General features: G+C 38.0%; 2 protein-coding genes across 3 annotated transcripts; one reads left to right on the plus strand and one right to left on the minus strand.

Moving 5' to 3' along the window:
* Positions 1–10,212: 10,212 nt before the first annotated feature.
* LOC116521147 lies at positions 10,213–15,476 on the minus strand. Its single transcript, XM_032235842.1, has 4 exons — positions 14,560–15,476; positions 14,423–14,462; positions 14,216–14,332; positions 10,213–14,051 (listed from the first exon to the last, which is right to left on the minus strand). Exons 1-4 carry the CDS (start codon positions 14,572–14,574, stop codon positions 10,213–10,215), a joined length of 4,011 nt encoding a protein of 1,336 aa, XP_032091733.1. The 5' UTR covers positions 14,575–15,476.
* A 3,531-nt stretch (positions 15,477–19,007) lies between these two features.
* NR1D2 (nuclear receptor subfamily 1 group D member 2) lies at positions 19,008–47,309 on the plus strand. Of its 2 annotated transcripts, XM_032237069.1 has the most exons (9): positions 19,008–19,073; positions 19,365–19,598; positions 28,031–28,291; positions 31,423–31,511; positions 31,868–32,012; positions 39,245–39,897; positions 42,301–42,486; positions 43,843–44,053; positions 45,469–47,309. In XM_032237069.1, exons 2-9 carry the CDS (start codon positions 19,583–19,585, stop codon positions 45,663–45,665), a joined length of 1,758 nt encoding a protein of 585 aa, XP_032092960.1. In that variant the 5' UTR covers positions 19,008–19,073; positions 19,365–19,582; the 3' UTR covers positions 45,666–47,309. The 2 variants fall into 2 exon arrangements, with proteins under 2 accessions (XP_032092960.1, XP_032092959.1); XM_032237068.1 differs by lacking the exon at positions 19,008–19,073 and having other exon boundaries at positions 19,083–19,598.
* The last annotated feature ends 18,958 nt before the right edge of the window (positions 47,310–66,267 follow it).

Below are 66,267 nucleotides of genomic sequence, written 5' to 3' on the forward strand. Positions count from 1 at the left end.
ACCTCGGCTGGCTCTGAGCAATTGGAGTCCAGGTCTGCCCAAAGCCAAGCAACTTTATCCACGAGAAATTGGACAAATTCCTCAGCTCTACCTTGTAAAGGGTTGCCCGCATCCCTCCCTTTCAAGAGGGAGCGGGTTATTCTGAACAAGGCGGCTGGGCGTGACTTAGCGGAAGCAATCAGAGCGGCAAAGTATGTGTTTTTTGTTGTCCGAATTGCCAGGAGGTAGGCTCTGATGCAGGTTTTCAACAGTGCTCGGTCTGACTCGGACTTACTGGCCCTCCAGTGGCGCTCTAGGCATCTCTTTTGGCGTTTCATCTCCCGGAGTTCCTCAGTGAACCAAGGAGCCCTCCTGGATCTGCTACCTCGGAGAGGCTGTAAAGGCACAATCCGGTTGAGAGCCTCCGACGCCGCTGAGTTCCAAGCAGTGACCAAGGCCTCGACCGGACTGTGGACGAGAGTATTAGGTATAAGAGCCAGGTGGCGCAGTGGTTACGGTGCAGTATTGCAGGCCACTTCAGCTGACTGTTATCTGCAGTTCAGTGGTTCTAATCTCACCAGCTCAAGGTTGACTCAGCCTTCCATCCTTCCGAGGTGGGTGAAATGAGGACCCAGACTGTGGGGGCGATATGCTGACTCTGTAAACCGCTTAGAGAGGGCTGAAAGCCCTATGAAGCTGTATATAAGTCTAACTGCTATTGCTAACTGCTATTGCTATAACACCAAGCGCCGTCTGAAAGCCCGGAGGGTCCATAAGGCGCCTGGAGTGGAACCACCTAATAGATTCCTCTTCAGTGGGGGATTGGTCTCCGAAAGTCAAGCCTCAGCAGGAAGTGGTCTGACCATGACAGGGGCAAGATCTCAATACTCCTCAAACCAAGATAAAACTGATTTAACAATTATCTTAACAATCGTCTTGTTTAGCAATGGAAATTTTCGATTCATTTATAGTCATTAGTTGAGGATGACCCAGTGGTGGGATTCAACCAGTCCACACCACTTCAGGAGAACATTACTAAGATCAATATTTTAATACTGATAAGGCCTCATCACTATGTTAAATGAAAGGAACCAAATCTGACAATTGACAGTTCTGTTATTCTGCAGAATTTAGGATTGTGGCAAATGACAAGAAACATCATCCTGGTTCCTATCTTGTTACCAGGGAAATAATAATAGACAAAGTCTAGAAATGTAACTACATTAACCACATAATTAACATTTTCTTGTTACAAAGCAAATAATAATTAAGTAATAGTTTACATACGCAAAGAAAATAATTTTTAGAATAAGATATGTTGTGTAAATTTAGAAGTATGGTGCCTTTAATGGCAACCAAATAACTGAGGTTTAATAGGAAGGCTATCCTAATAGCAAGAATGGAGTCTGGACTTTTCTTAGAAACATTAAGGTATTAGTTAGGTATGTTCCAGTTGGACTCTTCAAATATTGATCAGTAATTAATAAACTGAAAGAATGAAAGCTTTGTTCAGACTAGTTTTGCTTCATTCAGATCCCTCCACAAGCATAAATTAAACAAGAAGAATTGCAAAATAATTGGTGCAAACGATTTGCATCCTACTTGGCTGAATCCAGAGTAAACCCTGGAAACAATTGCATATCCAGGCAAAGCTTAACGTTCATTCTTTCAGTCTTTGAGGCAACACAAATTTTCTCAGCCTTTGTAGCCTTTGATCACTATTCTGCCTCATTAGTTAGGCTAATCAGTCTTGCTGTCCTAACGATTTGCAGGTACAAACTAAGATTCAGTGATTAGTTGGTTTCCTCTAGTGAGAAAAACATCCACCAAGCATCCAGGGCTAGTGAGGAAGACAAGAAGGCAAACATGTTGGATTTAGCCTTCTAATTGAGCCTGATCTGAAGAAATACTGTATGGCAATGAAGAATGTTTAGAAAAGTTTTACTTAAAAAGAACATTGCTAATAATAAAATGGTTATGTGAGTAATTAATTAGTGAGGGTAACAAATTGCATCATTGTATTTCTACTGCAAATATTTCATGTCAGTAAAGTAAGTCACTCTGCAACGATACTATGACAGAGAGATGACAAACTACTTAATTTAATTGAAAGAATGATACCTATTTAATGTTCTAAAAATGGTATTTTACAAAAAGTTTGCTAAGAACAACCCATGTGGATCAGATCATGCCCACTTTAGCCAAGCACAATAGGCAACTAAATGCCTCTGAGGTCCTTATAATATGGAGAAATACCCTTACCATCATTATTTCTCTTCAGCTAGTATTTAAAGCAGGCAACCCTAAATCCTAAGGTAGTGAGTAGATATAGTTCATACCTTTTTTTAATGAAAATTATCAGTACTTTTGATCAGTGACGTCATCAAAGTAAACAAACCCACGTGCTGATTACGTCACCAGATCATGCCCCCTAAGCGGAAGTGACGTGCACAGCCCCCACCCTCCGGATGTGACGTGGATACCCCTCCTCCCCGGCTGGGGTGTGCATAATTGACCCACGTGGTGCAAGAGTTCACAAGATCATAACCCTAGCTGAATATCTGTAATGGCCTAAGCAGCCCTAGTTGGATATGTGTAATGCCCTAACCCCCATAATGATGAGTAGCCCTAACAGATAAGTTGTTGTGCAATATCCTAACCCTATGTTTCAGATAGGGTTGAAACTTACCCCATCAAGAAAGATGCCAAGACTCTGTGTACATGATTAGTTTAACCCTAGATTCATTCTCTCTCTGTACATGATTAGTTTAACCCTAGATTCATTCTCTCTGTGTACATGATTAGTTTAACCCTAAATTAATTCTATGGACATTTGAAACTTACCCCATCAAGAAAGATGCCAAGACTCTGTGTACATGATTAGTTTAACCCTAAATTAATTCTATGGACATTTGAAACTTACCCCATCAAGAAAGATGCCAAGACTCTGTGTACATGATTAGTTTAACCCTAGATTCATTCTATGGACATTCAAGGGTGGGGGGAGGGGGGTTGTGAAATAAAAAAAAAAAATGTTTTTTATTTGTAATCAATCTCCTAAGGGCTGCATTTAAACCCACTTTTTCCCCCTAGAAGGAATTTATTTCTAAGCAATGTTGGTTTTAATTTTTGTTGAGACATGGGGGTCTGCATTTAACCATTTTCTCTAAAAGGCATGGGCTGCATTTAAACCCGCTTTTTATCCTAGAAAGAATTTATTTCTAGGCAATGTTGGTTTTAATTTTTGTTGGGACATGGGTCTGCATTTAACCATTTTTTCTCTAAAAGGTATTTACTTATAGGTAGGTTGAAGCCCGCCAACAGGAAAAGACAAGGAATATTAACAGGAATTAAAATGTTCACAATAGGCAACCCCGCCAGGTTGCATGCAGTGGATAAGCCTGTTCATTCATGCCAGGGATAAGCCCTGACAGGCCTTACTCGCCCACCCACCCCACTCCTCTGTGATTCCAGGCATGCGTAAGAGACATGTGTGGGGCAGGCCCAGACACGTCTTACCTGCCCCACCCCACCCCTCCCCTGTTATTCCGCGCATGCGCGAGGCGCACTTGTCATTAGAAGAGCTGGTTAGTTTGACTTAATTTCAGCAGTCTCTTGAAGATGGCAACCTCTGATTCCAAAGATGTTTTTAAAACAACAGCAAAAGCCAGCATCGAATGCTCTGACACAAGACCCCTGCCACCAGAATGCAACAAACCCTGTTGCAAGGGGAATGATAAAGAAAGTTTTTTATTCAGACCTGTTTTGCACGGCTGCAGCATGGAGTGTTGTAATTTTAACGATGATGTGCAGAGTACTTACCGGACAGTATGTGAAACAGCGAATGATGCTTCATTATCGCCCTGCAATGGTAAGTAAATGTTTTTTTATTTATAACGTTGTAAATGACACTGGAGTGGATAACTCACTAACAAAGATGCGATTTATATTTTGCAGACTCCAAAATAATAACTCCTAGACAGCAAACTCTTCAAGACACACCGATTTTATATTCCAGTACTATTTGCAGTGGTCATAAAGCTTCTGCAGATTTTTATGATATAGACTATAACTGGGGTTCTGAGCTATCCCAGAGACCATGCTATCTAAACAGTGAGTTAAAAAGTTGCAATCTGTGTAAAGACTGTTTTGCTTGTGGCTGCGGACATGAATTGTGGAATACAGACTCAACGAATTGTAAAATAGCATGTTATGCACCTCTATATTCTGCTTCTGATAGTGATGATGAGGGATATTTTTCTGATGGAGGGGGCATAATCCTCTGAACTCTGTATAGCCAATAAAAGATTGTGTTAATGTCAATGCTTGCCCCATTTGTCAGTGTTCTTTCAATATAATGAAGCATGAAAAAGTTCTAAGCCATATTTATTATACTCCAGGATGTGTAGGGAGTTATGGAGGAGTAAATACCCTTTTCCAGGAAGCTAGAAAACATGATAAAAACCTGACCATGAAGCAAGTCAAGACGTGGCTGTCAGGGCAAGATGCTTACACGCTCCATAAGCCTGCAAGAATTAATTTTCCTAGAAATAAAACAGTGGTGTCCGGCTTAGATCATCAATGGCAGGCCGACCTCGTAGATGTCTCCAAAATTTCTAAAGAAAACCATGGAAAAAAATACATCTTAGCAGTTATTGATGTGTTATCTAAATATGCCTGGGCCTCCCCTTTATCTGATAAAACAGGGAGGGAAGTTACATCCGCCTTCCAGAATATCTTTAAAACAGGACGTGCACCCCGAAAAATACAGACAGATGCAGGTAAAGAGTTCTTGAATACGGCGCTGAAGAAACTTTTAGCACGTTATGGCATTCATCATTTTGTTACACATAGTGAAACTAAAGCAGCAGTTATAGAGAGGTTTAATAGAACCCTAAAAAACAAACTCTGGAGATATTTCACAGCTAGAAACACCCATCGGTATGTGGACATTTTGGCAGACATTCTTCAGGGGTACAATAGCACTTACCATCGTAGCATTGGGACTGCTCCTAAAACCGTAAATTTGTCTAACGAAAGGGATGTGTGGCTGAGACTTTATGGGGTAACTTTAAAAAGTAAAAGAAAGGAAAAATGTCTTAAGGTGGGGGATCATGTCAGGGTATCTAGACTGAAGGGTAAATTTGAAAAGGGGTATCAGCAAACCTATACGGATGAGATATTCATTGTCAAAGAACTGGGGACAAGCGGGGAAAGAGTGGTGTATAGATTAAATGATTACGCGGGGGACCCGGTAGAGGGGGCTTTTTATTTTGAGGAGCTCCAAAAAGTTCCAGCTGACCAACAGCGTATATACAGAATAGAGAAAATTATCCAAAAAAGAGGGCGGGGGAGACACAGAGAGTTTCTAGTCAAATGGAATGGATGGCCAGAGAAGTTCAACAGTTGGGTTAAGGCTACTGAAGTACAACATCTTTGAAATGTCAGATTTTTACATCACCCTCCCCAGCAATGCATCAGCAGCAATTTTTCCCCAAAACAAAAATTCTAATTTTACTATTCAATTAGCGAGATCGTTGGATCTTTCAGGGCCATGGGAAGTAGGTCTAGCAGAGATACAATATCCACATAGCTGGCATACATTAACATCTCCTGGATATTTTGAAATTACTAATGAGAGAAAGAAATGGCATTTTTCTTTGAGAAGCGGGTACTATAATAGCATCCGACATCTGTTAGAAAATATGAATAAACTTATATCAAATGCCAAGGATGGACCTAAGACAACCCTACATTATGATTCAGTGGGTCGGAAAATTAATCTTAAAGGAGATGAACCTCATACCATTCTAGTTAGCGGTGAACTTGGACATCTGTTAGGTATGTTCCCTGGATTCAATACCTTATATGTTTACACAGACATTGTAGAGCTCCAGATAGTAGGTGACTTCTATGTGCCGTTACTACGCTGTGTACCTGTGCAGGGGCAAGACAATGATTTCATAACTGTGACCTATGACCGTCCACATTATGTGCCGGTCAGCAAACATCACATCGATACCGTTACTATAGAAATCAAAACCGACCAGGACAAAAACGTGCATTTTTATCACGGGAAGGTGATTGTCAAGCTTCATTTTAGGCCTCGGAAAAGTGAAGGATGGTTGTAAACAAGGAGCACGGGAGACCTCAAGACTATGTGGCTTACTACAGGGCACAAGCTGGGGGCGGCCTTCCGGGCTTCCGAGGAGCCCCCATTATGTACGGGACCGGTTTAGGAGGGTTGTTCCGTGGACTTTTTCGAAAAGCAATGCCTTTTTTGAGGCGAGGATTAGAAATCATAAAACCGCATGTGAAATCTGCTGCCAAAAACATCGCCAGAGATGTTGCGGGACATCTTGTATCGCGTGTTGTTGAGAACGGGCAGGATGGATCAGGTCTGGCCATAGCCAGGAAGAATTACGCGTTGGGCCCGCCTATTCCGTTTAAAAAGAGAAGGCTTGTGAAAAAGCCCCGTCATACCAAGAGGAGACGTGTGCAGAAGAGGAAACCCTGTGACAAGGAAGACATATTCTAATACATTATGTCATTTATTCATTCTGCTTCAGAGGAATGTGTCAAATCCGAACTGGATCTTTTTCAACTGGCGCCTACACAGACCAGTATTGAAAACAGTACCTATATCGAGATCCCCCCTTTATCAGCGCTAACACCCAACGGACCCCTGGAATTTTTCATCACGGGGCATGGTGAGCATTACACGGATTTAAACAATACCCTCCTGTATGTGAGTTGCAAGATTGTAAAAGCGGACGGGTCGGATATTGATGATGGGGCAAGGGTGGCCCTGGTCAACTACCCCATCGCATCTCTGTTTAACCAGTTGGATGTTACCTTGGGAGATCGACTCATTACCCAGAGCCATCATTGCTATTCGTATAGGGCCATAATTGAACTGATTCTCAACTTTGGTGGTGATGCATTGGGCACCCAATTTACTTCTGGTGGATTTTACAAAGATGACTCAGATCTCATGGAGAGTACTCTACTGACAGCGGCTGGGAACTCCGGTTTCAAAGCGAGAGCGAGACACACGAGCGGTAGTCGAAAATGGGACCTGCTTGGGCCTCTGCATAGCGATCTGTTTTTTCAAGACAGACTGCTAATTAATGGCATAGATGTGAAAGTCAAACTCACAAGAAGCAGAAATGAATTTTGTGTGATGAAGGATGGCAATGAGAATTACAAAGTGCAACTCCTGGCAGCTTCTCTCTTTGTAAAACGTGTGAAAATATCCCCGGGAGTGCGCCTTGGCCATGCAGAAGCTTTGCTAACCGCCAATGCCAAATACCCCATTGATCGAGTGGGGATGAAGGTTTACAGCATTCCCGCAGGTAGTCTTGTGTGTAATCAGGAAAATCTATTTCTGGGTCAACTGCCTAAACAATTAGTGATTGGGTTTGTGGACAATGCCGCTTTTAGTGGGGATTATGAAAGAAATCCATTCAATTTTCAACACTGCAATGTCAATTTCTGCGCCCTGCATTGTGATGGTGAACAGATCCCCGCAAAGCCTCTTCAGCCTGATTATGAGCATGGTCTTTTTGTGAGAGAGTACATGCAGATGGTGCAAGCAACAGGCAAAGGCATGAAAGACAGACCATTGTTAATCAGCCGGGAAGAGTTTAACCGAGGGTATACTTTGTATTGTTTTGACTTGAGTCCTGATCAGGGCTGCTCTGAGCACTATTCATTGATCAGGAACGGCAACCTCAGAGCCGAAATTAGATTTGCACAGCCCCTCCCCAACACTGTTAATATGATACTCTATGCAATCTTTGAAAACCTTATTGAAATAAGTCACACACGGAATGTACTTTTTGATTATATGTGAGTATGGACACACAGCAGCTCCTCCACCTGCTCTCCGGAAATAAGGCCTTTCTAGGGGTCTACCCTTGTGACCTGTTACCACAGAGACAGATCACCAAAAGACCTTTTGGATTAATCATAAATACCCATCCTCACACTCTTCCTGGGGAGCACTGGCTGGCCCTCTACTTTCCATCTCCAGGATATGGTGAATTTTTTGATTCTTATGGAAGACCTCCGGATAGCCATGACTTTCCTGACACCATAGTGATGTTTTTGGAGCAGCAAGCTGAGAAGTACACATTTCACCAACGCCAATTGCAACACCCCAGTGCTGTGACCTGCGGACAACACTGTGCATTTTTTCTGCTGAACCGTACTAAAGGAGTAACCTATGAAAATATTTTAAAGATGTACTCCAATGTAGATACTAAAAATGATCAAATGGTAAAGCTGTTTGTAAAAACTATAAAGGTGGGGAGGGGGCTTGGACCCTGTAACCGTCACCAGTGCATACAGGCATGCATGCCTTACTGTAAAATAAAGAAAAAGACTTAAATGTTTAATGATCACTGTGTTTTTATTCATTTTAAAAATTGAGCCAGTCACCAAACCTGAGCTGGCTTCTAGGTTTTATTGTCCAAGGGCTAGAGGGTGTTCCTGTAAACATAGTCTTCTGAGCCCCAAAAGGGGCTGTCATAACAGAGTCGGGACTAGCAGCAGTTTCATCCTTAACAGCCAGAGTATCTTTCAACTTTTCTATTTGCTCTTTAACGGCAGTAGAACCCAACACAGAAGTTGGAACATTCACTTCGGCCATAGCATTCATAAAATCATCCCATCCTTTAGGTTTCCGCTTCTCCGTAGGGGCTCGGTGTTGCGAGGCGCCTTTCACCAAGTCTAAAATATTAGTACCGGGAATAGGTACACCTTTGTATAAAAAGGTACCCCGTTCATCCCAGGTTGAGACGTCCTGGTGCTGTTTCATTTTGTTCAGCAAAAGTTCTGCATTTTTCCTATAACGAGTGCTCACACCGCTTAGGATATCATCCATACCGGTGGTCTGTGGAGTTGTTTGTGGTGCCTGCTCTGGTAATGTTGGAGGTGGTTGAGGCTCCCCCGGTGGATAAATGAGATTCAGTTTGTCCTTTTCAGACTCATTTTGCCTGGTCAGTCTTAGATACCTCTGCAGTACAGAATTGTAGAGCTTAATCTTGTCATCCTCACTCAAATCATGCCTCTGAAGTATGTTGCGCATCTCATCATCCAAACGGTTAGTGGCTGTAGTACCCATAGTAGGCGTCCTGCCCTGTAGCTGCTCCATCTGATGACGCGACACCAGATACATTTTCTCTGCATGGTCCATGGTTTACCCTGCTAACAGGCTAGTCAACAGAGGAATAGCAGCCCCTAGCAAGGGACCTATAAAGCCGCCCGACTGAAGTATGATCTGTTTCTTCTTTTTGAGTGAAACCTTTCTATCGCTCAGCTTTTTAATGATACCCTTCTTACTCTTTAGAGACCGGAATTGTGAAGGTTTCAGAGGAAGATTTCCTTTTAGGGTGTTCAGTGCTATTTCTGCTATTGACCTCACCAGGTCATTATTAGCATTGCATAAAATGGCTTTTCTCTGTCTTGGTCCGGACTTTACTAAGATTTTTAAAAGCCCCCAATTTCTACGTAACCTCTCTGACATCTTAAATGAACTAGTGCTAAGATAACTGGGTTACAACTTTTTACTCTTCTTTTTCATCGTGTAAACAGTAGGCCAATCAGGGGGGAAGAGCCCCGTTCTTAGCCTATAGGATTCTGGAGTGCTGGCTGACAAATCTACTAACAGGTACCCGTATGGTTTGTGAGTGGCATCTTGGAATACTTCTAAAAAATACTTTGTGTTAGTGGGATACATCTGCCTGGCCAGTGTGACAATTTGCATTTGATCACGGGGGCTTCTGAATAAAACCAAATATTTGGAATTCAGAGCTATTGTCCTCATTTTCTTACCTTGAAAAAACAGGTTTTGTAGTATGAGAATAATGCTCAGGTTTCTGTGATGAACGTACTGTGTAAAAGCCTTCTCTATTTGGTCGCTGTCACCGACAGATGCCATGAGATCATCTATCACAGCTAGAGTTACTTGATTTGGCGGAAACAAAACATCATCTTCAAAAGAAGACGGAAGACCTTCCACAAACTTAATATAAGGGAATTTATTAAGCAGTTCTTTGTACAGAGGTTGCCAACAGCTATAAAACCATACAATATTTTGAGGAGTTTGAGACAATACCCCATCACCATGTTCTAACATTTGTTTGATAAAAAAAGATTTACCAGAATTGGACGGACCACTTATAATACAGGAAAAAGGGTGTACAAATTGTGCAATGTTTTCCATTCCCCTTAATAACCGTAAGGCAGTGTACAGTAATCCTCACTATTTAATAACCTTTTATTATACACAACTTTTAAAGTTTTTCGGAGGACCCTCGTTTCTAAGGTCCACTGTTTCTTAACCCTGACAATTCCCAACTGTTCTACACTGATCTCCTTTTTTCTCTTTGCATCAGGCAGACAATAATCATCTACCAAATCTTTCAAACTGTCAAAGTTAACTTTACTGCTATTACCACAATTTAGCGTGATACCCTTCACTTTTACCACTGCTTCACCGTTGGATAAAGCATAAGCATACGTTTTTGGGCCGGCCGCAACAAACTCTGTTATCGTAGTGTTTGGTGGAATTTCGCTTGTCAGTTGTCCTAAATAATCACCCAAAGGGGGTGTCCACGCCCCCTCTCTACTTACAAAGATGACTGAATCGGTGTCATGGTACAGACACCTATCGCCCAGCCCCTCCAGTAGTCTGTATAATTCTAGCCGTGCATAAGCGGTCGTAAAGCTGGCAATGAATACATTAGTGCATGAGGACTTGGTGGGTTGGTTCTTGGCAGTTTTCCACGTCACGACAGCTGTCTCTGTATCTACAAACTCACATGAAGAAACGTCATAATAGGGTACAAAAAGATATTTGAATAATTCCTCAGGGTTTGTCACCACTGATGTGGTCAGGTGATTGGTGCTCTGCCCAAACTTGCCCCACAATGAATTTAAAAAGAGTTTGGCAATCTGTCTTTTGGCAGGATTTACTTCAATGCTGTCACGTCGTAAATGGACCCCTTCCATCTTTTCGTAATCCTGAATATATTGCTCTTTATCCTGATCTGTTTTGCACCATTCAGGGTAACCACTGGCCTCCTGTTTCTGTCTGAGATGCATGTTCATATATCCTGAAAATAGCTCATTTGAAGTTTTTTCAAAATGCCAGATCTCATAGATTTCAACAATTCTGTAACCTTTTTCTAAGGCTACATTCAATTCAACAGTACACCATGTACCGGTCAGAGCTCTTTCCTCATCACTGTGTTTACAGGGGGAGGTTTGCAGTTTTTCTGTGCAGGTAGCGCACAAACTAAACATTAATTTGCCCCCTGATTTGTGAGGTAGGACTGGGAAATAGAGATTCCTTGGCGGGTACACTTTGACTTTGACTAGCCCAAAATATTGCTTTATGTCCCCAAAGTTTTGATAGATGATTTGAGGGTGCCCAATTGGATACTCCTTGGTCTTATTCACAAAAGGGTACAAACTGGTGAAATCGTAGTATAAGATTTGTTCACCAGGTTTTGGTTTGTAGTACAGGCATGTAGCATTTGTTCTACCACCAAAAAAAGCATCTCGAGGATTCAAAGGAGCTGGGAGCTTATTCTCAACTAGAAACTGCTTCAAAGAGGTATCCTCCTCCACCATGGCTCGCCACTCATGTTCCCAGATGCAGCGCAAAGCATAACCCTGTGACCTGAGGTATTCTTCTTTAATCCTAGTACGGCTGTGCAGGCTACCATATGTTGAATCAAGTAATTTGTTGAAGTCTTTTTCAGAGTAGCAGACAGGGCACCCATGAAAAAAACACCCGTGAAATTCAAAAGCTGTGGGGGTTCCATTTATGACCGCGAAACCATCCAAAAAATATTTGCCCACTTTCTTTTCACCACCCTTCAGAGCATGTTGAATATTGAGCTTCTCAGTGTGCTCTATATACAACAACCATTGAATCGCTGGAGCCGAATACCTTTTCTGTGTATTGTGATAATTGTCCAAAGGATCTAAAGCAATGGTATTGCTTTTCAAATACATGAACAGGTACTGTGCCATGCAGACAGATGCCAATGTGATATATTGGAAGGGGTCAATGCATTGAATCTCCTCAACAGTATCCAACCCGACCCCACTGCTGTACTCACGCTCAGTCATTTTCATCACCTGATCCCTAAATCGAATACAGGCCTCTCTTAATATATCTACATCCTGTCTGCAATAGTAAGCCAGAGCCTTCTTTAGTTTAAACACAGTACCTCTATTAGCAGTGTGCCATTTCAGGAATTCTTCTCTCTCCCCAGGCATCATAGTTTCTGGGCTGTAATACTTGGTTTCAGGGAGCGGCCCCACGTAGTCTTGATTGGCCATTGTATTGAATAAGTGAGGGAAATATCCTTTGCAGCCTTGAAACCCCATAGCTTTGGGTAATTTGGATAATTTAAGTGGTAAAAATGAGAGGCTATCAATAAACCGAATCTTATAGTCTGGAAGGGTAATACACAGTAGTTTCCCACCCTGACTTATAAGTTGAACCCTAACCTTTTCTCGGATCAGCTGCCTCAGTACAAGGTATCCATCATAACCTTTGGAGTTGTGTGCAATAAAAGTACAACCTTTAAACTTATGATTTATAAATTTCTTTATAAACTGTTCCAAGCATCTAACACCATAACAATCCCACCTCACAACATCTTTATCGTCCTCATCTTTCAGCATATCCCTGGCACATGTATAATTAGGTATGTGGGTACCTGTTTCTTGGCAGCATTCAAAATCATAAATAATATATCTTTCGCCAATTCGTGGTCGGTCCAACGATTTTAGAAAGCATAAATGACCTTCCAAGCTTTCTACCTTCTCAGAGCACTGCCCACATTTGACTTCCTTGCACTTTTTGTGGGGGGTAAAGACATAAAGACCACACGTTTCACAATATTGTTTAGTCTTACACTCAACTTTTCCCTCCTTAGCGAGTTGTGCATGTCTTTCAGCACATTCCTTAGACCGACAAGGTGCTTTGCATCTACAGCACAGCCCCTTCTCCACCTCAACCTGCTGACACTCTTGCTTTAGGCATGCTCTGCAAATATATTGGCACCCGTGACTAAATTTGTGGTGATAAGCCGTGTGGCAGAATTTACAAAAATAGCGTTCGCCCAGAAAGCCCTTGATATTTTTAACACCATAGTAATGCCTGTCGTGCAATAATATAAATACTATTTTTTCTTGCTGCGGGTGACCTGTAACAAAAAAACGCCACCCGTCCTGCATGTAAAACAAGATCTTTATAGTGACCTGTAAATGTTTTTCAAAGATGTGTACCTGAGAAAAGTCAATCCTGTTTCCTGTGGATATACCCAGTTTGCTGTGAAGTTCCCTGGCCTTGGTAATAATTTCTTGCTTACTACCATCAGAACCAATCAGACAGAGCAAACAGCTGGCAAAACAAAGAAATTCGCCTTCCACATTGAAATCTACTAGATGCTGTCTTTTTTTCTCCAGTACTTTGGTAAGCAGCAAAGTATTTAACTTCCTAAGCCCCCCTCCCTCCTTGTTCTTCACGATGGTAACCACTAATTGCAAATCACCCCCCCACAATATCTCAGCCTTACTTTGTAGCAGATTTTCAACACTGGTCAGAAAATCATCAGCGTTTAAATCATTCATACACCTCCTATGAGAAAAGATGGGATGGTTTAACCCCTCTGCATCCAACCGTAGTTGAACAAAATCATTTGGGCCGATGTTCATGGCTACGTTATTCAAAAGAATCTGTATCACATTATGTATGGCCTCTATAGCAACTACAAAAGATCGGATTTGATCAAGATTAATAAATCTATATCTCTGATAATATTCCACAGCTCTAAAATTCCGGATAGGATTTTCCCACGCCTGCACCATATCCAGATAAACATTGTTCACATTTTGAGAGTTTACAGAGCCAGGAGCTTGTAGCTGGGACATAGTATGGTGTGTATCCTCTTCTGGTTGAGAGACAGTCATAGTATCACAACTAACACTGTCTGCTAGGGATTCAGGAAGCCCGGCGCCATGCATTTTTGCTTTTTTGCAGGACGGTTCTGATTAAACAAACAAGCAAAGAAACAAAAAAAAAAAAAGTTATCACCAACATTCCAAATAAACACACACACACACACACACACACACACACACACACCCCCATTTAGTTTCTAAAAAATAATACTAATAGAGTTATAGTTGGATAAAATGTGAGATATTATACCTCCTAGCGGACTTTGTGCTGTGCGGCTTGTGGAAGGCTGAGGGGTCATGTTATGCTGGGACCCCTGGGATTCTGCAGGAATAGTGTGATCAGCGAATGCTTGATCGTCCACCCATTCTGGAGGAAAAGAAAAAAAACCCCAATAGTCAGAATTGTTGCAGAATGTTTATAAGAATCTAAATATATGAAAGTATGAAAGATAAATACCTTCATATGCCCTCAAACATTCTGAGTCTGTCAATTCATTCTAGTGAAAGAAAAAATTCAATCAAACAAATAAGCAACCACTCTATAAAAACCATTTTATATCTAAGTGTTTCAAAATTAGGCTTAAAATTACTTACAATTGTAACACCCATCAAACATTCTGAATCTGTCAATTCATTCTAGTGAAAGAAAAAATTCAATCAAACAAATAAGCAACCACTCTATAAAAACCATTTTATATCTAAGTGTTTCAAAATTAGGCTTAAAATTACTTACAATAGTAGATTCCATTCTGAACAGGGGTCTTCTTAGCAGTTCAAATTGCTCCAGAGGTATGGTTATGCCAGAAACCAGTAAACATGACTAGACCTGTATAGTCTCCTGCTTTTATACACCTTAGTGACGTCACAAATTAATCACATCAGAAAAGGGGAGTTCTTCACACCTTATGCAAAAACTGCCCGCCCTGCCTAGCTGAAAGAAGCATTTGAATAGAAGCTAATGTAGTAATATCACATGAGCTTTAATTAAACTGTATCTCTGTGTTTAACATCTGACAAGTTTAAACAGAAGGGTCAGCAAAAGAAAAAAATATAATACACCTTTCATGTGTTTTGTAAATCACATTTTATTATAAATTTCATAGCTTTAACAGTTTATTGTAATTAATTTCTGTTACATTCTGGCATATGATCCTCTTCAGAGCCAATGGTAATTCAGCTTCAGTCTTTGACATTAATGACAGCGGTTCATGGCTATTCTTTATACACTGTATGAATGTCTTGAGATCGTCAAATGTATCCCGGGTGAAATATAATTTATCCATTTTGTCAGTAATACTGATGATGACCCAGAGAACATGTGGCATAGAAAGCCGAATACATAAGCTGTTAATAAGTTCTGTTTCATTGTTTCCATCCACATTATCTTCTGATTTTAAACATCCCATTAAACAATGATGTATTATTTTAATAACACACGCTTTCAGAACTTGCGGCATGCTGACATTTTGAGGCTCCACCGCTTCTAAAACAGGAAATAAGGTAGAATTAGATTGGGGGGTGGGGGGGGGGTGTTTCAACTAATCAAAATACTGTTTTCTTAATTTTTATATCAACTCACCATTTGATATTTTGCAGAATCTACAATAACAAAATTTTATATTCTCTTCAATGAAGACAGGTCTTTTTCTTATTCTACGCCCATGCTTGGGAGGTTTGGGGATCAAATTTATATCAAACAAATCCCCTTCTGAAGTTGCCATATAGGGTTTGTTGCATTCTGGCATATGATCCTCTTCAGAGCATTCGATGCTGGCTTTTGCTGTTGTTTTAAAAACATCTTTGGAATCAGAGGTTGCCATCTTCAAGAGACTGCTGAAATTAAGTCAAACTAACCAGCTCTTCTAATGACAAGTGTGCCTCGCGCATGCGCGGAATAACAGGGGAGGGGTGGGGTGGGGCAGGTAAGACGTGTCTGGGCCTGCCCCACACATGTCTCTTACGCATGCCTGGAATCACAGAGGAGCGGGGTGGGTGGGCGAGTAAAGCCTGTCAGGGCTTATCCCTGGCATGAATGAACAGGCTTATCCACTGCATGCAACCTGGCGGGGTTGCCTATTGTGAACATTTTAATTCCTGTTAATATTCCTTGTCTTTTCCTGTTGGCGGGCTTCAACCTACCTAGAAGTAAATACCTTTTAGAGAAAAAATGGTTAAATGCAGACCCATGTCCCAACAAAAATTAAAACCAACATTGCCTAGAAATAAATTCTTTCTAGGATAAAAAAGTGGGCTTAAATGCAGCCCATACCTTTTAGAGAAAATGGTTAAATGCAGACCCCCATGTCTCAACAAAAATTAAAACCAACATTGCTTAGAAATAAATTCCTTCTAGGGAAAAAAGTGGGTTTAAATGCAGCCATTAGGAGATTGATTACAAATAAAAAACATTTTTTTATTTCACAACCCCACTCCCCCCACCCTTGAATGTCCATAGAATTAATCTAGGGTTAAACTAATCATGTACACAGAGTCTTGGCATCTTTCTTGATGGGGTAAGTTTCAACCCTATTTGATGGGGTTAGGCCATTACACATATCCAGCTAGGGCTGCTTAGGCCTTTACAAATATTCAGCTAGGGCTGCTTAGGCCTTTACAAATATTCAGCTAGGGTTATGATCTTATGAAATCTTGCACCACGTGGGTCAATTATGCACACCCCAGCCGGGGAGGAGGGGTATACACGTCACATCCGGAGGGTGGGGGCTGTGCACGTCACTTCCGCTTAGGGGGCATGATCTGGTGACGTAATCAGCACGTGGGTTTGTTTACTTTGATGACGTCACTGATCAAAAGTACTGATAATTTTCATTAAAAAAAGGTATGAACTATATCTACTGTAGTGTGCTAAGTCTCAAAAAGGAACAGCCTTTGATATATTTAATCTCTAGGAAATGATTACAACCACATTTTGTAGTAATGAATTCTACAACTTAATTATATATCACAAAAACTATTTTTTCTTCACTGCAGTCATTAAGATGACCTGATGACCAGTATTCTGAGAGGACAGCTTCTCCCTGTCCACTTTTTCCATTCCCAGTGTGACTTTATTTACCTTAACTGTGTTCCATTTTAGTTGTCTTTTCCCTATTTTGCCTACACTAGTCCTTACGGTATAAAGCGTTTCAAGGCACTTGGCCTTGTATACACTTTTTCTAGTTCTATTGTACTATACCCTTTTTCATACCCAATAGAGGTATGAAATTCTTGTACATAACTGTACAAGAATTTCAGATGTCAACATCCTTAGATTTGAAAAAGGACATTTTTCAATCTTTGCAGTTTTATTTATAATCCCTTTCTTAATGATCTCTTAACATGGGAATTACCTTGGAATATACTATGTTAATATCTTCACTATGCTCTCCACTATGATCTCAAGATCTTTTTCCCCATTAATTTCAGACAGCTCACTATACAAAAGAAGTTAGGCAGGGAGTGTTCTAAATCTTAAATGTACATTACATTTAAACAATAGTTGCCATTTGTTTGACAATTGATGCAATTGAAAGGAAACATGGGGCCAGTGTGGCTTTGGCTTGTCTACCCAGTGCGAAGAGGAAACATGCTAACAGTTTGGGGAGAGGCGTCAAGCTGGCCACGCAGATCCAGTCACCCACATCCAGTCCCCCCCACAAGGTCAACCATAGACCTGATGCGGCCTTTAATGAAATTGAGTTTGACACCCCTACCCTAACCCAAGATCATTTATTAGTAAAGGTATTGGCTCAAAAGCACCTTTTTCGGTGCACAATTGTCTATTACTACCATTTCCAACATTACTAACACTAAGAATAGCATTAGATACGAATAGGAATGGCATAATGAAAGTTTAATACTTTTATTATATTTAACATGATGCTCATCCAGTTATCAAGAAGGATCATATTATTATATATTATATTGTTTAATAAGAGTTGGTGGTGATCAGAAAATATCCCCCAAAATGATGTTCCTTTCTTAAATTGTTTTATTATATTATTATAAAATGAAAGTTATATTTTATATTATTTAGGTATAGTGTTGTTTATAGCAGAGATTTTTAACAGAAACTTTAAACCTTGAAAGATAAAAAGTTTGTATGATATTAGGTATCATTCCTAAAATTAAATGTTAAAAAAAGTGAATTTTATATGCAAAGCTAATGTAGCATTAATAAACAATGGCAAAATATTTCAGACTATTTGTTATACAATAAAGGTTTCTGTTTTAAGCTTAATGCTGTATGTTACCTATTATTTATAACAAGGAACTTTTTTCATCTAAATGTGACTTAACCATATAAAGCTTTGGGAGACACTAAATACTTCTGCAGATATTTTTTTCTAACCTCATCTAACTTATGTGGATCCAGACCATATCCATGAAAGCCTGTATGATAACACTTGTATTGGGTTTTATAACAAATAGTATATCATATTTATCCTAAGGATAGAAGTTAAGACAGGTGGTTATTCCTGCCTTTTGCTATTTACTCATGGGTGAAAACTTTATGAGAAAGATAACTGTGGTCAGATAAAGTAGTTAAGGACAGAAAGCTCTGTGCCAAACCAGGTGATAATTACTATAAGGCTAGTCCCAAAATTGCTTTTCCAAAAGGCAAGTGGACTTTCTTTGTTTCTTTCAGTTTTGAATAAGAGAACTGAAGAAGCTTCTTGAAGGAGAAGCGAAAGGTTTTCAAGGGAGAGTGTCAAGAAAGCTCAGTTGCCTTTTGGAAAAGCACCTTTGGGACAATCACGATTGAGAGAATCTCCATGGATATTTGCCATAATACTACAGTACAGTTACTCAAGAGGCTGGAAGCACTGGAGTTTTCTTTCTGACCCAGGAAAGAAGTCCAAAATTCAAGGAAATGTCTAAGTCAGCCATCTTCTGGCGCAGGGCGGTTGGAAGGAAGAAAGAAACCGCCAAGCCTGCTTCTCTGTTCTTTTGATGCTGTTCAACATCCACAGTTCCGCCTCACCACGCGGGGTTACACGTGAGAACGGCTTGTTCTTTCTAACCTCCCCTCGGCTTCCCGAGAAAAAAGGAACTGTGTCACTAGGTGAAAGACGCCCAAGCGACAACGCAGAGCGAATGAAGCGCAGGTAGGGGAAGGGACGGAAGGATGGCAGTGCAGAAGCACATGGGTCAGCGCCGTACCACCGCTGACTCTTCTTGCCCTGGTGTCAAGGAGAGGAGGGGGGGAGCCGCAGCAGCCCTGACAGGGAGTCAACTCAGCAAGAATCTTCCTCAGGAAGGCTCGGCGGCGGCTTCTGCGGCCACTCTTTCGTCTCCTCCTGCCTAACAGCGCACGAGGCAGCTCCACGCACAGGGCAGGAGGGTGCACCTCCCATGAGCACAGTTGCTACAGTGGTTCTTTTTGCCTCCGCACGCAGGTCGGAGGCATAGAAAAGAGACCCAGAAAGAGGCACCCTCCTGCACCGCGCGCTCCGGCAGCCCATTCGAAGCTGACACCAGAGACGCACCGGGGTGGACTTCTTAAGCCGGTGGCTCAGGAGGCTTCCTCAAGGGCCAGCCGCAGTCCGTCCCGCTTCCTTTTCCTTAAAAATCACGGCCCTCGGCAACAGGTTCTTGTTAGAGAAGAAAGGCAGGCATGGAATTGAGTGTCGGTAAGTGGATTCTTTATTGGGACGGAACTCCGTAACCGTAAGTGCGGGAAGGCACAGGGTTTGCCCCAGGGGATAATTACAGCAAGAGAATTTGGGCAGATGGAGTTTTGTATTTTGTATTTAAGCAGCTGCTTTTATTAAGGATGGTCGTTTCGGCCAATGTCTTGGTTCTAAATGGTTCGAAAGTCGCCTTATTAGTTTATTCTCGCGTTTCTGTTCCAAAAGCAAAGCGACACAGAGTAAGCCCTGTGGCTTCTACACCTCTGAAGCAGGGACGATTCGAAACCGGCTGGTGAGATTTGTGCTGACTGAAAGGGCAGATCCCGGCGCAGGAATGAGAGGTTACATATTAGTGGTGTCTAGTTTGGCTATCAGTCCATACATGAAAAAACAAGTAATGCGGAATGGGAAAGGGGTTGGCGGGAAAAAAAAACCCCTTTCTTGGACCTTGATCCGAATCCAACTCTTTCCTTGGGATCGCAAGGCTACTATATTTTAGAGAGATCATTCTTGGACATTTGCTCTTGCGGACAGGTTTGGGCTTGCTGCCGCTCCTTCTTCCCCATAGTTGCAGCCCCTATTTCCTACTGATTGCTTCCTTTCCATCGCCTCACATGGACTGGCCAGCTGAGCCATGTGTGCCATTTTGTTTACGTTCTGTGCCAGGCGCGCCCTCATTGGCTCTGGCTTGCTGAGATGCCCAGATTGCATAATTGCGCTGGGCGGTCTTGCTGGGCGACCGTGTGGACCGACACGTGTAAGCAGCTGGAGTCCGTTGTTTTGGTGACCTACATTCAGGCGCGGCGGACAAGGGACACGTGGGGGCGGAGGCAGTGGAGACTATTCATTCAGCCACGCCCGTTGTCTCTTCTCACTCCGCCGCAAATTGGTGATTTGTACTTGGTGAATAGAAGGAGTTGCCCTGCAGACAAAGGATCCGGAGGCGACCCTTTCCGCTTGGAATTGGGAGGCATCCTGCAGCGGAATGCTTGACCGGACATCCTCAACTGCTGGACAGAGTTTAATCACTTTTGGTCTCGAAGTGATAGAAGATAGGTAGTTTTAGCTTGGTTAACTGTACATTCGCTAAGTAAATTTCATCAGTGTCGTGATCAGTTGAATTTAGAAAACCATAAGCAAGGATAGGATCAGAGGGAAATATAAGATAAGCGCTGATGATGTTACCTAGTGTGGTAATGAAAGGTCTGCGAGCAAACAAACAAGCTCAGGAAGCACCAAGGAGTCCAGTGGTGTATTTTTCCATTCTTTTCTGTTTTCTTTCTTCTAAATGAGCCTGTGTTATCCTATATACTTATTTATATGTAGAATTTAGCAATAAGAGCTGGCACAGTGGTTAGAATGCAGTATTGCGGGCTACTTCTGCTGGATGCCAGCTACCTGCAGTTAGTAAAGATCGAATCTCATCAAACTCAAGGTTGACTCATCCTTCCATCCTTCCAAGGTCAGTAAAATGAGGACCCAGATTGTTGGGAGCAATATGCTGATTCTATAAACCACTTAGAAAGGGCTGTAAAGCACTGTGAAGTGCTATTACTATATAATTAATTAGATAAGTTGTATTGGTCTACAACTCCTGTAATTTGTAGACTACAGTGAAGGAAGTTTAAACCAAGAAGTTTCTGTAACATCTGATTCTATAACTTTTGGATTGTATATTAAATTGCTACAACTTTATATATAGTGATATATAAAGTTGTAGCAATTCTATATATAATCATAAAGTTACAGAATAGCAGAATTAGAAGATACCTTGGAAGTTTTCTTATCCAAACCGCCCCCCCCCCCACTTAAGCAGGAGACCATATATCATTCCAGATAAATGGCTGGCCAGTCTCTTCTTAAAACTTCTAGTAGTGGAGCACCCACAACTTCTGGAGGCAGGCTGTTCCATTGATTAATTGTTCTTTCAGGAAATTTTTGCTTATTTCTAGGTTGTTCTCTCTTTGTTGATTTTCCATTCCTTGCCTTGCCCTTAGGTCCTATGGATAATAGATTGATTCCTCCGCTCCTTCTCTGTGAGAGAACCTTATATATTAAAAGATTGTTATGTTAAGTTCAGTGGCCTGTTTTCAGAGAAAACAAATGTAGATTAAAAACGGCTAAATATTTTCCTAGTTCTGGAAAAAAAAGATGGGAGATGAAGTGAACTATTTTTATTTGAAAAACAAGAAGAGTTATCAGAAATTTAAAGGAGAAAGAACATATGGGAAGCTTGATATGTCGCTGAATTTTCCTGAAAAAACTAATGCAGTTATTTCCCAACTTACCTTCATTCATTCAGTCATTCATTCACTAATTTACAGTACATGTATGGGCCTCCTATGTCATAATGATTCCAGAAATTTCACAACAATCTATAAAACATGGTTAAAAACAAAAGTACCCTCTCCCCCTAGTTGCCAGATCAAACATCCTCCTAGCTCAACCCCTTCTTTAGTCTAATGCTTAGGAAAGAAGCAGGTCTGCATAACCCTCGGAAGACCAAAAGGAAGCAATATGTCATTGAGTTTACTCTTACTATAGATCTGTTTGAGCAGACATGTACAGTTACATTTTATTGAAGTGCAGTTGATGCTAAAGATACTGTCTTGAAACTTACTCAGGCTGTGTTCATGGTTTCTACTCACATTTACTCTCATGTAAATGTGTTTACCAATTTTTTGTATTTACAGTCATCCGCTTGAGAATTAGACTTACTTGAAAGCATTTTCAGTAGTTTTGGAATATCACAATTTTGCTTATATCTCCTTCTAGGACAGAAAGCATTTTCAGTTATTTGCACTTTTTTCTTATGTGTGTCTGCCCATGTGATAGAAATCCAGTCATCACAGAGACTGCACTCTCACATGGACTATGAACTGTAGCATAACAGTAATGTAACAGGTTGGAGGAAGGTTGCAGAACAATTTTCTCTGATGACTGAGCTTACGCAATAGATAAAGTCAGGTGGTATAACATGTATAAACTCCAGAGGATTGCATAACTGAATTAGGCAGTTTGCTTAAGACAGAGAATTGGAATGCTTTTTTTATTTATTTATGAAAGACTGGATAGTGGAGGGAATGGTTCTCTCCCTCCCAATTCAGTAACTGTAGAAAGTACAGGTGAGTAGTGGCTGTATGTAATTGCCCCAAATGTCTTGTCCCAAGTGCCTATTGTACAAGTTGATAAAATTGCAAACATAATGGAATTTTAATAGAAAAAAAATTATATAAGGATATACAGTATATCTTGGAGAAATAAAATAAAGTTGAACTGAAAGGTGATATTTAGATGAGTAAAAAAAGGTTTTTTAATCATATAAAAGGTAAATAGAATGTCAGTAGCAATTGTTTCTTTTGGATCTGTTTAATATGTAGTTACAAAAATGAAATACAAAGGTATAAGAAAAAGAATGTAAAAAGATTGGTGGATCAGATGGTGTCTTGTTTTGCTTCTTGTAAGGTAAATTCTTTTTGGTTAGGAAGGAATATAGTGCTGAGAAGCTCACTCTCATTCTAGTAGACTTAAAGGCAACTTATAACCCATAGAATAATCCAGAATATAGCTTCTTTATTTATTAGTTGGCAGGATTTTTCTTTATGAATTTGACTAACCATCTTGTTATTTATGCATTAAGTCTGAGTAACATATACAATACAATACAATAGCAGAATTGGAAGAGACCTTGGAGGTCTTTTAGTCCAAACCCCTGCCTAGGCAGGAAACTCTATACCATTTCAGACAAATGTCTATCCAACACCTTCTTAAAGACTTACAGTGTAGGGGCATTCACAACTTCTGGAGGCAAGCTGTTCCACTAATTAATTGTTCTAACTGTCAGAAAATTTCTCCTCAGTTCTAAGTTGCTTCTCTCCTTGATTAGTTTCCACCCATTGCTTCTTGTTCTACCCTGAGGTGCCTTGGAGAATAGTTTGACTCCCTCTTCTTTGTGGCAACCCTTGAGATATTGGAACACTGCTATCATGTCTCTGCTAGTCCTTTCCCCCCCCCCCCCATTAAACTAGACATATCCATTTCCTGCAACCGTTCTTCATATGTTTTAGTCTCCAGTTCCCTAATCATCTTTGTTGCTCTTCTCTGCACTCGTTCTAGAGTCTCCACATCTTTTCTACATCGTGGCGACCAAAACTGAATGCAGTATTCCAAGTGTGGAATAACCAAGGCATTATAAAGTGATATTAACACTTCACATGATCTTGATTCCATCCCTCTGTTTATGTAGCCTAGAACTCTGTTGACTTTTTTGGCCGCTGCTGCACACTGCTGGCTCATATTTAAATGGTTGTCCACTAGGACTCCAAGATCCCTCTCACATTTACTACTATTGAAGAAGGTACTGTACCTGTGCATAACATGAAACAATTTAGAACATAACAATACAGACTACAGATAATGCTCAACTTATGACCAGAATTGAGACCAGAATTTCCATTGCTAAACAAAGCAAGTGAGCTGCTTCTGATTTTATTACCTTTATTTGCTATGTTTATTAAGCAAATCACTGCAGTTGTTAAATGAATCATGTGGTTATTAAGAAAATCCAACTTCCAAAGTATTGACTTTGCTTATCAGAAGCTGGTTGGCAATGGTTGCAAGTGGCAATCATTCCAATAGATGCTGCCACCATCATAAATAGCTGTTGCGAAGCACCCAAAATTTGATCACCTAATTGGGATTGTGCTGCAAATGGTCAAAAATATGACCGATTCTAAGTCACTTTTTTCAGTGCCATTATAACTTCAAATGATCACCAAATGAATGCAAGTTGAGGACTACTATATGGAAAACACACATCTGGAGGAAAATCATTAACACCACTAAAACAGATGTCCTACAAGGAGTCCTTTAACTATTTTGCTCAAGGTCGGGGTGGGGGGGGGAATCTAATTTGAAAACACTTTGTCTTGCTTTTTTCTTGAATTAATTATGTTTCTCCTTGTAAGGCTATTTAATCACTTCAGTTTTCTGAACATCACTGTGATAATAGTTTAAAAAGAATTGCACCATATGGGGTGCAAAGACTCAGTGGTTAAAGACACTGAGCTTGTCATCTGGAAAGCTGATAGCCTGGGTTCCAGACCAGAGTACTGTGCAATGGCATGAGCTCCCAATACTTGCCCCATTCCTTCTCATCTAACAATTCAAAAGCATGCAAATGCAAGAAGATAAATAGGTACCATTTTGGTGGGAAGGTATCAGCTTTCCATGTGCTTTGATACATAATCATGCTGGCCACATAACCATAGAGATATCTTTAGATAATGCTCGCTCCCTTGGCTAAGAAACAGAGAAGATCACTTAGCCCTAAAGTAAGACATAACTTCATCTTTACCTTTTACTTTATGTTATCTACAAAATATGTGTGTATTTATTTTTATGTGCCATCCATATAAACTAATACTTTACAATAGAAAAGAATAGAATAGCAGAGGATGGATTATTCTGGCCATTTTATTTGTGTTTCTTCTTCTATAATATTTTCTAAAGTGAAATTTGTCATGTTGCTACAAACAGAACTATTAAACCATTATCATTAAACTGAAGAATTTGTAAATACGTAAATGATCTTGGACTTTTTTCTATCCATTGTATTTCATAGGTGAATAAGCAAGGTTATTTCTAGTTGCCATTTTTCCTCACTATCTAATTACGATAATTTGATGTCAGCATTATTGCTTATGAATATCAAATAGCAGTTCTTTCACAGTTGATGTGCATTTACTATGAAAATGTTTACTACTTTTCCTCAATGCTCTTTTTTATTTACTTATGTATTAAGCAAAGATTGCTGAGCCTCTTGAGATTCCAAGTTATTTATAGGTTTTAACAAGTTGACATTGGAGTACATTACAATGATTTTCTGTGAAGAGATGGCTTATAGCCATCAGTAAGTAGGCTCTAAATCATAATAATTATATTCCTCTATATTCTTATCTTCTAGTCCAATTTTTAAGGGTACTTTAAGTAGTACTTACATATGATTAATTATGCTAAGTGAACATGGTTTTACATGTCCAAAGTTGGCATATTATTGAAATTCTGAAATATGATTAGATGAGAATTGTGTTAAAGAAATCTGACAGATTTTTTTAAAAGAATACTAGATTGAGAATAAATAAGAGTCAGGTAAATAGAATTAAAATGGCAATACAATTTACTCAAAATTAAAGCCATTTTTCTAAAAAGATCTGATACATTTGTTTTATTTCTCATTTTATATGATAAACCATGTACATAGATTTGCACGTCCACATAAGCTACTAGAAAATTGGTAGAAAATTCTGGAAATACATAATGGTATATGCAACTTTATTTTGTATATAAAAACAGCATAAAATGTTAAGTGCATTGGTATCAGAATTCTGTTTCAGGTTAAATTAAAAACTTGTTTTTGTAAAATAGAGTGCATGTTTACTATTTGATAGCGTATCCTTGATTTTTTTTCTTTTTTTCAATGGAATGGAAATAATATTCCTCTTTAAAAATGTATATTGCTTGGCACAAAACACTAATAATAGATGCCTCACCAATGTACCATATTATCATTCCCTGGTTTTGTAATTCCATTCTCAAAACCTGTTATTCAGATGTAATTTTTATTGTAGTCTGATGATGTATGAAATCAGCACACATCTGGTAAGCACAAAGGTTAAGACAATGTTCTGCAAATTTAGAAATATTCTTTGTGTATGGTTCTTATTAATGTTATTATTTGAAATGATTCTCCCTCTGAGGATCTTTTGTGAAGGGTATTTGAAATAGAGTATCAGTGGGAGACTTATTGAGGCTGGGGTCTTATTCATGGTTCTGTCTTACTAAACCTTTAAAAGTGCTCTGGAATTATTATTATTTTTTATTTTACTTTTATACATAAATAACCGTGTTGTAAGACTAAAAGTGCAAAAACATTTATAGTATCACTTATATTTAATTCTTGATTCTTACTTCTAGTTAAACTATATTTAATGTTCTGCAGGGGGCAGGGGAATTTTGGGTTCTTATTGTTTTAAGATGACACTACCTGACACATTGCACTATTCCATTATGCAACTCCATTTCTCTATTTTATTTGTAATGCAATAAAAGTAACCCATTTTTCCCTTCCTAATGCTTTTCATATTAATGCCATCGTTTGGTGCTATTAAAGTCTGAGCTAAGTAATTTCATAAAGAGTATAAAAACATCATAGATCACCAGAGACATCAAGACAAGTTAATCTGTTAAATGAAAACTCAATTGGATCCAATCTGCATGATAAATTGTAGTTTAATGATAGTCACTATGTGATGATTATGGCATTATGGAGTGCTTTAAAAAAAACTACCTACAATTGTGTTTATGGACTTGAATGCATGTCTTCCTTATTTTCCTATTTTATGCTGACTATTAGAGAGCACACAAATCAAATCATTGAAAGTCATTTAATATTGGGTCACATCTAAGAGAGAATGTTAATCTGTATTTTTCCTGCAAAACACTATTAATGTAAATTCTTAAATTGCACTTTCCAAATTCTTCTCATTATGAACTGTGATAATTTGGCTCATTTCCGGAGCATACTTAAAGTAATTATCCTATAGTTTTTGGACACCCTACTAAATCCTTTTTTTAAAATAGGGAAATGGTAATATCATACATCTGATCAATCATTTATAATGCAATTCTAACGCCCATGTTAAACAATTGCATTGGTGACTTGCATTTCATGTTTGTCTTGAACACAACAGCATTTGTTTCAATATCACTCTTATACATGTCACTGTCTTTCCCATATAAATATCTAAAATATTTCTTTTAGCATTCCTTAATTCAATTTAATCTCACATCACTTTAATTACTTTTGTTTTTAATTTCATTCACGGAAGGATCCTTTGGCCTTTTTCACCTCCTTCCAAAGTAATTTCTTATTTCTACCAAGGCCAGGTGCAATATTTGGACTGTTGTAAATTTGTATCATTTAACATGTATAATTTTTTTTAATACATTCTAGGAGTTATCCTTCCAGTCATTGTATAACTTGGAAAACTTGCAAAATGATTCTCTAGGCTATTTTTTTTAATGTTCATTGCTGCTGAAAGCTATTCTGTAAATTTATAAAGTTTATTGACTTTGTGTCTTAATATCTTACTATGCTTGCTATCTAATAGATATGAAAATCAAATTTGCAATATTTTGGATTCACCGCTGACTGTATTCTTGTGTCTTTAAAAACAAAAGCAACTTAAACGCCATTTGTTTTTCTCTGAGCACATTCTCTTGGTTAGGGCAATATAATTAAATTTGAATCTTGGGCTTCAGATGATGAAGTAGATACTGTTTTCTGAAAATCAAAAGGAATTTCGAATAATGTTATAAGAAGAGGGGATGCTGACCTCTGACTAGAGATAATGGTTATACTTCTTTTCCAGGAAGTGTAATTGCTTATATAAGCTCTTCAAGCTCTGCATCTAGCCCGGCTTCCTGTCACAGTGAAGGCTCAGACAACAGTTTTCAGTCCTCTTCTTCCCCTGTGCCACCATCACCAAACAGTTCCTCCTCTGAAGGAAGCTGCAGTAGCAAGAGTAAAGAGCACATTGATGGAAGACCAAACAGTGAACAGTTTGAGAATCACACTAAGGGAAATCAATTGAGTGGTGCCTCAGCAGCAAAAAGTCATAATGGATTTGCAAGTAAGTGCTATTAGTCTTTTTACAAAACACTCATTTTTGACATCATGTTTCTTGGTGCCTTTCATTTTTTTCTATAATTCTCAGAATTTCCTTTTTTCTTCCCATGGTTAGCTGATACGATTAAAGTGGTATTCACTTGTTGGATAATTGAAGCTTTGTAAATGCTTTCTATATCCTGGCTTCCAGGTGCTGTCTGGATGAACAAAATTGTTAGACACACCCATGTAACATTGTAATAGCAAATGAGATTAACCAAAGGAGGAACTTATGATATCTGATTTGATCCTTAGATTATCTACTTTTAGGTACAAGATACATTTATCTGAAGCTTGGCAGTAATGGCTTGTAGCCTGAAGTATTAAATCTTCATCACTTAATCTCTGGCTTCCATTATTCTAGTTAAACCGGAGTTCTGATGCTCAAACTGCCATACTGGCATATTACTGTTTCATAGTCAGATTGGGCCCAACAGACTATGTTGTCCCAAGGTCCATAATTGAATTTGAAAAAATGAGAAATTGAGAAATGTTTACTAAGAAATCCCAGTCAGGAAACATCCCTATTTAAAATGCATAAAGCACAGCATTTTAGAATTGAGATTTTGGAATTCTCAGATTTGCTACTGAAAAAATACACATTCAAATTGAGAAGTATGCTTTCTAGCAGACCTGATTATATTTTTGTAATATCTTATTTGCTTGTCTGCAGATTCTTAAACTCTCAGTAACTGGTGACTCCTACACTGTACTGTAAGCTAAGTAGTACTGTAATTTCTGTACTACTTAGCTTGGAGACACCTGGCTTTGAATCTGGAACTTCTTAGGATTGCAGCACATTTGTTCTGAAATAGCACATTTGCTTCCGCTGGCTTCCACCCTAATAAAACTTTTATTAGATACTTATTTCTTATTTACACATTGCTTTGTATGGTGACCATTTGAAATTAAGAGTTGAAAAATAGCTTTGCAACCAATCCCCACACTTATGCCATCACATCTGTCTGTGGTCTCATGATCACCATTCAGGCACTTTGCATCTGCCACACAATTACGACCATTATAGCTGTTGCAGTCATGTGATTGCCATTTGCAAACTTCACAATCGGTTTCCAATAAGCAGAAGTGCTGATTTTTCACTTTGAGTTGTTGCCAGTCCAGTTGTGATTGGTAAGGCAAGACTACCTGAAAGTACTAAGAACATGCCACAAAACTCAACAATGATACTTCAGTACAATATTTTTATGACTATTTTGTTTCCACTTTTGAAATGTTAAAATATGTGTTATATTTTATTATTTATTTATTTAAAATATTTATTGGCTTAGGACCTGGATACCTACGGGACCGCCTCCTGCCACATACCTCCCAACGACCTATAAGATCACACAGATTGGGCCTCCTCTGGGTGCCGTCGACCGGGCAATGCCGGTTGGCGACTACTTGGGGGAGGTCTTTCTCTGTAGCTGCTCCGGCCCTGTGGAATGATCTCCCCGCAGAGATCCGGACCCTTCCCACCCTCTCGGCCTTCCGTAAGGCCATTAAAACCTGGCTGTTCCAGCAGGCCTGGGGCTGTTGACCCCAAAATATGGTCCAGCCCCACTTGGAATGGAGTGCATGATGTGTTTTTAAATCTATCTTTTCTTTCTTCTAGTCTTTTTGATTTATTGTATTGTTAGCCGCCCGGAGTCCTTCGGGATTGGGCGGCATACAAATGCTATTAAACTTTGAAACTTATTTAGCTGCCAATCCTATAACCAATTCATTATTAGTGGTGTCAGGAATATTAGTGAAAGCACTGAATTTTCCCTTCTGAAGAGTACCTGAATACCCATTGTAAAAAAAAATCATTTAAATGAACATCTCTTTTTCTGATTATTCAAGTTTTGCCAACTTTAATAATAACTTATTAATTTATTACTTTTTGCAGGGTTCCTAATAATTCAATCTCAGAAAACAACTTTACCTGGTTTATTACCCAAATAATTAAATTCAATGATCAAAAGTGGAATTGTTGATTCCCTAAACCTTTGTTACTTGGAACCTCTTGCAACATATTAATAAGTGATGATATTTTATCAATTCATAAATCAGCATCAGATAGCCTTTAAATTTTTTTTTGTTTCAATCCATCACTTGCTGAAACATTTGTGTTTATTTGATAAACTATTGCCTTGTTTCTGAACAAAGAAATTTTCAGATGGCATTCAAATCTAATACATCTGTGCCAATGGTGAAATTCAATTTTTTTTACTATGGGTTCTGGTGGCATGGCTTAGTGGGCATGGCAGGGGAAGGATAGTGCAAAATCTCCATTCTCACCCCACTTCAGGGGAAGGATACTGCAAAATCCTCATTCTGTCCCCACTCCAGAGGAAGGATATTGCAAAATCTCCATTCCCACCCCACTCTGGGGCCAGCCAGAGGTAGTGTTTGCCAGTTCGCTGAATTACTCAAAATTTCCACTACAGAACCTGTCAGAAGCTGCTGAATTTCATCCCTAATCTATGCTATTATTGTACTCACAATAACATGATATGGAGTAACATAGAGCAGTTACATAGAGCAGATGCATCAGTTTTTATTTGTCCTAAACAAGTTTTTATTCAATGAGTATTAGTTAATAATTTACACAGTAAATTGTGTAAGTTGTGTATTTTAATATTGTTTGTATTGTCTTATTTATCCCCTCCCCTGTTTTATTGTGAGCCGCCCGGAGTCCTTCGGGAGTGGGCGGCATACAAAACCAATAAACAAACAACAGATTTAACAGCAAGACACATTTCACCTTAAAATTTTGGATGCAGTTTGGAGGGCATGTTTGGCAATAAGTTCAAACTCATCAGCAGTTTCAATGAAATGGGGCATAGGAGTTTTTCAAAGGGACTCTGCACAGATTTCTTAGGAGTGTTTTTTTTCCTAGAATGACACATTAAATTTAAAAACTATACAGCTTAATTTTTTCCTGACTTCTTTACTAAAATATTTTTATTGTTCTTTGAAATGTGTATAATAATGATCTGAGAAGGCAGGTGCACAGCATTATATTCCTTTACATTACATTACATAACAATAAATCTATCCGTACTTCATTTGCCATGTTACTACTGAGCTTTCATACTGTTGCATTTTTAGAATTTAATGGCATGGTCTTGCTGTGTAAAGTCTGTGGAGATGTTGCTTCAGGATTTCACTATGGGGTCCATGCCTGTGAAGGCTGCAAGGTAATTTTTCTAATATAAATGGCTTAAGGTAGCAATGAATGGATATGAATTTAGGAATGAGTATAATTGTTGCTGACTGTCTGAAATATAGTGTATGTTTTATTTGCAAAATTGCCAAATTTAAAATATTTTCATTTTCTACAAAATAAGTACCTTCAGCAAAGCTAGGGGTAATATTCTTTAAAGTTTAAGAAGAATATTCTGTGTGTGTTTTGTTCCATGGTTTTTAATCACAACAAAAATTCATAAATCTTATTTTCAAGATTAAACATCCAAGATTGTATTCATATGGTATAATTGGAGGCTTCTTCACACACAAAAAACAACAATCCTAAAATAGTTGCTTATTTTTTCAGGGTTTCTTTAGGAGAAGCATTCAGCAAAATATTCAATATAAGAAGTGCCTGAAGAATAACAACTGCTCTATAATGAGAATGAATAGAAACAGGTGTCAGCAGTGCCGATTCAAAAAATGCTTGTCAGTAGGAATGTCAAGAGATGGTATGTTTCTATATTGAGCAGTGACCTTCAAAAGGTGAATTATTGTACGTTTTGTGTTTAATTCAAATGGACGTTTTATAAAAATGGTAATGAAGTAGAGGTTAACATTGTGCTCTGCTTCTAATCGCACTGTAACCATAAAGTCACAAGTATGGAAATGATGCTAGAACATGAAATATGTTCCTACAAGACTTTGTAATCTCAGTGAGCATTTGTGAATACAGATAATCCTCTATTTACAACAGTTTGTTTAATGACTATTCAAAGTTACAGCAACACTGAAAAAAGTAACTTACAACTATTGTGATGTCCATATGGTCACATGATCAAAATTCAGATGCTTGGCAACTGATTCAGATTTATGATGGTTAAACAATGCAGGGATCATATGAGCTTACATTCACAACATAAGCGGTATCCACAATGGAGGGAATAAGTAGCCCTATTCACAAAGTGCTCTAAACCATGTTTGTGAGGAGGATGTTTACATCTTCAACTATACAAGGCAGAATGGGCTGTCAGGACCCCTTATATGTTTACATGTTAAATACACTATATTGCCAAAAGTATTCGCTCACCGATCCAAATAATCAGAATCAGGTGTTCCAATCACTTCCATGGCCACAGGTGTATAAAATCAAGTACCTAGGCATGCACACTATTTTTACAAGCATTTGTGAAAAAATGGGTCGCTCTCAGGAGCTCAGTGAATTCCAGCATGGAACTGTGATAGGATGCCACCTGTTCAACAAATCCGGTCGTAAAATTTCCTCGCTCATAAAATTTCCACAGTCAACTGTCAGCTATATTATAAGAACGTGGAAACTCGTCCAACATCAGTGTGTGACCTCACAAATGCACTTCTGGAAGAATGGTCAAAAATTCCCATAAACACTCCTAAACATTGTGTACAAGCCTTCCCAGAAGAGTTGAAGCTGCTATAGCTGCAAAGGGTGGACCGAGGTCATATTGAACCCTATGGATTAGGAGTGGGATGTCACTTACAGTAAGTTCATATGAGAATAAAGGCAGGTGAGTGAATACTTTTGGCAATATAGTGTATGTAGCAATCCATTTGTATGATTTAAAATAATGAAAAAACATGTATCCAACTCATAAATCTATGACTGTGTTGCATCTCCAGACATAACTCAGCTTTTTTATATATATTGTACCTTAATATGGTGTGGTGTACAATAAAGCCACTTCCAATGCTATGTAAAATGGCTTAAGAAATTTCAATATGGTATATTGATTAATGAAAAGAGAAAATAAAAGTTACTAATATTTACAGTCTTTACTTAGTTAAGTTATCAGAAAACTTATAAGGGATCTTAATCATTGAGAAAAAACATAAACGACTCTTTTAGACTATCACAGGATCTTGACTTTGCTATTTGTTAATCACAGGAAACAACGCAAATTTCCAAACAGGATTTTCTAAGAGGATAATTTTCAAGGAAGAAAATTCAAACTGACTAGTAATTTGGCTAACTTTATTAGATGTTATTCCTGGAAAAAAAAAATATATATATAGGTTCGATTCCCAGCAAGGGTATGGCTAGCTGATGAGAGCTAAATAGCTTGAAATAGATCTATACTAGTCTCCCTTTATTTATTTATCAGCACAAATATAACATATATATATGTATATGTGTGCATGCATATATATATATATATATATATATATATATATATATATATATATATATATATGCACACATATACATATATATATATATATATGCATACATATATATACATATATATACATATATACATATATACATATATACATATATACATATATACATATATACATATATACATCATATATATATATATATATATATATATATATATATATGCACACATATACATATATATATATATATATATGCACACATATACATATATATATATACATATACATATACATATACATATACATATACATATACATATACATATACATATACATATACATATACATATACATATACATATACATATATATATATATATATATATATATATATATATATATGCACACACACACACCTCCAATATAGAAAATCAGCCTGGGATCCCATAAATTCGTTTGCCTATCCTAGAGCTGCCTTTTTTCTTTTTTCAAGCAATGTTGTTCAAATATGGTTACTTTAAGATATGTGAACTTCAGCTCTCAGAAATTCCTAGCTAGCCAATTTTGGGACTTGAATTTTATACATCTTAAAGTTGCCAAGTTTGAGTACTGATTTTGAGGAATGATCTAGTAAATGGGAAGTTTCACACCATTATTAATTAATCATGGCCTGGTAACTTGATTAATTGAATTTGCAAAGGACACACTACTCTAAACAAACCACAAATATCTTGTGCAAGACCAGCAAAGTAAGGAACTAAAAAAATAATTACAGGGCAAGTATATTTACAATCTTATAGTTAGTCTAATAGTGCTTCTAATGTTACTTTGCCCATGTTTGCCTTTTTTGAATATCTACATTGCAGACAAATTGGTTTTCATTTTTCTCAAGCCAAAGTATCTCAATATAGCCAGTCTGCCATCTTTGGATATAACCACAATACAGGGGTGGGTGCCTGCCAGTTGTTCCACAAATCTACTGTGCCATTTAGAACCGGTTCCAGCTCCCTCCGCACCCATCTGCACCCCGCTTACCCTGCCCACTCCTCACTGATTGGCTGGCTCACCAATCACCCCGCCCACCTCTAAGAGTCCTATCTAAACCTTAAAGTCTTAAAGCTGTCAAGTTTGAACACCCCTGGGGTTTTTTTCTAAAAGGTTAGGGGTGCAAGGGTCTTGTAACTTGACAGCTTTAAGACTTGCGTGCTTCAAATGCCAGAGTTTTTGAGCCAACATTTTGGTTGGTAAACAAGAGTGTTGTTAAGTGAGTTTCACCACATTTTACAAGTTGGCCATGCCCACCCAGTCACATGACTACCAAGCCACTCCCACCCAGTCACATGGCAGGCAAGCCACTCCCACAAAGCAGGCCACATCTATAGAAGAGGTTCTAAAAAAATTGAAACCCAGCACTGCCACAATAACTCCCAAACTGTGAGGTGCCCTGGTTACTAAATTTTTGTTATTTTCTTTCCTTTTTTTTTTTTTAATTTTATTTTTTTAAAATATATTTTATTCAATTTTCACATTCCATTTGCAATCATTTATATACAGGGTATTTACTATAAGAAAAGAAAAGAAAGAAAAAGGGAATAAAACGAACAAGTAAAAAGGAAACACAACTCATCATTCACAACCCCACCTAACCCTTTCATCCTCCATACACCCCATCTACCCCCTCCAACTTTCCTTTCTCCCTCTAACACTCCCCTCCTACTTCCCTTTCCCCTCAAACCTTCCTTCTCCCCTTACTCCCCGGACACCCTCCTTACATTCCCCTTACTCCTTCCTTACTCCTCCCTCTTCTTTCCCTCTACCTCCCTCCTTGGTGTATGCCTTTATTCGAGTGTTGTTTGATCTGATAAAAGTAAAATAAACCAAGGAAAAAAAAAAAAAAGGAAAAAAAAAAGAACCACCGTATATAAATACATTCTTGTTATTAAGACTATGTTAACACCCCCCCACCCCACCCCCCACAATCCCCATCCCTAATCCTCCCGACTTCCCAGGGCCCACACCTAGCACTACCTTCTGTCTAAAATATCTTGTATACATATGGATTAAAAAATAAAAGTAATATATCAAAAGAAAGAAAAAAGCAGAGAAAAAAAAAAGGAGAAAAGAAAAGAGAAAAGAGAAAAAAAGAAAAAAAAGAAACCACTCTTTGCGTTGATCTCAGCCCCCCATCTTTATCTATGCTTAAATAGTATAAATCATTCTATCTATATTTTATTCTCGTCTCTTACTTCTTTGCTATTTACCCCAACCTTCTGTAGATTCTCCCGTTCCTCTTCCTAAACCTCATGATCCCTTCCAATAAAATTTAAGCAACGTGGTTCATGCCATATATTCAAATATAACTTTACAGACAAGTAATCAAACTTTCCCTTCTAGTAAAATTTAAACAGCGTAAATGATCTTTCTTTACCCCCTTTTCAAACAGTAATTCAAAATAATCTAACCAAACTTCCCCTTCTTAGTAAAGTTAAGCAGCGTAGATCAGATATTACTTTACACAGGAATCAATTTCTATCTTAAGATAATTCCAACCGACTTCCTCTTCTAATAGGATTTAAATAACTTAGTTCATTCCACATGCATTTTACCCTCATCCCTCACTTGTCTGATATTTACCACTATCAAATTTATACTAGCATTTGTTTAAAATATAACTCAGAGCGATTTAAGTAGCATGGATCATTCCACATATTCAAATAATACTTTCAGCAAGAGTCAGTTAACCTTCTATTTTAAGGTAGTCCCTTCTAACAAAGTTTAAACAGCATAAATCATTCCGCATTCTTTTTACACTTATCTTAAGATAATCCCAAGCGGCTTTCTGTTCTAATAAGCTTTAAACAACGTAAATTTTACCCTCATCCCTTGCTTGTCTGATGTTTACCACAAATAACGTAGTTCATTCCACATGCATTTTACCCTCATCCCTTACTTGTCTGATATTTACCACTATCAAATTTATACTAGCATTTGTTTAAAATGTAACTCAGAGCGATTTCAACCAACTTTCCCTTCAAATAAAAGTTAAATAGCATGGATCATATTCAAATAATACTTTCAGCAAGAGTCAGTTAACCTTCTATTTTAAAATAGTCCCATCTAACAAAGTTTAAACAACATAAATCATTCCGCATTCTTTTTACATTTATCTTAAGATAATCCCAACCGGCTTTCTGTTCTAATAAGCTTTAAACAACGTAAATTTTACCCTCATCCCTTGCTTGCCTGATGTTTACCACTATCAAATTTATGCTAACGTTAATTTAAAATCTAGCTCAAAGTAGTTTCACCCAGCTTTCCCTTCTGATAAAAATTAGTTCGCTTTTTCTACCGGAGGTCTCAAACCCCCATTCAGTCCACAACTTTAGCAAGCATTTTGAAGTGTCTAAATTCTCGATCTCCGTTTTTCTGCTTCTCCGAGGGAGGAGGGGCTACCCCCTCCATCTTGCAGCCACATGGCCAGCCGCTTGCCTTCTCCTTCCGCTTGTCTCTCCTCTCTTCCAAGCGCGTCAGGAAGTCCCGCCTTCAGAATCCTACAATAGAAATCTTGAGCCTCCGAAACAGAGTTAAGACGAAATCTTTGATTCTCAAATGTAACCGTGATACCGGCAGGGGCCTCCCATCTGTATCGAATCTGTTGACTCCTAAGCTCCTTAGTTAAAAAGGTGTAGTCCCTTCTTGCCTTCAGCATCTGAAAAGGAATATCTTTGAAAACAATCAGGTCCTGGCCGTCAACTCGGAAACTGTTATTATGAAACTTTTGCACAATCGCATTTCTAGATTCTTTTGTAGAGAAATGTATAATTATGTCCCTCGGGAGCTGTCGCTGTTCCGCTATCAATGAGTTCTGGCGATAGATTTTCCGAATCTGCCAATCAAAGTTAAGTCCCGGGCTTCCCAGCGCATGGCTGAAGGCTTCAGCAAAGGTCTGTTTCAAATTCTCTTGCTCCTTTTCATGGAATCCTCTGACTCTTATTGCAAATGCCTTCCTATTAAAATTTATCATCATAAGCTGTTCTTCGTTATCTCTAATTTTTTGTTGTAAAATTTGAATATTGGTAGTCAAATTAAAATTAGCCTTCTCCAGACTTTCCAATTTGTTCTCTATTTCAGCAGAGTAATCTGACAGGGCAGACACGGCTGCAAACGTATTCGCCTTCATTTGATTAACTTTAGATTTTAGATCATCATAAAGTTCCAATACAAATTCCTTAATTTCTTGCTTAAAGGCATTAAACATTTTAAAGAGATATTCCTGTGTTAAAAATTCTCCAGTAGAGGGCGTAGGAGACAAAGGCTGTGTTTCCAGAAAAAATTCTTTAAATTCTTTAGACACATTTGTAGCAAGACGCTTCTTTGATCTGGGTGCCATAATAAATAAACAAGTAAGCAGCGCTTCTCTCCCCTCTATTTCCAAAGAAGAAGAGTTTATTTTGTTAAGGAGCGGTCTGCAGGAAGATAAACCCGGCTAAGTACATCCAGTAATCATCCACGGAGAGAAATCGCCATTTTGAGGTCTATTTAGACAAAGAAGTCTCTAAGACGAATGGTGCTGGTATTTAAGATAGTAATAAAAGCATAAATCTCACAGGGGTGGTACCCTCCCGTATCAATTCTAGCTTGAAAAAACTTTGTTTTGTCCTGGGGGGGGCTAGCCTGTCTGGGGCTGCCAAAAAAAAAAGGCAGCTGAGAAGAAATGGCTGGAGATAAAAGCTCCGCTTCGGCTGGATCTAATCTCTTTCCACAGCCAAAAAAAGAAAAAGGCTGTGGCTTACGAATAGACCCTAGCCTACAGAGCTATCCTCCCTGCCCCTTTCTTAGCCAAAAAGGGGTGCTATCTATGATCTTATTTAGATATACAAACCAGATCTCTGAGGAGCTCGGTGGAGCCCTCCTCGGCAACAGGCCACGCCCCCAGGAAGCCCCCATTTTTGTTATTTTCATTACAAGTTGTATATTTCAAGTTTTGTCTCTCTGTCCTTTTTCCCTTGATCATGAAAATAATGTTTGCATTCCTGCCTGCATTGTTGAGAAGAAAAATGCTTATTTTTATTTTACAGGTTATTTCAATGCTTTATTAATAACACAGTTTTCTGGACAACTCCTAAGTTATATTAAGAAAAGGAAATAAAGTACAATAAAGTACCAAGCAGTACAAGACAATCAAGTCCAAAAAAGAATAGAGGCAAAGGAAAGAGAGAATACTTATAAAAGTCAACTTCCTTTTCAACAGCCGTTTCTGTCCAGAAGCAGCATAAATGTGCAATTTGTTTTTTGAGGGAAAAAGAACTTTAAAAACTTACCTCATTTTTTACAATTGAAAACACTGCTTGGGTTGTGTATGAATTCTCTTCTATTCCATGTGGTATCTCACATTTGAGAAAAATGCATCTTTAGAATTTCAGGTCCAAGAATCAGTTGGGTAGTTTTTTGATCCTTATTCACAATTTTGCTGTCAAATAAATTCAGTGTTTAATCAATGATGTGAATTCTTAAGGAAGAATGCAATGGGTTCTTATTAAAATTGGATATAATGTAAAACTAAAGTCTCTCTCTGTCTTCCTTATAGCTGTTCGATTTGGCCGAATTCCTAAACGAGAAAAGCAGAGGATGATAATTGAAATGCAAAGTGCGATGAAAACCATGATGAATACGCAGTTCAGTGATCACTTGCCCAGTGAAACATTAAAAGATAGTCAGGAAGCATTGCTCTTAGTGCCTCAGGAACAGCTGAACTCCAAACTAAAGCAAGAAGAAGTAACTGCCAAAAGGCCCTCTTCTTCTCCCCTTCCTCCTCCACTATGTCCTGCTTTACCTCTGCCCTCTGACATTGCCAAGGAAGAAGTGATTGGCATGGTGACTAGTGCCCACAAAGATACGTTTATGTACAATCAGGAACAACCAGAAGATCGTACCACTGTTTTGCAGCCTCCAAATGGGGAAAAAAATCTTAAATACCTGGATCAATACAATTCTGGTGGTGAAGCTGATCATGGTAGCATAAGCATTGTGCTTCAAAATGGGAATGTTAAACATTTCAATGGACAGTATAAAGGGCAAAACAATATGCACCATCCAAGTGGGTATAATCTTTGCTTCCATTCTAAGAACTTCACCAATGGCTTTACCACAAAAGGGTATAATAAAATGCTCAAAAATGGCTTTTCTTCCATTGAATCTCTGAATGCGTATTCCTGCAGCACTGGAGGCAGAATGCATCTGGTATTACAACTATTAAATACTTAAGTTGTCATAAGCTTAAATTAATCACATAGTCCTGGTAACAATAATGCAGTAGAGTATACCCTTAATCCTCTAGATATGACAATTCACTTAGCAACTGTTTGAAGTTACAACATCTCCCACAATCATTTGCCTTTATGACTGACCACAGGTACACTGCAGTACCGACCCCCTCCACTCTTCCCATCAGACCTTGGGTCTACTTCCCACCCAACATCTGCCACTGATTGCACCACTCCCCTCCTTGGTGTCCTTAAACCACTTGGCTTTACCATAGAAGCAGACATTATTTTCTCAGCAGCTATAATAAAACAGTCACCTAAGCACCCCTGCCAGTGGCTTCCCTCCCACAGTTGTCTTTCCCTACTGTGGCAGCAGTTGCCATAGACTTTGCCTTGCCTCCTAACTATTTAGCCTCCTGCCTGCACCACTCAGCACCAGGTCCTACCTATCTGCAGTAGCCAAGAATTTCACCCTACTATCCAAAGGACTACCAGTTCAAAAGAAAGATAACAATCTGCCAGAGTTTATATAGAGTGGGAAGAACTTTAAGGAAAGAAACACAGAAGATACATTCGCATACCCAAACGTCAAATATTCCTTCACATGTTTGTGTGTGTGTGTGTGTGTGTGTGTGTGTGTGTGTCTGCTGCCCCCTAAAGAAGCTTTGATACTGTCCTTCCATTGTTTAAAGAAGGAGACAAGAGTTCCAAAGAGAAAGGCAAGGAAAGCTCTAAATGCCTGGGAGACTCCAAGGATGAGAAGAAGGTGGCTGCTTCTGAACATCTGGAAAACTTCAACCCAGCCCCATATCAACTGACCTTTGCTATTTTCTTTTTCTCACAAGGTCATCCAGCCTGACCCTTTAAGAAGAGGAAGACAGAGAAAATGGCTAAAACCAGCCCTCGGCTCTAATGTCTTAAAATGCCTCCTTCCCCATGCTCCTGGACAGTATTGAGGCATTGCTGCTGGCTTCAGAAAGAATAAAAGAACTACACTCACTTTTCTAAAACTTTTCTGAATGTGGCTCCTAAGGCTGATAGTTATAAGATGCTTCAGATTGACTTTCCTGGAATAAAACCATCAAGCACAATTTACAATTCTTAGAGGACATTGGCTTCAATGGAAGAAGCCATTTCCATTGAAATAAAGCAACCATGCCAAAAGAGGAGTGTGGAAAAGAAAAAGAAAAATGATAAACCTTTGTTCTTCGAATCAGGGCTTTGAGAAGCCCTGGTTGCAGAGCCTTAAAAAGAGAAGGCAGTGCTCTCTTTCCCTCTCTCTCTCCCTCTCTCTCTGATGCCAGCTCCAGTGGTTATTATGTGAACCCCATAATCGTTAAGCAAATCCATTTTAGCCAATCCATTTTTTGCTGGAAACTGGAAATTTCCATTTCCAGCAAAAAGAAAAACTGGTGACTGGGATGCTGCAAACACCCATAAGTGCAGGCCAGTTGCTAGATGTCCAAAACGTGATCATGTACTGGAGGGACTCGTATTGTTGGAATTTCAATCGTTTTTCTGGATTCATTGTAAATCCAAACAGTTGCTAAGTGATCAATTGTAGTTTGAGGACTCCCTGTAGTTGGAATATTAACATAGTTGAAGAAAATTTCCACCTGGGAAGTCACTTTAAGGTGAACAAATTCCTTCCCTCATATGTTTTTAAAACAAATGCTGGTATGAATTCAATTGGAAGTGGGGGGGGGGCACAAATATTAACTAATTACTAATTGTAGTGTGACTTTCTGTGTAAATGTGCATCAGTTAAACAAACCAAGTGAATAGTGATCATTCCCATAGCATTTTCACTTGAAGCTGAAAGTACATTCTCTGTGATTCTTTCACACTGTGCTATATTTTATAAATAGCATAGAAATTATGAGGATAAATGTGCATATAAGCAATTCAAACATTTTAGGACTTAACAGTTTTTTAAAACCTTAAAGTGAAGTGAAAAAAAAATTAAGATTACACTAATGCACTTACAGTCAAGATCATTTTTTTTCTGGATAGTCAGTGTAATTGCCTACCAATTGCACTAGATGGGAATAAAATTATCACAGCCATTCCAAAATTGTAATGCAAAGATGCTCTGCGAATGTACTATTAAGTTTGCAAGTATAAAATATTGTGGGAAATAGAGTTTATGCTCATGCTCAGGTTTCTTTTATGAAAGGTTTCATTATGTTCTTGATAAGAAGTAATCCTTAATTTTAATTAGATTCTAATATTTTTGGAACATACTCTTTAGCATTTTTAATTAGGAACTATTTTAATTATGAATAATTGTATTATATTTGAAGACTGCCAATTTCATGGTTTTTGAAAAGAATAAGGGTTTAGAGTAGCATTTTGATTCCATATGTATGTAAATATCCAGGTTTGCCCAATGAACAAGACTCCTTTTGTGGATCCAAATAAGTCTGGTCAGGAAGTCTGGGAAGAATTTTCCATGAGCTTTACCCCCGCAGTAAAGGAAGTAGTGGAATTTGCCAAGCGTGTTCCTGGTTTCCGAGATCTTTCCCAACATGACCAAGTAAACCTTCTGAAGGCTGGAACCTTTGAGGTGAATATTTCCTTTTTATTTATTTTTCTTTCTATCTATTAAAATTGATAAAATGACTGCAGTTATTTTGATACATTTGGCATGTAACTTTTGTAGTTGTTGGAGAAATGTAGCAAAAATTGCCTTTATGTAATTATAGATTGTATAGTTTATTTGGAAATTTCATCCTGTCTTCTCACTTATTTTGAAAAGCAGGGTCCTCAGTTTTGCACTCACCTTTTTTGCTATATCCAAATTGGTATCTCTGTGTTCATCTGCCAAGTCATTTTCCCTAACTATTGGTATCTATTGTGTAAAGCAGGAATGGCCTTTCTATGACTTATGGACTTCAACTCCCAGAATTCCTGAACCAGCCATGCTGGGTCGTGCTGGCTCAGGATTTCTGGGAGTTGTAGTCCACAAGTCATGAAGGGGAATAGTTCCCCACCTCTGGCCTAAAGGGACACCATACCTCCGTCCACAATTGAAATCCAATGCTTTCTTACTATATTCAGTCTTGTCTTTTGGAAAGAGCCATAGTGAACATGAGAAAACTTGTATTTAAGAAATGCCAATTATCCTCTTGTCTTGCCTCATCTTTCCTTCTCAGTGGGAAGATATTACTTTGACCTCTGTTGCTTAAAAAAGTTTTAAATATTGGTGCTAAGTAACATTCTCCATCTCCTTAAAGGCTGTATGCAGTGGAGGTCAGTCTGCTTACACCAATGCTTTTGACTGCCCCCTGTGGAATGCCTCTTACTTCAACAGTATTAAAATAATTTTTTAGAAAATCTTGAATTTTAATTTAAAACCATTTTATATCAGAATAAGAGTCACATTTTGTGAGATGGACAGCCATATAAATTTGATAAATAAATAAAATGCCAATAAAAATATCATAGCCAAGTGAGAATATCTCCATATCTCCAAATGCTAACTATTTTTTTTGCATATAACCTCTCCTGTTTCTAAACTATATAAATAGTTGCTGATTTTTTTAAATCCTGTGATTAATAATATCTTTAGTAAATTGTAAGAAAGCATTTTTAAACAAACAAATGAAAGATGTAAATTATATAGGATAGTAATCATTTTGTGTGAGGACTACTTTAGAATTAAATATTCAGGATATACCTCACTATTTCATTGCTTTTAGGCTCAGAGAACACATTTTTGAGCAGGATAATGGTTGGATGAAAGAGATTGAAGATCTGGGAAGTAAAATTCCCTTTAATTTCAAGACAAGTCACCAAGAATTGACCTTGGCTCAGAGAAGACTTATCTTCAATTTTATGAGCTGTCAAACTTTAAAGGTTCTATATGAATTGAGTATAGATTTACATGAGAGCTTTTCTCCCTAAATTTTCTTTTGACCAGGTATTAATGGTACGGTTTGCATCTCTATTTGATGCAAAAGATCGTACTGTCACTTTTCTTAGTGGAAAGAAGTACAGTTTGGATGATTTACGTACCATGGGAGCTGGTGATCTGCTGAACTCCATGTTTGAGTTTAGTGAGAAGCTAAATGCACTCAACCTTAGTGATGAAGAAATGAGTTTGTTTACAGCGGTGGTCCTTGTATCTGCTGGTAAGAAACTAAAATGAACCTTTATATATAGCAAAAAAAATGAAATATCTTTTGTCTTTTCAGAATATATGAAATCTGGTTTGGGGGTTGGACTCCCGTTCTCCCCTCTCCCCTGGGTTTCTTTATACTGTTTAACAAATAAGATTATATTTGAAATTTATCTTATAGTATTTTATCTCTTCTGGAGGTGCCTCACTAATGGTTCTGTTCCTCTTCCTTTTATATAGTTGGTTTGCATAAAAAGGAATGAGAACCAGATTTTTTTTCCAGCAGTAGCTACATATGAGACTGTTTTGGAGCTTAGCCAAAGACAACCATGCTGCCACTTTTTCAGTATTGATGCAATATTTCCTACTTTATTGGGAATGTATTGTTATTTTTCAGCTGTTTTTACATATGAAAGATTTGGAGGGAGGGATTTTTTACAGTTCACTTTTAGTTCAATATTCTTTCTCTTGTGAACTTCAAAAGAGAATATGCTATTGAATTTTAAAATAAAATATCTCTCTCTGTGTGTGTCTCTGTGTGTGTGTACAATGTTGCATGTTCTGATCCATATTGGAATAGGAATATTACACTAGAAAATATAATTTTGAATTGTCATGCAGCCTGATCTATGATAATCAATTTTAATTACTGCAGTGCAACAACAAGTAAAATAAATAATGTCCTGGGTAGATGCAAAAATATTTTTTCTCAGTCCACTTATCATGAATTCTTTATCATGCAAACAAACATAATTTTTCATTGTGGAATAAATAATAATATAGGAGGGAGGGGACAGTCAAACATGTGCTCTCTTACTCTTCCAGGTGGCAAGGAAGAGTATTCTGAAGTCCCACTCACTCAAATAAACACTCTAGAAAATCCTAATTTGTTAATACTCTGTTCATCTTACATTCCTGATTATGTTAGGATCCTTGCCTCGTATCCCAAACATTCCTCTTAACTGTACACTGTAGCTAGTCAAAATTGTTCTTTTCCTCAATACAATATTATTAGAACCTGTTTGTTACTTTACTGTGACTATGATCTCTGAGATGTTGTAATATGTGTGTACTTGTAACTCTGCTCAAAATGAGAAGTAAAGATTCCTCTATATATGCAAGCTATTGTATCGCAAGTTAGGTTCTCATGATATATGCAGAATGCATTTGCCTACCTCAAGGTGCTCCTCCATCCTTCATTATAAATTAAGGACATAGCTTGTCAAATTGATACTTACTTAAAATGAGCATGTTAATTATATTGGCCTTGACCTATAGTGGTTATGATTTACCTCGTTTGAATATCATTTACTAATTTAAACACTTTGATGAATACCTGGGTACTTTGCAGAACTTTATGTAGTGTGTTTAACAATATAAGTTGCAAACCAATAACTGTCTCCATCCCATTGTTTATCTTTCATTTAGAACGATCAGGAATAGAGAATGTTAATTCTGTGGAAGCATTGCAAGAAACATTGATCCGGGCACTCAGGACTTTGATCACAAAAAATCATCCAAATGAAGCCTCTATATTTACAAAACTACTTTTGAAACTGCCTGACCTGCGTTCCTTAAATAACATGCACTCTGAAGAACTTCTAGCCTTTAAAGTTCATCCATAGGCTTTTACCTCCTACTTATATACTTGATTTACCTAAAATTAATTGTTTTTTTTTTTGTGCTAAAATGTTTGTTTATATTTGGACATGCTTCTGTGAAGGATTTGTATAATAGTGAAATGATCTCTTACCATGTAGTAAATGCTTCAGGTTGATCCTTATTTCACCACTGATGAAATGGCCACAGATTTCTTCTTCATTATCCAAAAGAGTCCCTCTTGCACAAAAGGGAATGAAGAAATTACATTAAATATTATAGATGCTGACTTCTAAGAATACCCAGTGGCTACAAATGGAAAGCAGCACTTTGAATAAATGAAGCAATATTACATTGGCCCAAGTCATCCTTAAGTAGAACCTTGCTATATGAGGTAGTTTTTAAAAACTGTTTTTGATTACACTATGAATAGTTTATAAAAGAATCAGTGTATATTAATTTATTCACTTCAGTATAAAACTATACATTCATCCATGTACATGTTGATGTGTGCATATGCACACACATAAGCATAAATATGAACAGATGGATGTATTATTACTTTATAAATTTCATGTACGTACATAATTATATAAGTATGTGAATATAAACAAACTTCATAATATTTTCAACTATGAAGAATTTAAAGAAGGATTATCCATATGAATGCATTTGGTTCTGTACAGTTGAAATAAGTATATTAAAAGTGTAGAGAGTCCCAAATTAGTATGTTAATATGCTGAATTTGTTAATTTTCAACATTTAAAACAATATAAGTAAAGAGATAAATAGATCAAATTTAAACATTATTGAGAACATAGGGATTTTTCCTAAAATATATTTGCCTTTAATTGTATGCATCTATAGTAGTAGGCATTTAAAGTTGGTGATCAGCCTTGCTAGTTTTTTCTGTAAAGTTTCCATGGAGAATCATGAAAAGTGTCAAGAAAACTGTTATACCTTCATTGCATATTGGGTATTCTGTGAATCATTTATGCTACATATTATATGCAAAGTTGAATGCTACATAATCAGTCTTGTAACATGAATGGGACTTTTAAAGTCAATTTTCTTATATCTCCAAAGTTTTTTTCAAAACTGATCTAGGTTATCTGATGTCTGTGAAGTTCTGTTAATTTCATGATTTTTAAAATGCCAGTGACAAATTCCTAAGGCAAGGATTTGTTGTATTTTCTGTTGCATTTTTCAAATTAATTGCTTCATGCTGTTCACAGCATGAAAATATTTTAGTTGGAGATTTTCCAAAATATGACTTTTGAAAATACATTGATATTTCATATAGTTATTTAGTACTTAACATATTTCAAACTTTCCATAACTTTATGTGAAAAACTATAATATTATAGTTGATACATAATTTTTTAGACTAATGCACCACTAAGTGTAAAAAATATTTGTTTGCAAGCTTATTATATAGCATTATTGTTTCATTTAAATTAATTTCTGTGACCTTGTTAGACATCAAACTCCTATTTTTAAAAAAATCCAAGCAACTATTGGGATGTAGTTTTACTGTAATAATTGGTTCACATGAAAAAAAAGCACAACTGCAAGTTATAGGTTTTTTTTGGGGGGGGTACTTATTTTTGAAAATAGTTACTAAATATCAAAAATCCAAAGATAAGTTAGTGATTTCCCATCAATTTTTTTAAAAAAAAATAGAAGCAAATTACTAGATTTCTCACATGCAATATTTTTCTCTGGAAGGAAAGTGTTGATTGAACTTTTGTGAACAATTGCTTATGTTTCAAAAAATCAATTCGCCAAATACATATGTAGGTTCGAAAAATACCTTATAAAATAAACTTGTACAATTTCAAATTAAGTTTGATCTTATTCACTGAAGAAAAAATCTTTCTGTTTCTCTAGAAATAAGATTGAGTCCCCTTCGGGGGGAAAGGGCAGCATATAAATAAAATAAACATTCAACATTCAAAATGTAGATTGAAATTCACCTTCTGTCTGAAGTCAGGAACTTTAAGCGCAGTACTTATATTATGCTATAAAATTAAAACTGTGACCTCCACTCTTCCTTTGTCTTGACAGTATAATATGAACTCTTCCTTTGTCTTGACAGTATAATATGAACAACTCTCTGGAGACTCCCAATCATGGTCATGGGTGTCCCAAAGATGCTTTTTCAAAAAAGGAACTGGATTTTCTTGCCTTTTCTCCCCCTGAAAATATCCAAGAAGCTGAAGAACTAAAGAAGCTTCTTGGATGAGAAGTGAAAATTTACAAGAAAAAAAAGGAAGTCGTCTTTTGTAAAAGCACCTTTGGGACAATGGGAACAGATTTGCAGTGGCTTTTATCAATATCCATACAATAATAAAAATGAACATGGTGATAAGCCATTGCATAATTGCCCCTGACTTTTGCCAAATACTATGTGCAGATGGAGGAACAGTCCTTATATCAAATGTGACCTAAGGTTTAAGCTTTTGAATTTCAGCTAAAGAAGCTGCGAAATGTGAATTCTGCTTTACTGTGGTCATGGGTTATATGCTACTTAAAATACTAAGAAATACATCCAACTTTTGAATATTGTTGATGGGCATTGCTGAGGGAATACAAAAATGTACTGTATGAGATGATGTGATTTTTAATGGCTTTACTTGTTTAAAAATATTAAATATGGGCATTATGATGCAAAGCAGTTTTCTTATGATTGTGTGTCCTCATTTTCAAAATTAAAACTGAAACCTGAAGAAGGGAGATCCCATCACTTGGGCCAATGTCTTGTGAGTTTTTATTATTGAGAACATTTATTTATTTAATATGCATCTACAGTATAATGCTTCCCTTATGGTTCCTTCCTAAAGCATTTTACATTAAAGCAATATAAATATTAATTATAGGAGAGACATTAAAAACATATTAAGATAGGAAAGGCCAGAGCAAACAGCACTTCAACAGGTTTTATTCTCCAGTGTTGATATCCTATCTCAAATCTTTAATTTCTTTTGCAAATTAAAAACAGTTTGTGGCTATCTGTACTGCAGGGTTTGAAAAGTATTCCGAAAAGTGGAATCACAACTCAGGTTTAATACTTGAAACATATGACAGAACACTGGAAAAAGCATTCTAAAGTACAATATTGAAATCACCAGAATAAAGTACATGAAAGTTAGCTGCTGCATATGCAGGTTTCCAAAGTACAGTGGAGCATCATGATTTTTTTTTTGGGGGGGGGGGGGGGAGAGAATGCTGGCAAGTTTTGTACCCAATGCTTCCAGTTAAATATTTGAATCAGACATAATGCCTCAAGTACTTCATTGCAGCTTTTGCATGTTGATAACATTGGTTTGTTATGAATTCTACTGCAATAAAGCCAGTGATTGTGCGGTTTTCTAAAATTCCTGGTAATAAGAGGTTTTGTAAACACTTATTGAATAAGGAAAATTATGGTTACTACTTTGTATGTCCTGGAGGCCTTATCACAGTTAGAAGTAATTGATTTAAAACTTTCTGTTCAATCATGTCCAATTTTCAGATGATGCTTTGAGTCACTCAGATTTCTTGGAAAGTTTTTTCAGAAATGTTTTATCATTGCCAGATTCATAGGACAGAGAAAAAGCAACTGACCCAAGATCACTCAGCTAGTTTTGTGAACAAGATGAGACTAGAACTCGTGGTCTCCTAGTTTCTAGATGATGCCTTAACCACTGCACCAAATAAGCTCTTTAAAACAGTTACTTCCATTCATTCCCCTCTATGTTATTTAATTATCCTGTGTTAATTTGGTTGATTAAAAAGATACCACCCAACCCAACCCCATTTTTACTTTCTCTAAATTCAGTGCACAGTTAAAAAAAATTCACAGCCATCCAATACATTTTTAATATTATTCAAAATTACTAATGAATTCCTATTCCATTGCCAGGCATACCACTTCTAATAATTCAATAATTACTAATTTAATCATTAGTAATTTTACATTTTAGTAACTACTCACAAGGGAGAAGACATTTTCTATAGTTATTCTTTATTTTATCAAGGATTATTAAGAGTCATGTGCTGAAATGGTGTCATCTTTTTTCCCTTTTATATAAAAATGATCAGTCCAGCTGCAATGATCAGTAGGTTTTTCTTAAATTTAATGACAATTTCAATGCACTCATATGCAAACATATCTGATGATTCAGTCCTTATTACCTTGATTAAAAATGAATACTAAAAAGATGAACCACAAACACACATCATTGCCCCTGTATCCTCCAAATAAGCCATGAATCATTCAGAAGAATTATATTAACCTCTTTTTGCTCTCACAGCTGCTGGAAACAATCTGTACTAATGGGAGACACAGGAATGAGCAGGAGGCCATTTGAAATATAAATTCTCCCCATACCACATTATCAGTGGCACAGTTGGTGAAGGTTTAAAAGACCTTGGCAGTTGTTGCTGATATCTGTTCTAGGCTTGAAATTGCAGAGAAGAAGATAGAAATAACAATGGCACTTAAACTTAAATACATCTTCATAATGCTTTAAAGCTCTCTCTAAGTGGTTTACAAAATCAGCATGTTACCCCCAACAATCTGGGTCCTCATTTTACTGACCTTGGAAGGATGGAAGGCTGAGTCAATCTTGAGTCCATCAGAATTGAACTCCTGTTGTGGGCAGAGTTAGCCAGCAATGACTGCATTCTAATCACTGCATCACCATGGCTCTATCTATAAATCAAGTATGTGTCCTCTTACATTCCAATTCCTCTTGTTGTGATTACATGAATAGAAAATGTGAAGAAGAATTGGCCATAACTTTTTAATCTTATAAGAATTTTCCATCAAGGATATTAACAATAAAAGCACTGTATATACACCTCATTAAAAAAAGGAGCCTTTTCCAATGGTATTGGAAATAACATTGTTGTTTCTATTGTCATTTGCCCAAATTTGTTCACTGCAAGATAAAATTATTTTAATTGAAGGTTATGAACCATAATCTACCCAGCAAGTTGATAGATAGCTGTTTTTCAATTTCCCAGTCCAAGGAGAGAGTAACTTTCCCAAAGTCAACCAGTTAGCAGGATTATATAAACTTCACTTCTGGATCCATTTTTGTTCCTGGATGGCAGTTATGGTCTGGAAGATTTAAGCACAATACCTGATCTTCCTCCTCTTCCTCACTAGCTACCTTGCTTCATCAGTGCTCCCACAATCTTTTCATTGCTCTCCTGCATACTGTTGAATTTTTCTTTCCCCGCCCAATCACTTTTCCACCACTACCTCCTCCTTTCCCCATATTCTCTTCATGGCAAATCCTCTTCCTTCATTCCTACAGCCATATTATCACCATCGCAACCTTACAGGTCTACCTTATTTGGGCTGCAGAAATCAGATTATCATTAAATGGAATCAACCTCTATCAGATTGACATGTAATCTGATAGTTTTCTTCAGTTATTTCAGAGTCACTTTAACCTCATTGCATTATAATATGAGGCTTGTTTTTAATTAAAGTCATTAAATGAAAAGTTTCAGACAAGATATATCTGAAACTCTGTTGTATATAGTTATGACAAAGTTCTGAAGTTCAGCCTTTCCAATCATTTTATATTTGATATTTCATCTAAATGTCCATATTTCTTTTCAATGACATGGAATTTCTATGCCTTTTATTGTTATATCTTCAACTATTTGCCTCTTATCTATTTGTTCTTTTTCTTTTCTTTTCTTTTTAACCAAAGACTTTCCGTATTTAAAAGTATTTACTACTTGTAAATACAGATAGATGAAAGATGTTTTATGCATCAAATACTCAGCTGTAACTATTAATTCTAAACAATGTGTTTCCTTTTCTCTTTTTCAATTGGGATATATCTTTCTCTCCTTCTTTCATATTTCATAAAACTTAATTTCCCGCTTCTTAGGCACTGACTACAACATTTTTGTGGAATGTCACCCCTTGCTGATTGATTGTGGTAGCTGTTAAGAAAATTGTTAACAAAGAAGAGTGATTGCTTGCGTTTCATTTAAGATGGTTCACAGAAGGACTTCATAGAATCATAGATCAATTCTATAACTTTTCCCTTCCCCTGAAGCACAAGCTATCTTTTGTTTATTTGCAGATACTGCAATCAATCAGCAGGGGGTGATATAATGCAAAGAATATAATTGTCATAATTCATGCAGAGATTGTTCTGCTGCCCTGTGAGTTCTGTGGTATAGTTGGTGCAAGGACCTATTCCTCTGGCTCAGTACTCAAATGCACAGATGTGTTCTGTAGCTGCAGCAGTATGGAGGTTATTGTCAGCAAACTGATGTTGCCCTGTGTCAAAAGCTCATCCTTGGTGAGAATGACCATATCTTATTAGAATTCAACATAAAACAAACACAAGCAATAGAACATAATGATACCAGAGTCCTAGATTTTAAAAGAGTGTCCGTGATAACATCTGGGCAGGTGGACGGAGACACCTGCTGCCTCCACTTCCAGTTTGCCCAAACGAATGAACCAGCAGAATACCACCTCTGATTATAGTGGGGAATCTGGCAAGAAGTCAGAAACTATGATCATGTGAAATCGCCTTTAATGGCCTGCATGGTCCTTACTTAATGATGGCAAAGAGGGCTGCTGGAATTGCTGTTGCTTAGCAAAGCAGTAGAAAAGTGTAGTAGTTCACATGATTAGGACAATGGGTTGACAATCAGCAAACTTGCGTTGGAGACCTGAGCATTGCTGCATGGTGGGGTGAACTCCCATCATTCACTCCAGCTCCTGCCGATCTAGCAGTTAAAAATGTGTAATCACAAGTAAATATATAGGTACTACTTCAGTGGGCACATTTACAGAAACAGCCACTATGTGTCAACAATAATATTGCTTGTTTAAAAAAAACAACAATAACTTGAGTAGCTGGTATCTCTCTTTCCATGTAGGACTTCTAATCATTACTTTGTTAGCATGTGAAATTAAGATTATACAAATTATATTTTGTTAGCTCTAGTATTTGATATCGCTCTCCAGATTTACTGTTGCTCTCAATTCTTGGACACCTCCAAACTGGTAATAACAAGATGCTAATCTAAATTCATCTTGTCTTGTTCTTCTGTACCTATTTCCATTTTTCATGTCTTTGAAGTTATCATTGCAATGGTCCTTATCTCTCCTAACAACTCTCTGCATTGTTTTGATTATTTGAACTAGCAATGAAGAAATAATTGGATTAGAGAAAGTAATGTTGTTTCCTGTCTCATTTCTACTTCTTAGTCAATATAGTTGTTTTCCTCTCTACTGTTTATAACTTTAACTTCCCAGTCCCACCAAAATCTTTCTTGAATATTTTTTGAGGGCCATAAATCAAACTTTCTGAATTCTTCTTCTGTAATAGTAATTGGAGCTACTTGGATAGCTATCATATTAAAGGACTGATCACGATGTCTAATTAGTAATGTTTGATCATTGACTGCAATTTTCCCAAGTACTGTCTGTTCCTTCTTTGCTTTTTATGTTCTTAATAATAAATAGTATGATCTCCTGACAGTATTTAATTATAATTAATTTCAGGTCATTTTATACTTATGATGTCAATGTTGATGCATTTCACCTTTCACTATGTTGAGCTCTTCTATTTTCATGCTTTTATGTTCCAAATGACCAGTATAATTCTGTCTTTGCAACTTTGAATGTTTTTTTCCTACATGGCAACAATAGCAACTAAATGTCCCAAACCTTTTAATCTATTAAACACCATTAGTACTCTAAAAATATCTCAGCTTTTTCTCAGTAGCATATTAAGTACTATGAAAGCATCTTCTTCTGCAAACATCACATGCTGTTGGGGCAGGAGTACCTCAATTTACACATCTAACATACTTCACAGCAAAGTCCATTAGTTCATAATTAAAGGCCATTATTACTATAAGTACTGCATGTTATGCTGATGAAATAAATTAGCTTGCCAATGTGTTCTATAGGGAACCTGGATAGATTCAAATCCGGGATTTTCTCCCAACACTTGTATTAATCAGAAAAATGCCCCATCCTAAACTTAGGCAATGTTATATTTTTTTAAAGGCAATGACAATGCCTGATCACAAAAACAGACTGTAATATTGCATCTTTTGGAAAGTAGGAACCTATCACACATACCCATTAAGTCATGTAATTTAATTTAATCTGATTGTCTGTGATCATTAATTTATTTATTAAAAACCACATGCTGCCCATGTCACTTAGAAGCAACTCTGGGTGGCTTGCAATTAATAAAACTAAGATAAAACTTTAAAACAATAAATATTAACATTAAAATTGATTTAAAATGGACAAAGATGGGGAGGAAATAAGCAAAATATCTTACAACCATATTGATTATCACTACCACCTGGATCAGATGGTTCACAGAATTTTGCAAAGAATGTTTATCAAAAGATGTAAATAACATTTATCAAAAGATCAAAGAGATGGCCTATATCTTTTGCAAGTAGCTTTAAGAATAGTTTTGACATCTATTTCATTCTTTCTTCATTTGACAATTTTGAAATAGTGTACTTGAATGAAAAAGGGGTTTGAACTGGTGTCAAGCAAAGAAAAACTGTTAAATTTAAATTAAATTAAATTTAAATAAAAACAAAACTATCCAACACTTCCCAATTGCTACTGTTAAATTCTTATTATGGTTCTTTACATACCGTATATACTCGAGTATAGGCCGACTCGAATATAAGCCGAGGCACCTAATTTTACCACAAAAAACTGGAAAGTTATTGACTCGAGTATAAGCCTAGGGTGGGAAATGCAGCAGCTACCGGTAAATTTCAAAAATAAAAATAGATACCAATAATATTTTTGAATATTTATTTCAAAGAAAAACAGTAAACTAGCGGTGTATTCAATGAAATACTTCACTCACCTCATGATGCTGATGTCCCGCTGTGATGATGATGTCCCGTGCAGCCGCGGGAGCGATGTCCCGCCTCCTATGACACACGGCACAGTGATTCCTATCATTGGATCACTGTACCAGAGGAGGTGGGACATCGCTATGTGGCTGCTTGCCATAACAAGGAGGAGGTGGGACATCGTTGCAGAGCGGCAGGAGGGGGAGGAAGGGGAATCGTAAGACAGCCCTGCATTACATTAGAACGTGAGGAGGGGGGATGGTGCGGTGCGCGCTGCGCGGCAAACTGACACAGAGGGAGGGGAAACTCACAGGGGCACTGGGCCATTCACGAGTGTCACCCAGCGGCATGGCCCCGCCCCTTTTTCTCCTCCATTTCGGGCAAATTTTTCACTGACTCGAGTATAAGCCGAGGCGGCTTTTTTCAGCCCAAAAAGTGGGCTGAAAAACTAGGCTTATACTCGAGTATATACAGTAATCAGATTTTTTTAGACCATATCTGGTATTTTTATGTACTATTGAGTCCTTTCCAAGGGCCTGGAATAGGCAGATGTTGTTTGATGGTGTAAGAATGCAAGCTATTCAAAGTAAAGTTTTTTATTATTATTACTTCAGTGCCTTTAAGTACCAAACTGGTGTCTCCTGGTGATGATGACGACCTGGACTCTTGGTGACTGCATAGACAAGTCCTTGAAGTTTTCTTTATGGTTTCCTTGTTTCTAGCCTGATGGTATCACCACTTAATCAAACCAGTTCTCTGAAACTGAATTATTTTTAATAGAATTACATTTGTATTCCTTAGATTAAAAAAGAAGACATTGTACTGAATAGCCGACTCTTCTAAAAAATATTCATTATGGATCTACTTATAAAACAATTTTAGATATTTCAAACTTTTTACTTACTTGACTTTTCTAGAAAATTATTTAAGATGTTAGTCTGACACAGAAGTCAACATATGCCATAGTGAGCTTCAAGCAAAAGCGAAAAAGGACCTTTTATATAATATGGGCGATATCAGTATCAAGGTAATTAATCCAAGGAGAAGTTGCAAGAATAATAGGCAAGTTTGGGCTAGGTGAATGGAATGAAGCTGGTGATTGCTTAGTGCAATTTTTCCAGGAAAATCATCTCAGCATAATGAACACATGCAAGCAACACTTATACAAATAGACAGGACCAAATGGGTAACATCAAAATCAGACTTTATTTTACACCAACAACATTGGAAAGATTCAGTTGCATCTATTAAGATATTCTTCGCCCTGATTGTAGGCCAGACCATCAGTTATAGTCGTAAACTGAAGCTCAAACTGTGAAAAGTGAAAAAAGCTAATATTCCTGAAATTCGATTTGAATATCTCACTCATGTATGCCATAAAAGTGAACAATATGTTTCAGCCACCGAATTTGGAAGGGAAAAAAATGAAATGAACAGCGGCGAGAAATCCAAAGTAACTTCAAGTGGCTATCTGATCAATAAAGGGTGGCCAAAGCCAAGGTAATAAGGACAAAGTTATAAACATGTATGCATTTTTCTAATGTGAAGCCAGGAAAGAGAAAAATAGGCAATGAAAAGAGGAGTGTCAATATCTGGAAGAAGATAACAGGAAGGGACATACTAAGGTCATGTTTAATGTGGTAAAAATAATGGAATCCAGCTTTTCAGTACAGCAAGGAACTGTTAAAGACCAAAATGGGAAAGACTAAGTGACCAGCATAAGATCAAGAACAGAAAAAAATATATGGAAGAATATAGTAGTTTGACTTACCATCAAGATCACAATGATAACAGCTCAAATTAGTAAACAACCAAACATCTTGAAAGAAGAAGTAGAATGGGCTGTGGGGAAATTGTCAAACAGGTATTGATAGAATGCCTACAGAATTATTAAGACCAATGCCAGTTAACATTATCATTGCTCTGCGTTAAGAGATATGGACTACATATCAATGGCCTCAGGACTGGAAAAGATCTGTTTTTATCCCATTAGTAAAGAAAGGCTTGAACTGTTGCACAATTGCATTGAATCCTCATGCAAGCAAGATTCTATTAAAAAATATTAGAGGCTACCGAATGTTATTGATCAAGAGTTACCTGATCTACAGGCTGATTTAAAAAGGGGCGTGGCACTTAAGATCACATTGCTAATACTAGATGAATAATGGAAAAGGCACAGGATATCAAAAAAGATGTTTCTATGTGCTTTATCGATTATAAAAAAAGCTTTTGATTGTGAGGAAGAAATAAGCTTTGCACGAGCTTGGTATCCCACCCGATCAAACTCATCAGATTACTGTACACTGTACGTAGATCAGGAGGCAACAGTGAGAACACTTTATGGCGACACAACTTAGTTTTTGTTCAAGTTATATGCTGAAATGATCATGCAGAAATTGGATCTTGAACTTTCTGATGTTGCAATGAAAATTAGGAGAACAACCAGAAATAATTTATGTACGCAGATGATACAATACTATTGGCTGAAAATAAGAAAGACCTAGAAAAAATGATCTAGAAAATCAAGGATGAGAATGAAAAATTAGGCTGGAGTCTTAACATCAGGAAAACAAAGATAATGATGACAAATTGTAGATGGACACGAGATGTTTAATATCAACAAGATGAAAATTGAATTAGTTGAAGAATTTATTTTCCTTGGATCCATTCCTTGTTTGCAATGGCAGTTCTGCTCCTGAAATCAAACACAGGATAATCTTAGGCCATACTGCAATGGTTAATATGAATAAGATCTGGAAAAACAGAGTTATTGATATACCATGTTTCCCTGAAAATAGGACCAGGCTTATTTTCGGGAAAACACAATTTCAGGATGATCAGACCGGCTAGGTGGCCCACTTTCTGGCATGTGCACAAAAGGTGGTGAGCATGCGGGGATGAACAATTTCAGACAGCCCACTGACCCCTTGGTTTGCACACTCTGGGGCTGTGCAGCCTGCACAGCACAGGTGAGTTGATTACCTGTCCAAGCAGCAGATGGTGGCAGAGGTGTGGGGACATGCAATCCAGACGTGCTGCATAGGCTGCAGGAAAACTGAGAGACAGTAGGCTAGAGCAACCAGCTGGCCATGGGAGGCTCGTCTTCACATGGCAGCATCAGCAGTAGAGAGAGGCAGACATGCTGTGCAGGCCGCAGACAAGCAAAGAGACAGTGGGAGGGAGTGGGTGGGTAGCCATGGGAGGCTCATCTTCACATCTCTCAGCTTGTCTGCAGTCTGCATGGAGCATTGGGATCATCTGCCTTCCCCCCCCCCCATGCCTCTGCTGCCATGTGCTGCTGGGGCCACCACATCATATGTGTAGGTGTAGTCACCTGCCCCCTCTGGCCCACTGTCTCTTAGCTTTCCCACAGCCTATAGCCGTAGTTGCCTATAGATTACATGCATCCCCCCTGCTTCCATCTGCTGCTTAGACAGCTAATCAACTCACCTGTGCTGTGCAGGCTGCAGCTGCTGCCAAACGCCATTGGTGTCTGTGTGCTCATTGCCTTCTGTGCTTGCCACCCCCACCCCTTCACTAGGGCTTATTTTTGGGATATGGTTTATATTAGGTGCACATATAAAATTCAGGCCAGGGCTTATTTTGGGTGGTAGGTAAATACAAAAAGCATATTAGTTAGCTTTCTCTATAAGGATGTATAGATGTGAGAGTTGGATGATAAGAATGCTGATCAAAGAAGAATAGATATCTTTAAACTATAGTTCTGGCATAAATTTTTGTGTTTCCATGAACAGCAAGGGTAACTAACAGAGGGGTGTTAAATCACAAAAAACAAGACACATCACTAGAAGCCAAAACCATAGACTACATATGATTTACTTTAACCATGTCATGTGTGCAAATTTATTGGAGAAGTCAATGATGCTAGGAATGGTTAGTGGAACAACAAGAAGGGATAAGCAACTGGTTTGATAACATCAAATCTGATACAAAGTTGAACATCTACCAATTGAAAGGAGCTGTTCTCACATGATAGCATAGGGAGCACTTGCCTATAAAGTCACCAAGAGTCAGACACAATTGAATGGTTAAAACAAACAAACCTTCTGGCCAACTACTTAGCATCTTTAATATCAATATCTGCATATTGAGGCCAGCATTCTAGCATTTCCTGTTGTATCTTTCAAATCACCCTTCTCCAATCTGGATCCTCCCATGTATTTTTTTTCCCTTCCACCGCATGCATTAATTTCTGTCATATAAAATTATAGGAAAAAAATAATCTGTCCATGTTTACGTATTTTATTCTTGAACTCAGAATATGCCCTGTAGAAATCATGATTTAAACTTTTTGTTTTCATGTGTCAGCAAAGTTTCAATAGCAAACTTCAGCTCTAATTTCTGGGATGTAATGTTTCCATCAGAAATCGGCAGGCAAAATATGATATTGAAAAGGATTCCACTGAGAATTCTGCTGATTCAGCATTGATCCAGCTACCTCTCATTTATTTCATTCAGAAGCTTCCCCAATGAAATGCAGCATGGCTTACATACAAACTAGACTGTAATTCTTTCCTCCTAGGACTGCATCAGAGGTGAGTTCCTACTGGTTTGGACCAGTTCGGCTGAGTAAGTAGTAACTCGGCCGCCCACACATCCGAACCGGTTCTATTGTCGAGGGCGCTATCTTGATTTTTAGTTCTGCTCATGCGCAGAACAATCTCCATTGCAGAAATGTAATTTCCCCCTTTTCTAACATTCTGCATATGCACAAGCTTTTTAGGTGCAAATGGGCATGCGCGCGGAGCAAAAAAAATTTGCACACCGAACTGGCAGTAATGCTGGTAGCAACCCATCCCTGGACCACATGTTTTAATCAAGTCCTAATCACAGAATTGGATAGAATCTGCCTAGAAAACTTAGCACTCTTGATAAATCATAACAGTAGAATGACTGTAAGGAATTGGGCAGTTGAAATTTTGTTGAAGTTAAAGAGATCATCAGATTAGGTATTTTTGTGAGTGGACAACAGTTTTTTGCGGTTGACTTGCAATTGGCTAGGAGTCATGGGACTTATAGCTGTGGATATTGCCTATGTGGAGTCTGAATTTGACTCAGCCTTCTTTTAATCATGTTGGATTTTTTTCATTTTCTTTAGTTTTCTTTAAAGATTAAGAACCTTTGAATTGACAAGTTTTATTGAAATCACTGGGTAAGGCACCTTCAATCCTTTAAAAATCTCCCAAGAAGACTTATCTTTGTAGATTCCAATTCATTTAATGGAGCATCTTCTCTTCTGTCAAATACATCATTCTCTTCAGCAATTTTTAAAAAGGATTCAGATTAGAGAAAGGATCACCTGGAGTTCTACTTTCTGTTGCTATTCTGCTATTATTAAATATATAAAAGACTGGGCCTGATTAAAAGAGTGCTTCTCATTCCATATATATCTAATTTACATCACACACACACACACACACACACACACACACACACATATGCACACAAATATTCTTTGATACAAAGATATACAGAGATAAATTACTGATATTCCATTCCAAAAGACTTATCCTTTGCCCATGGAAGGCCTATCTATCTCACTGTTACTGCTTGCCTTTTGTTTCCTGCTTTAATATTTGCTGATGTTTAATAAATCAATATTTAGGTACACTTTGGGCTACTAGTCAGGTTGAATAGCATTTGTGTTTGCTCTGATCCATGAGGATTGACTGAGAATGTGTGAAAATAAGCCACAGTAATTTTCCAACATCTTCTTGCTCATTGGAGAACAGCATAGATAAAGAGACCTTTTATATCCTAAAAATCTTTATTTAGCTTGCATTCATTCTAGCACAGACATGGGTTTCTCCTGAAACGGGCGTACGAGTAGCGGAAATCGGCTGTATTTTTTTGTACCCATAGCAGCAGCAGCCTGACCATGCCCCTGTACTGGTACAGCCCCTGACCTCCCCTGCTTGCTCCCTCACCCATGCGGTAACCGCTCTCTCACTCTCTCGCCCCGCCCTTGCCCCACCTGCCTATCCTCCAACCGCTCACTGACTTGCTGGCTCGCTGATTGCCCCACCTCTATATATATACCACGGTCACCACGCAGCCCACTACCTTTACTGGCCTGGCTCGTGACTTGTTGACTTCCTGATCTTTGCTGAGTTCTTGATCCTCACCTGCCTGCCCTGATGTTTTACTGCTGCCTCCTTGCAGGACTGTCTAAATATAAGTAAGATTAGGGTGGCGACTTCGCATGTCGTGGATGGTAGGGGGCGGCAAGAACCACCGAGAGCGTCGGCGGCCTTTGTGGTCTATGAGAGGCTGGGAATGGTTGAAGACTTCCTTGCCACCAGTCCCCAGGCTCGCATAGACCGCTTGCTGAGGCCTGTCCTCTTGCCACTTTCCCGGGAAGGGCCTCAGGAGGCTTCCCCACTGAGAAACCCAATCTGCCGCTCCTAAAGGCTCAGCCCAGGTCTGCTGGGGCTTTTAGCTGCAGACTTTGTCCGCTGGGCAGCCTTTTTTTTTTTTTGATTTACAACAGTTCATTTAATGACCATACAATGGAACTGGAAAAGGGAATTATGACCGTTTTTCACACTTACAACCATTGTAGCATCCTCATGCTCACATGATCAAAATCCAGCTGCTTGGCAACTGACTCACATTTATGGTTGTAAATGTGTTTTTTATTTTCCATTTTCATTTCGTACAGTCACATATATACTGTGCATAACCGGGGCCATATAACATTAAACAATAAACACAGCCATTCCTTTTGTCAACAATACCCCCAAAAGTAGAAACCCAATGTACCTCTTCGACCCTCCATACACCCTTTCTTTCGCCCCCCTCCAACTTTCCATCTTCCCTCCAACATTCCCCTCTACCCTACTTCCCCTCCCCCTCTACCACTCCTCTCTCCCAGTACACTCCCTCCCTTCCTTCTCACCCTCTCTACCCCTCTTTCTTCTATCCCTCTACTCCTCCCTTCAGTGTATTTCTACTATCTATTAATATATCCAGCTTGTCCTCTTTTTACAGTGGAATTAAAGAGCAACAGTATACAAGTGCAGTCATGTTACTTTAAAATCTAACACATACTATATATCCCCCCTCCCCTCTAACACCCCACCTCCCTTCCCCCCCCGACTTCCCAGAGCCCGTACACGGTATAGGTTTTTAACAAATACAGTCTAAAATATATTAAAACAAAGGAAATAAAAAAAGAAGTTAATAACATCTTTGCATTAAACTCAGTTTCTTCCTGTTGCACTAACTTTAAGCAGTTTAGATTATTCCTAATCTTAAACATAGGCTATCTGTAATTTCTTAGTCCCGTATTTGTTTTGTATATAGTCAATCCATTTTTTCCAGTCTCGTTTATATCTCTCATTTGAATGGTCTTTAAGATATGCCGATATTTTAGCCATCTCGGCTAAGTTTGTAACTTTCAATGTCCATTCTTGAGTTGTAGGCAAGTCTTCCTTCTTCCAGTATTACGCCACCAACAGTCTTGCTGCCGTTATTAAGTGCAGAACCAAATTAGTCTCTACCGCTGTAAATTCAGTACATATACCTAGTAAAAATAACTGAGGAGTAAACTTTATCCTTCTTTTAAAAATATTTTGCATAATCCACCACATTTTTATCCAAAATGCCTTAACCTTTTGACAAGTCCACCATATATGAAAATATGTAGCATTGAGAGAACCACATCTCCAACATTTAGGCTGTACATTCGGGTACATAGAAGCCAGCTTTTTAGGATCTAAATGCCATCTATAAAACATCTTATAAAAATTTTCTCTCAGGTTTTGTGCTTGTGTGAATTTCACATTTCTTACCCATATTCTTTCCCATGTGTCCAACATTATTGGTTCTTCAATATTTTGAGCCCACTTTATCATACAATCTTTAACTAGTTCTGTTTCCGAATCCATCTGTATTAGTACATTATATATCCTCTTTATATGCATTAAACTTTGATCTCTTATTTGTTTAAACAAATTATCCTCAACTTGGATAAAACCAGTTTTTTGGTCTATTTTCCACCTGGCCTATAATTGGCCATATTGGAACCATGTTTGAACTACTTTCTCCTCTTTCAATACCTCTAAAGATTTTAGTTGTAGAACCCCCCTTTCCAAAGTGAGAAGTTGTCTGTAGGTGATTCTATCCTGTTTTTGTGCTATATTCATATTTTCAATTGCATGTCTAGGAATTGCCCACATGGGTAACTTGTCATTTAGTTTATATTGATATTTTTTCCAAACCCGCAGTAAAGCATTTCTTAAGATATGACTTTTAAAATTCTTATCCAATTTTTTGTTGAATAACAAGTAAGCATGCCAACCATATACCAGATCGTGTCCCTCGACATTCAGTATTCTATCATTGGTTAAATGGGTCCAATCACTAATTGCGGATAGCACCACTGCATCATAATATAATTTTAGGTTAGGTAATTTCAAGCCTCCTCTCTCGCGTACATCTTGCATTATTTTCATCTTTACCCTCGGCTTCTTTCCTGCCCATACAAATTTGTTGATACCCTTCTGCCATTCTAAAAGATTCGCATCTTTTTAAGTATAGGTAACATTTGAAAAAGAAATAATTTTTTTTGCCTTTTTGTGAGCATCGCAGCTCAGCCTCACCTTGCCAGCTCTCTTCTGAAGTTAGGAAGCAGTGCTCTGCCCCCAGGATGCTGCAGAAGCCTAGGCTGGGGTGCTTTGTGCAGGCTTGGCAGCAGCAAGATATCCAGCACCCATCCCTTCATGTGGTGGTCCCTTCAAGCAGGGCCCAAACTGGTCAAGGAGCAGGTGAGGGGGCCTCTAACTACCTTCCACCCCAGGGGGCTGCTGTGTCCCATTGCAGGTCCATGCAACCTCCTTGCTAGCCTGCCAACCTGGGGATGCTCCTGGCTCTGCTGGGTGGCCACTCCTTCGTGTCCCATTGCTGGCTGCAGTTGGCTTTCTCCTAGTGATCCCTCCTCTCTGGGGCAGCTCCATTGCTTTGGCCATGTCTGGGCAGGCCCTGGGTCAGTCATCAGTCTGTGTGCCACCACCATGTGATTGCTCTGGGGTGCAGTCTCCACCTGGATGTGGCCAGAGCGGCGGGGCTGCTCCAAAGGGTCTCTCTTGACCAGGAAGGATTGCCAGGAGAATGCCAACTGCAGCCAGCAATGGGACATGAAGGAGCAGCTATCTAGCAGAGCCGGGAGTATCCCCAGGTTGGAGGGGTGGCAGGGAGGTTGCGCAGAGAAGTTTTCACCAACTGGAAGAGATGTGTGTGTGAGAGAGGGGGGGGAGAGAAAAAGAAAGAGAAAGAATAAGAGAGAAAGAAAGAGAAAAAAGGAGCGAAAGGAGGGAGAAAGAATAAAGGGAGAGAGAGACAAAGATAGAAAGAGAAAGAAAGAAAAAAGAAAAAGGAAGGAAGGGAGAGAGAAAAGAGAGAGACAAAGATAGAAAGCAAAAGAGAGAAAGAGGAAAGAAGAAAGGGAGAGAGAAGGAGAGAGAGAAAAACAAAGATAAAAAGTGGAAGAGAAAGAAAGAGAAAGGAAGGAAGGGAGAAAAGAGAGAGAGAGAGTGTGTTACTTGACTGCCAAGCCACACCCACAAAATAGGCCACACCCACAGAATAGGTAGTAAAAAAAATTGAAACCCACCCCTCTTCTAGCAGCATGATTTCTAATCTATAATAGACATTGTAGCTGTAGTTTAGCCTCTCAATCATTTCAGTACCTGTTATTTACTCATCAGCTTAATAATCAACATACTGGGGTTCAATTTTTGTTCAGGGCTGCTTCTGTTATGTTTATATTAGAATTATTTTGCCCAGATTCCCAACAGTACTTATTTGCATACAAAGGTCATGTAAATTTGAATTGATGATCCTGAAATTCAAAAGCATTTGGCCTGTGTATAATTTATTAACATACACTTCTTTCAAGGTCAATTTGGACATGGTAAAGTATGAGTTCAATAACATATTTGAAAATAAATGTTGTAACATACCAGCCAACCAGGTCCAGAATCAGTAATGATAATAGTTGTAGATTAAAATGAATAACAAGATTCCAGATATTATTATCCATATGCTGTAATATTCAAATGCTGCATAATTTCCTACAATGATGCATTTGGATCAGCTGACAACCCATGATAAATTTACTTTTTGAACCATGGGTTGGAAATAAATCAATCCACTTACTTACTATTGATACAAGTATAAACAATTTCAATATTTTCACCTAATACATCATTAAAATCATCCTCATGTAATACTACCAATTCAGGATGTATTATGAGCCATGATGGCATAGTGGTTAGAGTGCAGTATGCAGGCTACTTCTGCTGACTGCAGCTTGGCAGTTTGAATCTCACCAGGCTCAAGGTTGACTTCCGAGGTGGGTAAAATGAGGACCCAGACTGTTGGGGGTGGGTGGGAAATATGCTGATTCTGTAAAACCACTTAGAGAGGGCTGTAAAGCACTGTAAAGTGATATATAAGCCTAAGTACTATTGCTATCACTAGCTATTCCAATAGATAAACCCAAACCCTGCTCTACTTGCCACTGATTTGCTTCCATAAATGCTTGTGAAAGCAGAAACGCTTCTACTGTTTCTGCTTACATTCAAAAGTATATGGAAGATGTCAGTGTTCTTGGGACTATTGTCATGAGAGCAAATGAGAAACCTTGGAAAAGGCCATGCAACATTGAAGGTGAGAAACATCATTTTTAAATCAGGCAATGTGGCAGCACTTAGAATAGCAAGAGCTGATTTGAGACGTGCTATAAAAACATCAAAGCAGGTATATAGTCAGAAAGAACAGAATTTCTTTCAAAATCCTATGAATCCGAGACACGTGATAAGGTATTTGGGTAGTTACTGACTATGAGGCAGCTTCCCTGACATGTAGGGGTGACACTGACTCTCTAAACAAGCTAAATATGTTCTTTGACAATTTAAGGACACAAACAACATTCCAGCAAGGAAGGCTATTCCCCTCCCTGGTGAAGCATGCAAACTAGCATTTGCATTTCAGATGAGGAGAGCACATCTTTCTCCTTCTGCCATGGCCACTTTTTACAGAGGCGTAATTGAGAGTGTTTTAACAAACTGCATTACTGTTTGGTTTCGTGGCAGCAATGCCTCAGATAGAAAGTCCATTCAGAGAGTGGCAACGACAGCCGAGAAGATTATAGGAAGCTTGTTTCTTGTTATTCAGGATACTGCTTATAAGTGCTATGTGCTTAGAGCTCAAAGCATCATTAGAGAGCCCTCCCCTATACACTTTATGGTCTGTTTATGTTGCTCCCCTCTGGGAGGAGATTTTGAAGTATTTCTAGCAGGACTACCAGATTCTGTAACAGCTTTGTTCCCTATGCCATTCATCTGGTAAACTCACAAGATTTGTTTTTCTTGCCATGTACATGCATACATACAAATGACTATATTGTTTCTCTGTGTCTTATATGTCAGTATATACATAATTTTATATTTATTTATTTATTTTGTCCTGTTTATGTGACGTATATTGGAGGTGGTGACCCTTTGAGAACTGTATGCAACAAAATTTCATTTTAATGTATGCCGATTAGTGTACATTCAAAGTGACAATAAAGTTATTCTACTCTATTCTGGAGTGCGGGATGCAACCATTAATTAACTGTAGCTACAGTTGCCCTCTGCAGATTACAAATCACACTCAATAGGTCATAACCATTGGATTTGTCTGAAGTCAGTCTAAAATTAAATGTAGCTTCTTGAAGTAGAGTGGGACTGCAATAAA

Source organism: Thamnophis elegans, chromosome Z (assembly GCF_009769535.1).
Source record: "Thamnophis elegans isolate rThaEle1 chromosome Z, rThaEle1.pri, whole genome shotgun sequence".
Classification (NCBI taxonomy): Eukaryota; Metazoa; Chordata; class Lepidosauria; order Squamata; family Colubridae; genus Thamnophis; species Thamnophis elegans.

Excerpts from the sequence above, each read along its gene's own strand:
- LOC116521147 (XM_032235842.1), bottom strand. Across the intron at positions 14,333-14,422 it reads ATGTTTGAGGGCATATGAAG|AATGGGTGGACGATCAAGCA; the intron begins GTATTTATCTTT and ends CTTTTCCTCCAG. Across the intron at positions 14,052-14,215 it reads AGCACAAAGTCCGCTAGGAG|AACCGTCCTGCAAAAAAGCA; the intron begins GTATAATATCTC and ends TTGTTTAATCAG.
- NR1D2 (XM_032237069.1), top strand. Across the intron at positions 32,013-39,244 it reads AGTAGGAATGTCAAGAGATG|CTGTTCGATTTGGCCGAATT; the intron begins GTATGTTTCTAT and ends TCTTCCTTATAG. Across the intron at positions 39,898-42,300 it reads CTGGAGGCAGAATGCATCTG|GTTTGCCCAATGAACAAGAC; the intron begins GTATTACAACTA and ends GTAAATATCCAG.